General features: G+C 46.1%; 5 protein-coding genes across 13 annotated transcripts in view; 2 read left to right on the plus strand and 3 right to left on the minus strand.

The window, feature by feature from the left end:
* Positions 1-6,842: 6,842 nt before the first annotated feature.
* Positions 6,843-33,623, plus strand: LOC111943801 (extracellular matrix organizing protein FRAS1-like). 4 transcript variants are annotated; one of them, XM_086867276.1, is made up of 8 exons: positions 6,843-6,998; positions 27,709-27,835; positions 29,227-29,441; positions 30,420-30,570; positions 30,875-30,982; positions 31,149-31,308; positions 31,638-31,759; positions 31,847-33,623. In XM_086867276.1, exons 2-8 carry the CDS (start codon positions 27,829-27,831, stop codon positions 31,858-31,860), a joined length of 777 nt encoding a protein of 258 aa, XP_086723402.1. In that variant the 5' UTR covers positions 6,843-6,998; positions 27,709-27,828; the 3' UTR covers positions 31,861-33,623. The 4 variants fall into 4 exon arrangements, with proteins under 4 accessions (XP_086723402.1, XP_086723404.1, XP_086723403.1 ...); XM_086867278.1 differs by lacking the exon at positions 6,843-6,998 and adding an exon at positions 26,388-26,899; XM_086867277.1 differs by lacking the exon at positions 6,843-6,998 and having other exon boundaries at positions 27,672-27,835.
* A 7,282-nt stretch (positions 33,624-40,905) lies between these two features.
* LOC147648649 (extracellular matrix organizing protein FRAS1-like) lies at positions 40,906-45,975 on the minus strand. The gene is made up of 10 exons (XM_086869821.1): positions 45,891-45,975; positions 45,460-45,657; positions 45,257-45,308; positions 45,029-45,170; positions 43,957-44,107; positions 43,545-43,652; positions 43,219-43,378; positions 42,768-42,889; positions 42,011-42,681; positions 40,906-41,621 (listed from the first exon to the last, which is right to left on the minus strand). The coding sequence occupies exons 1-9, from the start codon at positions 45,973-45,975 to the stop codon at positions 42,668-42,670; spliced, it is 1,032 nt and encodes a 343-aa protein (XP_086725947.1). The 3' UTR covers positions 40,906-41,621; positions 42,011-42,667.
* LOC147648650 (extracellular matrix organizing protein FRAS1-like) lies at positions 45,768-51,272 on the minus strand. Its single transcript, XM_086869822.1, has 10 exons — positions 51,155-51,272; positions 50,519-50,678; positions 50,057-50,278; positions 49,651-49,902; positions 48,790-49,133; positions 48,378-48,538; positions 47,852-47,999; positions 47,550-47,755; positions 46,938-47,094; positions 45,768-46,482 (listed from the first exon to the last, which is right to left on the minus strand). Exons 1-10 carry the CDS (start codon positions 51,270-51,272, stop codon positions 46,382-46,384), a joined length of 1,869 nt encoding a protein of 622 aa, XP_086725948.1. The 3' UTR covers positions 45,768-46,381.
* On the minus strand, positions 51,265-56,120 carry LOC111945370 (extracellular matrix organizing protein FRAS1-like). Of its 3 annotated transcripts, XM_086867279.1 has the most exons (7): positions 55,891-56,120; positions 55,354-55,436; positions 54,148-54,272; positions 53,483-53,623; positions 52,658-52,890; positions 52,311-52,506; positions 51,265-51,305 (listed from the first exon to the last, which is right to left on the minus strand). In XM_086867279.1, exons 2-6 carry the CDS (start codon positions 55,382-55,384, stop codon positions 52,332-52,334), a joined length of 705 nt encoding a protein of 234 aa, XP_086723405.1. In that variant the 5' UTR covers positions 55,385-55,436; positions 55,891-56,120; the 3' UTR covers positions 51,265-51,305; positions 52,311-52,331. The 3 variants fall into 3 exon arrangements, with proteins under 3 accessions (XP_086723405.1, XP_086723407.1, XP_086723406.1); XM_086867281.1 differs by lacking the exon at positions 51,265-51,305 and having other exon boundaries at positions 52,311-52,424; XM_086867280.1 differs by lacking the exons at positions 51,265-51,305; positions 55,354-55,436; positions 55,891-56,120 and having other exon boundaries at positions 52,311-52,424; positions 54,148-54,443.
* A 6,950-nt stretch (positions 56,121-63,070) lies between these two features.
* Positions 63,071-68,284, plus strand: part of LOC147648651 (extracellular matrix organizing protein FRAS1-like) — a 7,491-nt gene continuing 2,277 nt past the window's right edge. For 2 of the 4 annotated variants that reach the window (XR_015280091.1, XM_086867031.1), the window contains exons 1-6: positions 63,071-63,839; positions 64,649-64,775; positions 66,167-66,381; positions 67,359-67,509; positions 67,814-67,921; positions 68,088-68,247. Coding sequence is in view for 2 of the 4 variants with exons in the window: in XM_086867031.1 (XP_086723157.1) it covers positions 64,769-64,775; positions 66,167-66,381; positions 67,359-67,509; positions 67,814-67,921; positions 68,088-68,247 (641 nt within the window). In the remaining 2 variants the exon portion in view is untranslated. The remainder of the gene's footprint in view (positions 63,840-64,648; positions 64,776-66,166; positions 66,382-67,358; positions 67,510-67,813; positions 67,922-68,087; positions 68,248-68,284) is intronic. The other 2 variants (XR_015280090.1, XM_086867030.1) reach the window with 1 other exon arrangement.

The raw sequence follows: 68,284 nt of genomic DNA on the forward strand, positions 1-68,284 counted from the left end.
GATAGATAGATAGATAGATAGATAGATAGATAGATAGATAGAGAGAAAGAAAGAAAGAAAGAAAGAAAGAAAGAAAGAAAGAAAGAAAGAAAGAGAAAGAGAGATAGAGATAGAGAGATATAGCCATAAAAAAGAAATAAACACAAATTATCTATCTCTAGACAAGCTGGTTAATATTCAATATGAAAAGTATACGGATAGATGGTAATGCATTTTAATATATGTTGTGCATCATATCTCTGTGTGTATAAATAAAGAAAATCAATATTATAGAAATCGATATTATAAATCTTTCAATCAAGGGAATTACTGGTTTTTATTTGGTTACAGGCATGGCATTTAAATGAATAATATAGAAATGAAAATATACACATCTATAATAAAGAAATGTATATAGGGTGATAGATATGGAGATATATAGATAGGGAGATATATAGATAGGGAGATATATAGATAGGTAGGTAGGTAGGTAGGTAGGTAGGTAGGTAGGTAGGTAGGTAGATAGATAGATAGATAGATAGATAGATAGATAGATAGATAGATAGATAGATAGAGCGAGCCATAAAAGAAGAAATAAATACCAGTAATCCAAATCTGGACAAGTAAATTAATGATCAGTATGAAAATTATATAGATAGATGGTAATGTACTTTAATATCTGTTATGCATTGTATCTGTGTAAATAAATATAGAAGATCAATATTTTAGAAAAATATATTAATTTTTTTAAACAAGGGGCTTTTCTTTTTTTATTTAATGAAAGGCATGGCATTTAAATGAATAATATAGAAATGAAAATATACACATCTATAAGAAAGAAATATATGTAGTGAGAGAGATAGATAGATAGATAGATAGATAGATAGATAGATAGATAGAGAAAGAGAGAGAGAGAGAGATAAAGAGATACAGCCATAGAAAAGAAATAAACACAAATTATCTATATCTAGACAAGCTGGTTAATATTCAATATGAAAAATATACGGATAGATGGTAATGTATTTTAATATCTGTTGTGCATTATATCTCTGTGTATAAATAAAGAAAATCAATATTATAGAAATAGATATTATAAATCTTTCAATCAAGGGAATTACTGGTTTTTATTTGGTTACAGGCATGGCATTTAAATGAATAATATAAAAATGAAAATATACACATCTATAATAAAGAAATAGATATAGGGAGATATATATATATATAGAGAGAGAGAGCCATAAAAAAGAAGTAAATACAGATAATCTAAATCTAGAAAAGTCGATTAATATTCAGTATGAAAACTATATGGATAGATGCTAATATAATATATTTTAATATGAGTTATGTTTGATATCTATGTGTATAGATAAAGAAGATCAATATGATAGAAATAAATATTACATATATTTAAATGTAGGGTCCTTTTGTTATTTTTTTGGATAGATGCATGGCATATAAATGAATAATATAGAAGTGAAAATATACATATCTATAATAAAGAAATGTATATAGGGTGATAGATCGGGAGATAGATAGATAGATAGATAGATAGATAGATAGATAGATAGACAGAGAGATAGATAGAGAGATAGATAGACAGAGAGATAGATAGATAGAGCCATAAAAGAAGAAATAAATACCAGTAATCCCAAGCTGGACAAGTAAATTAATGATCAGTATGAAAACTATAGGGATAGATGGTAATGTACTTTAATATCTGTTATGCATTGTATCTGTGTGTACAAATATAAAAGATCAATATTATAGAAATAGATATTAAAAACAGTTAAAACAAGGGTTTAATTGTTTTTGATTTGGTTAGAGGCTTAGAGGCAGGGCTTTTAAATGATTAATATAGAAATGAAAATATACACATCTATAATAAATAAATAAATATAGGGAGATATATCTATGTATAAATTGAAATAAAAACCAAAACACCCCCAAGTAATCTAAAACTAGACAAGTAGATTAATATTCAATATGAAAAATATATGGATAGACGTTCATATATTTTTATATTGATTATGCATTATATCTATGTGTAAAAATATAGATTAATATGATAGAAATAAATATTAATTACATTTAAATGAAGGGGTATTTTGTTTTTTATTTGGTTAGAGGCAGGGCTTGCTAAGTTTCGATGGGGGGTGGGTTTTGGGGCGTTCCTCGGAGAAGAGTTTTTGGAAGGGGGTTGCACACGTGGTTTCTTGCCTCGCTTCTCTGCACGTGCAGGGGCGCCCCCCCGCCCGCCCCGGGCTGAGCTGTGCGGCAGTGCTGCCGCCTTGTGGGCACAGAGCGGTACTGCAGCTGTGCGCCGAGGCGGGCGGGGCCGGGCCGAGCGGGGGCCGAGCAGGGCCGAGCCGATCCGAAGCGGAGGGGGCCGAACCGAGCCGCAGCAGGCCGGAAAAAGCCGAGCCGAAGTGGGACGGAAAGAGCCGAACCGAAGTGGGCCGGAAAGAGCCGAACCGAGCCGAGCCGAGCTGCGTCGGGCCCCCCCCCACCTCCGGAGCCGGCCGGGAGGACCCCGGCAGAGGCGTTGACTGGTTAATATTCAATATGAAAAATATACGGATAGATGGTAATGTATTTTAATATCTGTTGTGCATTATATCTCTGTGTGTATAAATAAAGAAAATCAATATTATAGAAATAGATATTATAAATCTTTCAATCAAGGGAATTACTGGTTTTTATTTGGTTACAGGCATGGCCTTTAAATGAATAATATAGAAATGAAAATATACACATCTATAATAAAGAAAGAGATATAGGGAGATATATATATAGAGATAGAGCCATAAAAAAGAAGTAAATACAGATAATCTAAATCTAGAAAAGTCGATTAATATTCAGTATGAAAACTATAAGGATAGATGCTAATATAATATATTTTAATATCTGTTATGTATGATATCTATGTGTATAGATAAAGAAGATCAACATGATAGAAATAAATATTACAAATATTTAAATGTAGGGGCTTTTTGTTTTTTATTTGGATAGAGGCATGGCAATTAAATGAATAATATAGAAATGAAAATATACACATCTATAATAAAGAAATGTATATAGGGTGATAGATATGGAGATATATAGATAGGGAGATAGATAGATAGATAGATAGATAGATAGATAGATAGATAGATAGATAGAGCCATAAAAGAAGAATTAAATACCAGTAATCCAAATCTGGACAAGTAAATTAATGATCAGTATGAAAACTATATAGATAGATTGTAATGTACATTAATATCTGTTATGCATTGTATCTGTGTGTATAAATATAGAAGATCAATATTTTAGAAAAATATATTAATTTTTTTAAACAAGGAGCTTTTCTTTTTTTATTTAATTAAAGGCATGGCATTTAAATGAATAATATAGAAATGAAAATATACACATCTATAAGAAAGAAATATATGTAGTGAGATAGATAGATAGATAGATAGATAGATAGATAGATAGAAAGAGAGATAGAGAGATACAGCCATAAAAAAGAAATAAACACAAATTATCTATATCTAGACAAGCTGGTTAATATTCAATATGAAAAATATACGGATAGATGGTAATGTATTTTAATATCTGTTGTGCATTATATCTCTGTGTGTATAAATAAAGAAAATCAATATTATAGAAAGAGATATTATAAATCCTTCAATCAAGGGAATTACTGGTTTTTATTTGGTAACAGGCATGGCATTTAAGTGAATAATATAGAAATGAAAATATACACATCTATAATAAAGAAATAGATATAGGGAGATATATATATATAGAGATAGAGCCATAAAAAAAAGTAAATACAGATAATCTAAATCTAGAAAAGTCGATTAATATTCAGTATGAAAACTATATGGATAGATGCTAATATAATATATTTTAATATCAATTATGTCTGATATCTATGTGTATAGATAAAGAAGATCAATGTGATAGAAATAAATATTACAAATATTTAAATGTAGGGGCTTTTTGTTTTTTATTTGTATAGAGGCATGGCATTTAAATGAATAATAGAGAAATCAAAATATACACATCTATAATAAAGAAATGTATATAGGGTGATAGATATGGAGATATATAGATAGGGAGATATATAGATAGATAGGTAGGTAGATAGATATATAGATAGATAGGTAGGTAGATAGATAGATAGATAGATAGATAGATAGGTAGATAGATAGATAGATAGATAGACAGAGAGATAGATAGATAGATAGATAGATAGATAGATAGATAGATAGATAGATAGATAGATAGATAGATAGATAGATAGATAGAGAGAGCGAGCCATAAAAGAAGAAATAAATACCAGTAATACAAATCTGGACAAGTAAATTAATGATCAGTATGAAAATTATATAGATAGATTGTAATGTACTTTAATATCTGTTATGCATTTTATCTGTGTGTATAAATATAGAAGATCAATATTTTAGAAAAATATATTAATTTTTTTAAACAAGGCGCTTTTCTTTTTTTATTTAATTAAAGGCATGGCATTTAAATGAATAATATAGAAATGAAAATATACACATCTATAAGAAAGAAATATATGTAGTGAGAGAGATAGATAGATAGATAGATAGATAGATAGATAGATAGATAGATAGATAGATAGAAAGAGAGAGAGAAAGAGAGAGAGAGAGATAAAGAGATACAGCCATAAAAAAGAAATAAACACCAATTATCTATATCTAGACAAGCTGGTTAATATTCAATATGAAAAATATACGGATAGATGGTAATGTATTTTAATATCTGTTGTGCATTATATCTCTGTGTGTATAAATAAAGAAAATCAATATTATAGAAATAGGTATTTTAAATCTTTCAATCAAGGGAATTACTGGTTTTTATTTGGTTACAGGCATGGCATTTAAATGAATAATATAAAAATGAAAATATACACATCTATAATAAAGAAATAGATATAGGGAGATATAGAGACAGGGAGAGAGAGAGCCATAAAAAATAAATAAGTACAGATAATCTAAATCTAGAAAAGTCGATTAATATTCAGTATGAAAACTCTATGGATAGATGCTAATATAATATATTTTAATATTAGTTATGTCTGATTTCTATGTGTATAGATAAAGAAGATCAATATGATAGAAATAAATATTACAAATATTTAAATGTAGGGGCTTTTTGTTTTTTATTTGGATAGAGGCATGGCATTTAAATGAATAATATAGAAATGAAAATATACACATCTATAATAAAGAAATAAATATAGGGAGATAGATAGATAGATAGATAGATAGATAGATAGATAGAGAGATAGATAGATAGATAGATAGATAGAGCCATAAAAGAAGAAATAAATACCAGTAATCCAAAGCTGGACAAGTTAATTAATGATCAGTATGAAAGCTATACAGATAGATATACAGATAGGTAATGTACTTTAATATCTGTTATGCATTATATCTGTTCGTACAAATATAGAAAATCAGTATAATAGAAATAGATATTAAAAACATTTAAAACAAGGGTTTAATTGTTTTTTGATTTGGTTAGAGGCTTAGAGGCAGGGCTTTTAAATGATTAATATAGAAATGAAAATATACAGGTCTATAATAAAGGAATAAATATAGGGAGATATATCTATATGTAATTTTAAATAAAAACCAAAAAAACCAAGTAATCTAAAACTAGACAAGTAGATTAATATTCAATTTGAAAAATATATGGATAGACGTTCATATATTTTTATATTGATTATGCATTATATCTATGTGTATAAATATAGCTCAATTTGATAGAAATAAATATTAATTACATTTAAGTGAAGGGGTATTTTGTTTTTTATTTGGTTAGAGGCAGGGCTTGCTAAGTTTCGATGGGGGGTGGGTTTTGGGGCGTTCCTCGGAGAAGAGTTTTTGGAAGGGGGTTGCACACGTGGTTTCTTGCCTCGCTTCTCTGCACGTGCAGGGGCGCCCCCCCGCCCGCCCCGGGCTGAGCTGTGCGGCAGTGCTGCCGCCTTGTGGGCACAGAGCGGTACTGCAGCTGTGCGCCGAGGCGGGCGGGGCCGGGCCGAGCGGGGGCCGAGCAGGGCCGAGCCGATCCGAAGCGGAGGGGGCCGAACCGAGCCGAAGTGGGACGGAAAGAGCCGAGCCGAAGCAGGACGGAAAGAGCCGAGCCGAGCCGAGCAGCGTCGGGCCCCCCCCCACTCCGGAGCCGGCCGGGAGGACCCCGGCAGAGGCGTTCACTCCAATGCCTGCCGCCGCAGGTGCGGCCGCCGCCCAGCTACGGAGCCGCTGCGCCCCGCCGCCATCGTCCTCGCCCCGGGAAAGGCGGCGGACAATCGGGCGGAGTGCTCGGAGTCGGTCGGCGTCGGCAGGTTTTTCGTTCAGGCAAGTAAGTTAGACAGACGCGTTGAGAGCAGCGGGGGCCTTAGTCTTGCCTCAACAAAGATGGCCGCACAGCCGGAAGTGGCTTCAGCCACAAGAAAGATGGCGGCGAGGAAGGGCGGAAGTGACGTCACGCCACGCACAAGATGGCTGCCCGATCGAGGCTGCCTTGACCTCCCAAGGATGGCGGCCAAAAAGGCGGGAAAATGGAAGGACCCCGGGCGGTGGGTGCGTGCGATTTACTGCCTGACAAACACCCCGGCGCCGACGCCGCTCCGGCGCAATTTTCCGCGGCTTTTCCGGCCGTGCGGACACGGGCTGTGCGCTCGGCGGCGCCGGGGCCGGGCGCCAGCAGGTCGGGCGCCGACAGGCAGCGGTGAAGACGCCTCTCTCTGCCGGGGTCCTTGCCGCGGCCGCGTTCTGGGGCTTCTGGCACTCGCGACGACCCGTACCTCGCCGCCGCTGCTCTCGCTCCGTTCTCTCCCCCTCGGCCCCCCCCCGGGCAATGGCGGAAACCCCAATGGCATCGGGACCCAACGGTCGCTCCCCGGCCCCGGGACCGAAGCAGCCCGAGGAGGCGGCTGCTCTGTGTGTCGGAACGGTGAGAGCGGGGGCCGGGGCTGGGGCAGCTTATCAACCGAGTATATATTTGTAAGTATAAAGATGATCAAAATAGATATTAAAAAATATTGAAGAAAAAGGGGCTGCTTGGTTTTTATTTAGTTAGAGGCAGGGCTTTTAGATAAATAGGAAAAATACAAATAAATAAAATATTGAAAGAATGAATATATAAAGAAAAATATATACAAATCTATATATCTATAAATATATAGAGAAAAAAATATATATATATATGTAGGCGTAAAAATAAGTAATAGAAATATATACATATATGTTGATTTATAATCTATAATATGATTTCTGTACGTATAGATGGCAATATGATATCTTTTAGGATATGTTATGTGTTTTGTATATCAAGAAGGTATATAAATATGATAAAAAATATATATTAAAATATTTTTAAATACCGTTTAAGATAAAGGGACTGTTTGGTTTTTATTAGGTTAGCTTCGGGGCTTTTAAATAAATACAAAAAAATAAAAACATAGAAATGTATATTAAGTATATAAAGATATAGACGTATGTGCAACCAGAAAAGTAAAGAAATAGAAGTAATGCCAATATATACAAACAGATTTATATTTAATAGATATGTTATATATATTGATTTTATATATGTATTATATACATAATGAATATATATCATTAAAATGTATGGAATATATTTAATATATAATAACATACGTATACACGTTAAAATAATATATTTTGATACTTTATATATTGCTTGTCATATATAAATGAATATAGTATATAAATTTAAACATGTGTGGTGGAAATAGATGTTAATTTGTATTTTTTTTTTATTTTCATTGTTTTGGTATGTTTCTGGGAGGCAATCCTCCCCTTGCAGCTGCTGACAGCACGGAAAAGCTGTGTGCTTCGTGGTGTCTATTGCCCAGCTGGCAACGATTCCCTTGTGTTTGGTGCATTAAGTCACACCCAGCTGTGTGGGATGGCAGGTGAGCACATTGCCCGACCCTTTTAGCTTTTCTGGCTCAGGCACAACTTCCTTTCCTTTTGGATATGGAAAACAGGGAAGAGAGGGTAGTGTGACATTAGCACTAATTTCTAGCAGATTTTTAACTGCCCCTGATGCTCGTTCATCTTTGCAGTGTGGGTTTTCATGCTGACAAATCCTCTGCTTTGCCTTCTGCTCACAGTCAGCTGGGCCCTTTATTGAACAGATTTATCTGCTACAAGGCTACGCAGAAGGATGGAAAGGAGGAACACAGGGGGGAAAAAAAATAGATTCAAGGCATAGAGAAGGTAGCTGGTTTATTTGTATGACATGTAGCTTTTTTAGGATGTTTTGTTCTTTATATGGCGTTAATTTCAAAGAGAAGCCTGTGAACTTTGTGTTCCCCTTTTGGGGCTGGTTCTGGGGTAAGGGGGAAACACGAGGCCTAAGCACCTCTGGCTTATCTGTCCAAGGATCTGCCTCAGTTGTGGCTCCCATCCTTCTGAAGGACTCTTCAGCGCAGTGAGTTACCTTCTATAACTATTCATTGTTGTATTGTTGTTGTGAGACCTCATTGCTGGGTGAGAGGACCAGGGGAAATGAAAGGCTGTATGCCACTGTTACTTCATCACTGAATTCTTGCACTCTGTTAAAATCAAAACAAAAGGGATTTACACTGTCAGAAACACTTAACTGTAAGTTAAGGTAAAGGTCACAGTGCTAAAACCTAAGAGCAGATAGGGTTGAGCTCCTTTGTCTTCCCTCTCCGGCAGCTTTTGTGACTCCTGCCTCCAAGGTATCATCAGCTATCCCCTGGATCTTGCAGTGGAAGAGATGCTGAACCACCAGCTGTTCCATATTCTACACCATGTGTCTTTTTACCATGCTCCTCTGAGAAGCATCTCTCCCGTCTCTGTTTCTTTGCAGACCAGAAGGGATAAACTGGGATTCCTTTGTTCTTTTGCCTGTTAATAAAAAGGCCGCTTGTGGCTGTGTGCAGTGGCAACTGCATCACAGAATCTTAGAGGTGATTATTCACAGGTTAAGGAAATAATTCCTTTTTTTTGTCACTGCTGCACTGAATTTCATAGGCGTGTCTGTGGCTTGATGCCTAAGATATTTAAAGCAGGTTTTATTCTTACAGGGGTTTTGCACACTAAAGTGTCTGCCCAGGTTTTGTTTCCAAAAGTGAGGTATAGTGCTGGGTGTTTAATTTGGTATGTTACTTGTTCTGTTGTGTAAATAACTGCAGCTCCCTCCCTGTGCCTGTGTATTGCAGGGGCAGGCGAGCGCTGGTTATAAAGGTGGCGATAATTAGGAAGAAGCTGTTTAAGCTTGGATAAATGTTTAGAGATCATTGCTTAGGGTACTGCATAGATGTACTAGAAGGAACTGCACCCTGGAAGTGCTGTGTGTCTGAAACCGACTGCACCTGCTCAGTTTTAGCTCCTCTTTCTGACTCTGACTCTGCTCCTATTCCGACAGACCCGTCCGAGCCTGGCGTTCGCTACAGGCCTCCGCGTGGTGGGAGATGAGTCTAGGAGGAAATACCTTCAATCCACAGACGAGGCAGAAAGGACTCAGTACAAGGAGGACTGGACTCAGATGAAGGTAAAGTCCTTAACAGTCTATTTCTTCCCCATAACAAGTACTTCATTAGTGCATTCCTGGCCGTGTGCTGCAGGGCACGTTGGAAGTTACACGTGAGCGACGCTTCCGCTCGCGTCGAGGCGCACGCACGCGTTCCTCGTGCACCTTCTCCCTGCCTGACACGAGCTAACAGAGTCTGCCGAGGTGTGCCTGACCGGTTGTGAGGGCCAGATCTTTGTTGCCCTCATTTCAGTGAAGGAAACTGGAATTCCTTCTTGTATTCAGCACCACGTGTGGGTGTAAAGTTGAGCTGCCACGTGCCAGTTGAGAGCTGATTTGGTCAAGGAGAGGAATTCTTGCCTAGGAAGATTTGGCACTCCAGTTTCTCTTGCATGGCAGAGGCCACCCGAGATCGAAATGTTGCTACAAGTGTCCCGAGCTATTTCCAGTACGTACTTAAAAATGTCTGTCTGCAACTGGAGCGATTCTGTGCCTTATCCAGAGATGGTGCATTCTGGCTTTTCAGCGTGCACAGTGACGCTCCCGAGTTTTAAAGTGTCGATCTTTCTCTCGTAGGTTAAGATGGGCACAGCTCTAGGTGGCCCATAGCTTGGGGTTCATCTCAGAAGGAGGGACTTCATTTGGTCACAGAGAAGACGTGCCTTCCCTGCAAGGAGCAGCAAAGATAATGCACAGCCTCTCGGAGAGGCTTAAACTTGAGTAAATTTTTGTAGCCACTGATGCTGTTGAGGAAGGTACGTGGATTGCAGTCACCTGAGGATTGGTAACTTTTGACAGTGAGTGCAGCACTTGCCACTGGCTCCCCTCCCTGGCTGCCGTGCTGTGGGTTTTGGCAGCTGCATTGTAAAATTTGTTGGTAGATTTTGGAGTCGCTTCCCCTGTAAGCGTTCAGCCAGGGTTCCCTTTAACAAACACACTGTGTGGCAGCAGCGCGTTGCTCTTCATAAAATAGAGATAAATTTCTGTGCTTCCTTTTTTAAGCAACTGAACTGCTCAAGAAACTGCTGCCTGAGATGGTGAGGTTTGAAGCCTCTCTGGAGGAGCTGGAACTCTCTAAGGACGGGGGCTCGTGATTCACCCGTAGATTTGCGCACATGCAATGTAGCAAACCTGACTTTGATTTCAGCCAAAGCTTAATGTCACTGTCAGAAAACTGAGTATGATTTTTGGCCCATAGTTGTTTACGAATGGTGTAAGCCATTATATAATCAAGTATATCATTGAGATGTGTCTAGTAGATGTATTACGGTTATAGTGTGTGTGTGTGTGTGTGTGTGTGTGTGTGTGTGATGATTTCATTATCATACCATTTCACTGAACAGTCAAGTTCATTGGAGTGAAATCTGATTACTTGCATTTTAAAAACTTGCCCACCCCAACCCTTTTTGATTTTTTTTTCACAGGTATTTTATAGGCATATTTCAACATTTTCCTTCCTAATCCACGAGTAAAGGGAGATGTTGGGATTTGATCCAAAAGATCTTACAACCGATTTTGTGGTGAAACAGAGAAAAACCGTGAGCAGCCAACTCACTGGAAACCTGTATGTTAAACGCAGAGAAGCACAAAGTGTTTGATGCTGTTAGAGTTCAAAATAACAAGGAAAAATGGTGGGGAATTTACCTGCCTTGGAACAAAGTATGACCCCATCCCATACTCTCAGCTCCCGCTCCCCTTCCAGCGTGGCTGTGACCCGGGCTGGCCGTACCGCTCGGTGTCTCTGGACCTCACAGCATTTCTACGTGGCTGCTGCACCCGGGTCCCCAGCACGTCCTGCTCTGGCCGCCTTCCCCGAGCGGTCCCACGTGCACCAAGCGGGTGCTACAGACCACAGGGGCCTCTTGGCTGCAGAGCTGGGTGATGGGAGACAACAAAGCAATGCCCAGGATGCAGCTGTTCAAGCCAGCCTCGCCTCACGGAGCATTTCTTTCTCACCTGTCCATGGTTCTCTCTCTGTGTGTGTCTGTGCTCCTTTTTAAACTGCAGGGCTGGGAGGCCTGGCCATTCCACCGGGAGTGCTCACCCTGGGAGCACCAGTGTCTACCTTGGGAGGAAGCAAGCTGCCACCAGAATAAAAGCAGGGTGGAGCTGCTCCCACTCCAAGGCAAGAGCCTGCAAGGCCCATCCTTTGGGGACTCGTCTTTTGTGTGAAGGCACATTGTCTAGCAGAGGAAGAGGTTGGTACCTGGTGGAGCAGGGCCAAGATTCCATTTTCCCCAGGCAGCTCCCTCCTCTGCCTGCTGTAGCGCTGGCCAGGGCTGGGAGAGGAGGGGGAGTGTGTTCAGCACTGCTGCTGGAACGGAGTGGCCCTCTCAGGAGGATCCCGGTTGCTTCAGGACCTTGCTTTTGCACTGGTTTGTGTCCACAAAGGAAAGGCATGCAGAAGGCAGCACCATCACCCCAGCCCTGTAGTCTGGACCTAGAAAGGCTTCCAATAAAGCCAGGTGCTGCTGTCCAGGGCAGTTGGAGTTGTTCTGTGCCTTCTTTGGGGGGGAAGAGCAAAGGCTGAGGGGGACGGGGTGGAGACTGGGGGGCTCCCGTGTCTCTTGGGGCACGCCGAGGTCCCCGCCAGAGGGAGGGACACGCTGCGCTGGAGGAGCAAGGTGAGCGGGGAATGGGGAGGGCTTGTGCTGGGTACCCTTGCCCAGAGGGGACCCCGAGCTGCCAGGAAATTCCCTGGGAGGGCTGGGTGCAGAATCCAAAAACCTGTGGAGTTGTTCTGGTTTTTACGGTAGGTATTGGCAAGGGACAGGAATTGACCTCTCCAAATCCCCTTGGAAAGGAACCCCCTCTCTGTGCACTCCGTCGTTAGGGTTTTGTTATGTCAGGAACGGCTTAGGGTTAAGAAAGTGGGTTTTGTCTTTCCACCTCTTACTTCCCTGTAAAATGGGAGTGTATAAAACACATGTGTGCATCCCTGAGGTATTAAAATGCACCGAGAGAAATTTCTGGGCCTAAGGTCCATAGAGACGAGCGCGTCCTGCGCTCGGCGTTGAGTAGGGATTTATATTTTTGTCATTCTGACCTGTTAGCTGAAAGAATTGGGAGAGTTTCCAAGAGAAAGAAATGCAAATTTCAAAAAGCAGAATGTTAGAAAGAGAAATATATAAATGTATACATGTAAAAAAAAATATAGGGAAGCTAGGTAGATCTATATATAGAGAGAGAGAGCCATAAAAAAGAAAGAAATACAAGTAATCCAAGTCTAGACAAGTAGATTAATATTCAGTATGAAAACTATATGGATAGATGCTAATATAATATATTTTAATATCAGTTCTGTATGATATCTCTGTGTATAGATAAAGAAGATCAATATGATAGACATAAATATTACAAAAATTTAAATGTAGGGTCCTTTTGTAATTTATTTGGATAGAGGCATGGCATATAAATGAATAATACAGAAATGAAAATATACACATCTATAAGAAAGAAATAAATATAGGGAGATAGATAGATAGATAGATAGATAGATAGAGAAAGAGAGAGAAAGATAGAGAGATATAGCCATAGAAAAGAAATAAACACAAATTTTCTATATCTAGACAAGGTGGTTAATATTCAATATGAAAAATATACGGATAGATGGTAATGTATTTTAATATCTGTTGTGCATTATATCTCTGTGTGTATAAATAAAGAAAATCAATATAGAAATAGATATTATAAATAGGTATAGGGAGATATATATATATAGAGAGAGAGAGCGCCATAAAAAAGAAGTAAATGCAGATAATCTAAATCTAGAAAAGTCGATTAATATTCAGTATGAAAACTATATGGATAGATGCTAATATATTTTAATATCAGTTACGTCTGATATCTATGTGTATAGATAAAGAAGATCAATACGATAGAAATAAATATTACAAATATTTAAATGTAGGGTCCTTTTGTTATTTTTTTGGATAGATGCATGGCATATAAATGAATAATATAGAAATGAAAATATACACATCTATAATAAAGAAATGTATATAGGGTGATAGATCGGGAGATAGATAGATAGGGAGATAGATAGATAGATAGATAGATAGATAGATAGGGAGATAGATAGATAGATAGATAGATAGATAGATAGATAGATAGATAGATAGATAGATAGAGCCATAAAAGAAGAAATAAATACCAGTAATCCAAATCTGGACAAGTAAATTAATGATCAGTATGAAAACTATATAGATAGGTGGTAATGTACTTTAATATCTGTTATGCATTATATCTGTGTGTATAAATATAGAAGATCAATATTATAGAAAAATATATTAATTTTTTTATACAAGGGGCTTTTCTTTTTTTATTTAATTAAAGGCATGGCATTTAAATGAATAATATAGAAATGAAAATATACACATCTATAAGAAAGAAATATATGTAGTGAGATAGATAGATAGATAGATAGATAGATAGATATAGATAGATAGATAGATAGATAGATAGATAGATAGATAGATAGAGCCATAAATGAAGAAATAAATACCAGTAATCCAAATCTGGACAAGTAAATTAATGATCAGTATGAAAACTATAGGGATAGATGGTAATGTACTTTAATATCTGTTATGCATTGTATCTGTGTGTACAAATATAGAAGATCAATATTATAGAAATAGATATTAAAAACAGTTAAAACAAGGGTTTAATTGTTTTTTATTTGGTTAGAGGCTTAGAGGAAGGGCTTTTAAATGATTAATATAGAAATGAAATATACACATCTATAATAAATAAATAAATATAGGGAGATATATCTATGTATAAATTGAAATAAAAACCAAAAAACCCCCAAGTAATCTAAAACTAGACAAGTAGATTAATATTCAATATGAAAAATATATGGATAGACGTTCATATATTTTTATATTGATTATGCATTATATCTATGTGTAAAAATATAGATTAATATGATAGAAATAAATATTAATTACATTTAAATTGATGAGTTCGGTGGGAGAAATGCAGCACTCAATATGAATGATCAGCAAGTCTCGTTTATTGATAACTCTAACACCACTTATATAGCATCAATAATTAGGCTCATACATAGTGCAAAAAGCAAGCTCATTATTGGATACTTCATTTAAGGTCAACTCCACCTAATTCTACATTCCTGTGATCGCTCATCTATGCTGAATTCACATTCTTCTGATCACAGCGTCCTGCTCTCAGTTAACAGCTATCACCAAGGCCTTCCTGACTTTGCAACATCTCACACCAACTGTACTCTATTGTCTAATTCTTTCCCAGCTAACTGCTGCATGGGAATATGACCTTTGCTCTCTAGCCATTCCTCTATAATTCCCCTGTTTTCTTTTTGTACTAACAAAACTGTAGAAGTAGCCTTTTTTACCATGTTTTGCAAGCATTGCAGTATGCAAGGAATAAACAATAACACAATCACAATGATCAATATAACAACAATTGCCATTTGTGCCAAATTTTTTAACCAACCTGTGAGACCTAGGGATTGAAACCATTCCTCTAAAGGATTTGTTTCTATGGTTAATTTTTTCATATTGCTCTGTAGTTGTTGAAGACGAGCATAAATAGACATTGAATGATCAGAAAGATTCATGCAACACATCCCATCAAAATCCTCACAGCCATGGCCTTGTGCTAATAGCAAAAAATCAATAGCAGCTCTATTCTGCAATACAGCATGCCTAACACTGTTCATATCCGAAAGCAAATCAGACAAAACCTTTGATGTAATATTAAACTGTTTTCCTGTTTATTTAAACTTTAATATCTGTTATGCATTGTATCTGTTCGTACAAATATAGAAAATCAGTATAATAGAAATAGATATTAAAAACAGTTAAAACAAGGGTTTAATTGTTTTTTATTTGGTTAGAGGCTTAGAGGAAGGGCTTTTAAATGATTAATATAGAAATGAAAATATACACATCTATAATAAATAAATAAATATAGGGAGATATATCTATGTATAAATTGAAATAAAAACCAAAAAACCCCCAAGTAATCTAAAACTAGACAAGTAGATTAATATTCAATATGAAAAATATATGGATAGACGTTCATATATTTTTATATTGATTATGCATTATATCTATGTGTAAAAATATAGATTAATATGATAGAAATAAATATTAATTACATTTAAATGAAGGGGTATTTTGTTTTTTATTTGGTTAGAGGCAGGGCTTGCTAAGTTTCGATGGGGGGTGGGTTTTGGGGCGTTCCTCGGAGAAGAGTTTTTGGAAGGGGGTTGCACACGTGGTTTCTTGCCTCGCTTCTCTGCACGTGAGCTGTGCGGCAGTGCTGCCGCCGTGTGGGCACAGAGCGGTACTGCAGCTGTGCGCCGAGGCGGGCGGGGCCGGGCCGAGCGGGGGCCGAGCAGGGCCGAGCCGATCCGAAGCGGAGGGGGCCGAACCGAGCCGCGGCAGGCCGGAAAAAGCCGAGCCGAAGTGGGACGGAAAGAGCCGAACCGAAGTGGGCCGGAAAGAGCCGAACCGAGCCGAGCCGAGCTGCGTCGGGCTCCCCCCCCACCTCCGGAGCCGGCCGGGAGGACCCCGGCAGAGGCGTTGACTGGTTAATATTCAATATGAAAAATATACGGATAGATGGTAATGTATTTTAATATCTGTTGTGCATTATATCTCTGTGTGTATAAATAAAGAAAATCAATATTATAGAAATAGATATTATAAATCTTTCAATCAAGGGAATTACTGGTTTTTATTTGGTTACAGGCATGGCCTTTAAATGAATAATATAGAAATGAAAATATACACATCTATAATAAAGAAAGAGATATAGGGAGATATATATATATAGAGATAGAGCCATAAAAAAGAAGTAAATACAGATAATCTAAATCTAGAAAAGTCGATTAATATTCAGTATGAAAACTATAAGGATAGATGCTAATATAATATATTTTAATATCTGTTATGTATGATATCTATGTGTATAGATAAAGAAGATCAACATGATAGAAATAAATATTACAAATATTTAAATGTAGGGGCTTTTTGTTTTTTATTTATATAGAGGCATGGCATTTAAATGAATAATATAGAAATGAAAATATACACATCTATAATAAAGAAATGTATATAGGGTGATAGATATGGAGATATATAGATAGGGAGATAGATAGATAGATAGATAGATAGATAGATAGATAGATAGATAGATAGATAGATAGAGCCATAAAAGAAGAATTAAATACCAGTAATCCAAATCTGGACAAGTAAATTAATGATCAGTATGAAAACTATATAGATAGATTGTAATGTACATTAATATCTGTTATGCATTGTATCTGTGTGTTTAAATATAGAAGATCAATATTTTAGAAAAATATATTAATTTTTTTAAACAAGGGGCTTTTCTTTTTTTATTTAATTAAAGGCATGGCATTTAAATGAATAATATAGAAATGAAAATATACACATCTATAAGAAAGAAATATATGTAGTGAGAGAGATAGATAGATAGATAGATAGATAGATAGATAGATAGATAGATAGAGAAAGAGAGAGAGAGAGAGATAAAGAGATACAGCCATAGAAAAGAAATAAACACAAATTATCTATATCTAGACAAGCTGGTTAATATTCAATATGAAAAATATACGGATAGATGGTAATGTATTTTAATATCTGTTGTGCATTATATCTCTGTGTGTATAAATAAAGAAAATCAATATTATAGAAATAGATATTATAAATCTTTCAATCAAGGGAATTACTGGTTTTTATTTGGTTGCAGGCATGGCCTTTAAATGAATAATATAGAAATGAAAATATACACATCTATAATAAAGAAAGAGATATAGGGAGATATATATATATAGAGAGAGAGAGAGAGCCATAAAAAAAAGTAAATACAGATAATCTAAATCTAGAAAAGTCGATTAATATTCAGTATGAAAACTATATGGATAGATGCTAATATAATATATTTTAATATCAATTATGTATGATATCTATGTGTATAGATAAAGAAGATCAATGTGATAGAAATAAATATTACAAATATTTAAATGTAGGGGCTTTTTGTTTTTTATTTGTATAGAGGCATGGCATTTAAATGAATAATATAGAAATCAAAAGATACACATCTATAATAAAGAAATGTATATAGGGTGATAGATATGGAGATATATAGATAGGGAGATATATAGATAGATAGGTAGGTAGGTAGATAGATAGATAGATAGATAGATAGAGAGAGAGAGAGAGAGAGAGAGAGAGCCATAAAAGAAGAAATAAATACCAGTAATCCAAATCTGGACAAGTAAATTAATGATCAGTATGAAAATTATATAGATAGATGGTAATGTACTTTAATATCTGTTATGCATTGTATCTGTGTGTATAAATATAGAAGATCAATATTTTAGAAAAATATATTAATTTTTTTAAACAAGGGGCTTTTCTTTTTTTATTTTTTTAAAGGCATGGCATTTAAATGAATAATATAGAAATGAAAATATACACATCTATAAGAAAGAAATATATGTAGTGAGAGAGAGAGAGAGAGAGATAGATAGATAGATAGATAGATAGATAGATAGATAGATAGAGAGAAAGAGAGAGAGAAAGAGAGAGAGAGAGAGATAAAGAGATACAGCCATAAAAAAGAAATAAACACCAATTATCTATATCTAGACAAGCTGGTTAATATTCAATATGAAAAATATACGGATAGATGGTAATGTATTTTAATATCTGTTGTGCATTATATCTCTGTGTGTATAAATAAAGAAAATCAATATTATAGAAATAGGTATTTTAAATCTTTCAATCAAGGGAATTACTGGTTTTTATTTGGTTACAGGCATGGCATTTAAGTGAATAATATAGAAATGAAAATATACACATCTATAATAAAGAAATAGATATAGGGAGATATAGAGACAGGGAGAGAGAGAGCCATAAAAAATAAATAAGTACAGATAATCTAAATCTAGAAAAATCGATTAATATTCAGTATGAAAACTCTATGGATAGATGCTAATATAATATATTTTAATATTAGTTATGTCTGATTTCTATGTGTATAGCTAAAGAAGATCAATATGATAGAAATAAATATTACAAATATTTAAATGTAGGGTCCTTTTGTTATTTTTTTGGATAGATGCATGGCATATAAATGAATAATATAGAAATGAAAATATACACATCTATAATAAAGAAATGTATATTAGGTGATAGATCGGGAGATAGATAGATAGGGAGATAGATAGATAGGGAGATAGATAGATCGGGAGATAGATAGATAGATAGATAGATAGATAGATAGATAGATAGATAGATAGATAGAGGGAGAGAGATAGATATAGCCATAAAAAAGAAATAAACACAAATTATCTATATCTAGACAAGGTGGTTAATATTCAATATGAAAAATATACGGATAGATGGTAATGTATTTTAATATCTGTTGTGCATTATATCTCTGTGTGTATAAATAAAGAAAATCAATATTATAGAAAGAGATATTATAAATCATTCAGTCAAGGGAATTACTGGTTTTTATTTGGTTACAGGCATGGCATTTAAATGAATAATATAGAAATGAAAATATACACATCTATTATAGGGAGATATATATATATATATATAGAAAGAGAGCCATAAAAAAGAAATAAATACAGAAAATATACACATCTATAATAAAGAAATAGGTATAGGGAGATATATATATAGAGAGAGAGCCATAAAAAATAAATAAGTACAGATAATCTAAATCTAGAAAATTCGATTAATATTCAGTATGAAAACTATATGGATAGATGCTAATATAATATATTTTAATATTTGTTATGTCTGATATCTCTGTGTATAGATAAAGAAGATCAATATGATAGAAATAAATATTACAAAAATTTAAATGTAGGGGGTTTTTGTTTTTTATTTGGATAGAGGCATGGAATTTAAATGAATAATATAGAAATGAAAATATACACATCTATAATAAAGAAATGAATATAGGGAGATAGATAGATAGATAGATAGATAGATAGATAGATAGATAGATAGAGCCATAAATAGAAATAAGTACCAGTAATCCAAATCTGGACAGGTAAATTAATAATCAGTATGAAAACTATACAGATAGATGGTAATGTACTGTAATATCTGTTATGCATTATATCTGTGTGTACAAATATAGAAGGTCAATATAATAGAAATAGATATTAAAAACATCTAAAACAAGGGTTTAATTCTTTTTTGATTTGGTTAGATGCTTAGAGGCAGGGCTTTTAAATGATTAATATAGAATTGAAAATATACACGTCTATAATAAAGAAATAAATATAGGGAGATAGATAGGGAGATAGATAGATAGATAGATAGATAGATAGATAGAGAAAGAGAGAGAGAGATATATAGCCATAAAAAAGCAATAAACACAAATTATCTATATCTAGACAAGGTGGTTAATATTCAATATGAAAAATATACGGATTGATGGTAATGTATTTTAATATCTGTTGTGCATTATATCTCTGTGTGTATAAATAAAGAAAATCAATATTATAGAAAGAGATATTATAAATCATTCAGTCAAGGGAATTACTGGTTTTTATTTGGTTACAGGCATGGCATTTAAATGAATAATATAGAAATGAAAATATACACATCCATAATAAAGAAATAGATATAGGGAGATAAAGAGAGAGAGAGACAGAGAGCCATAATAAAGAAATAAGTACAAATAATCTAAATCTAGAAAAATCGATTAATATTCAGTATGAAAACTATATGGATAGATGCTAATATAATATATTTTAATATCAGTTATGTCTGATATCTCTGTGTATAGATAAAGAAGATCAATATGATAGAAATAAATATTACAAATATTTAAATGTAGGGGCTTTTTGTTTTTTATTTGGATAGAGGCATGGCATTTAAATGCATAATATAGAAATGAAAATATTCACATCTATAATAAAGGAATGTATGTAGGGTGATAGATTGGGAGATGTATAGATAGGGAGATAGATAGATAGATAGATAGATAGATAGATAGATAGATAGATAGAGAAAGAGAGAGAGAGATATATAGCCATAAAAAAGCAATAAACACAAATTATCTATATCTAGACAAGGTGGTTAATATTCAATATGAAAAATATACGGATTGATGGTAATGTATTTTAATATCTGTTGTGCATTATATCTCTGTGTGTATAAATAAAGAAAATCAATATTATAGAAAGAGATATTATAAATCATTCAGTCAAGGGAATTACTGGTTTTTATTTGGTTACAGGCATGGCATTTAAATGAATAATATAGAAATGAAAATATACACATCTATAATAAAGAAATAGATATAAGGAGATAGAGAGAGAGAGAGAGCCATAAAAAAGAAATAAGTACAGATAATCTAAATCTAGAAAATTCGATTAATATTCAGTATGAAAACTATATGGATAGATGCTAATATAATATATTTTAATATGAGTTATGTCTGATATCTCTGTGTATAGATAAAGAAGATCAATATGATAGAAATAGATATTATAAATCTTTCAATCAAGGGAATTACTGGTTTTTATTTGGTTACAGGCATGGCATTTAAATGAATAATATAAAAATGAAAATATACACATCTATAATAAAGAAATAGATATAGGGAGATATATATATAGAGAGAGAGAGAGAGAGACATAAAAAAGAAGTAAATACAGATAATCTAAATCTAGAAAAGTCGATTAATATTCAGTATGAAAACTATATGGATAGATGCTAATATAATATATTTTAATATGAGTTATGTTTGATATCTATGTGTATAGATAAAGAAGATCAATATGATAGAAATAAATATTACAAATATTTAAATGTAGGGTCCTTTTGTTATTTTTTTGGATAGATGCATGGCATATAAATGAATAATATAGAAATGAAAATATACACATCTATAATAAAGAAATGTATATAGGGTGATAGATCGGGAGATAGATAGATCGGGAGATAGATAGATAGGGAGATAGATAGATAGATAGATAGATAGATAGATAGATAGATAGATAGATAGATAGACAGAGAGATAGATAGAGAGATAGATAGACAGAGAGATAGATAGATAGAGCCATAAAAGAAGAAATAAATACCAGTAATCCAAATCTGGACAAGTAAATTAATGATCAGTATGAAAACTATATAGATAGATTGTAATGTACATTAATATCTGTTATGCATTGTATCTGTGTGTATAAATATAGAAGATTAATATTATAGAAAAAGATATTAATTTTTTTATACAAGGGGCTTTTCTTTTTTTATTTAATTAAAGGCATGGCATTTAAATGAATAATATACAAATGAAGATATACACATCTATAAGAAAGAAATATATGTAGTGAGAGAGATAGATAGATAGATAGATAGATAGATAGATAGATAGATAGATAGATAGAGCCATAAAAGAAGAAATAAATACCAGTAATCCAAAGCTGGACAAGTAAATTAATGATCAGTATGAAAACTATAGGGATAGATGGTAATGTACTTTAATATCTGTTATGCATTTTATCTGTGTGTACAAATATAAAAGATCAATATTATAGAAATTGATATTGAAAACAGTTAAAACAAGGGTTTAATTGTTTTTTATTTGGTTAGAGGCTTAGAGGCAGGGCTTTTAAATGATTAATATAGAAATGAAAATATACACATCTATAATAAATAAATAAATATAGGGAGATATATCTATGTATAAATTGAAATAAAAACCAAAAAACCCCCAAGTAATCTAAAACTAGACAAGTAGATTAATATTCAATATGAAAAATATATGGATAGACGTTCATATATTTTTATATTGATTATGCATTATATCTATGTGTAAAAATATAGATTAATATTATAGAAATAAATATTAATTACATTTAAATGAAGGGGTATTTTGTTTTTTATTTGGTTAGAGGCAGGGCTTGCTAAGTTTCGATGGGGGGTGGGTTTTGGGGCGTTCCTCGGAGAAGAGTTTTTGGAAGGGGGTTGCACACGTGGTTTCTTGCCTCGCTTCTCTGCACGTGCAGGGGCGCCCCCCCGCCCGCCCCGGGCTGAGCTGTGCGGCAGTGCTGCCGCCGTGTGGGCACAGAGCGGTACTGCAGCTGTGCGCCGAGGCGGGCGGGGCCGGGCCGAGCGGGGGCCGAGCAGGGCCGAGCCGATCCGAAGCGGAGGGGGCCGAACCGAGCCGCAGCAGGCCGGAAAAAGCCGAGCCGAAGTGGGACGGAAAGAGCCGAACCGAAGTGGGCCGGAAAGAGCCGAACCGAGCCGAGCCGAGCTGCGTCGGGCCCCCCCCCCCCACCTCCGGAGCCGGCCGGGAGGACCCCGGCAGAGGCGTTGACTGGTTAATATTCAATATGAAAAATATACGGATAGATGGTAATGTATTTTAATATCTGTTGTGCATTATATCTCTGTGTGTATAAATAAAGAAAATCAATATTATAGAAATAGATATTATAAATCTTTCAATCAAGGGAATTACTGGTTTTTATTTGGTTACAGGCATGGCCTTTAAATGAATAATATAGAAATGAAAATATACACATCTATAATAAAGAAAGAGATATAGGGAGATATATATATAGAGATAGAGCCATAAAAAAGAAGTAAATACAGATAATCTAAATCTAGAAAAGTCGATTAATATTCAGTATGAAAACTATAAGGATAGATGCTAATATAATATATTTTAATATCTGTTATGTATGATATCTATGTGTATAGATAAAGAAGATCAACATGATAGAAATAAATATTACAAATATTTAAATGTAGGGGCTTTTTGTTTTTTATTTATATAGAGGCATGGCATTTAAATGAATAATATAGAAATCAAAAGATACACATCTATAATAAAGAAATGTATATAGGGTGATAGATATGGAGATATATAGATAGGGAGATATATAGATAGATAGGTAGGTAGGTAGATAGATAGATAGATAGATAGATAGATAGAGCCATAAAAGAAGAAATAAATACCAGTAATCCAAATCTGGACAAGTAAATTAATGATCAGTATGAAAACTATATAGATAGATTGTAATGTACATTAATATCTGTTATGCATTGTATCTGTGTGTATAAATATAGAAGATCAATATTTTAGAAAAATATATTAATTTTTTTAAACAAGGGGCTTTTCTTTTTTTATTTAATTAAAGGCATGGCATTTAAATGAATAATATAGAAATGAAAATATACACATCTATAAGAAAGAAATATATGTAGTGAGATAGATAGATAGATAAATAGATAGATAGATAGATAGATAGATAGATAGATAGATAGATAGATAGAAAGAGAGATACAGCCATAAAAAAGAAATAAACACAAATTATCTATATCTAGACAAGCTGGTTAATATTCAATATGAAAAATATACGGATAGATGGTAATGTATTTTAATATCTGTTGTGCATTATATCTCTGTGTGTATAAATAAAGAAAATCAATATTATAGAAAGAGATATTATAAATCCTTCAATCAAGGGAATTACTGGTTTTTATTTGGTAACAGGCATGGCATTTAAGTGAATAATATAGAAATGAAAATATACATATCTATAATAAAGAAATAGATATAGGGAGATATATATATATATAGAGATAGAGCCATAAAAAAAAAGTAAATACAGATAATCTAAATCTAGAAAAGTCGATTAATATTCAGTATGAAAACTATATGGATAGATGCTAATATAATATATTTTAATATCAATTATGTCTGATATCTATGTGTATAGATAAAGAAGATCAATGTGATAGAAATAAATATTACAAATATTTAAATGTAGGGGCTTTTTGTTTTTTATTTGTATAGAGGCATGGCATTTAAATGAATAATATAGAAATCAAAATATACACATCTATAATAAAGAAATGTGTATAGGGTGATAGATATGGAGATATATAGATAGGGAGATATATAGATAGATAGGTAGGTAGATAGATAGATAGATAGATAGGTAGATAGATAGATAGATAGATAGATAGATAGATAGACAGAGAGATAGATAGATAGATAGATAGAGAGAGCGAGCCATAAAAGAAGAAATAAATACCAGTAATACAAATCTGTATTACAAGTAAATTAATGATCAGTATGAAAATTATATAGATAGATTGTAATGTACTTTAATATCTGTTATGCATTGTATCTGTGTGTATAAATATAGAAGATCAATATTTTAGAAAAATATATTAATTTTTTTAAACAAGGCGGTTTTCTTTTTTTATTTAATTAAAGGCATGGCATTTAAATGAATAATATAGAAATGAAAATATACACATCTATAATAAAGAAATAGATATAGGGAGATATAGAGACAGGGAGAGAGAGAGCCATAAAAAATAAATAAGTACAGATAATCTAAATCTAGAAAAGTCGATTAATATTCAGTATGAAAACTATATGGATAGATGCTAATATAATATATTTTAATATTAGTTATGTCTGATTTCTATGTGTATAGATAAAGAAGATCAATATGATAGAAATAAATATTACAAATATTTAAATGTAGGGGCTTTTTGTTTTTTATTTGGATAGAGGCATGGCATTTAAATGAATAATATAGAAATGAAAATATACACATCTATAATAAAGAAATAAATATAGGGAGATAGATAGATAGATAGATAGATAGATAGAGCCATAAAAAAGAAATAAATACCAGTAATCCAAAGCTGGACAAGTTAATTAATGATCAGTATGAAAGCTATACAGATAGATATACAGATAGGTAATGTACTTTAATATCTGTTATGCATTATATCTGTTCGTACAAATATAGAAAATCAGTATAATAGAAATAGATATTAAAAACATTTAAAACAAGGGTTTAATTGTTTTTTGATTTGGTTAGAGGCTTAGAGGCAGGGCTTTTAAATGATTAATATAGAAATGAAAATATACAGGTCTATAATAAAGGAATAAATATAGGGAGATATATCTATATGTAATTTTAAATAAAAACCAAAAAAAACCAAGTAATCTAAAACTAGACAAGTAGATTAATATTCAATTTGAAAAATATATGGATAGACGTTCATATATTTTTATATTGATAATGCATTATATCTATGTGTATAAATATAGCTCAATTTGATAGAAATAAATATTAATTACATTTAAGTGAAGGGGTATTTTGTTTTTTATTTGGTTAGAGGCAGGGCTTGCTAAGTTTCGATGGGGGGTGGGTTTTGGGGCGTTCCTCGGAGAAGAGTTTTTGGAAGAGGGTTGCACACGTGTTTTCTTGCCTCGCTTCTCTGCACGTGCAGGGGCGCCCCCCCGCCCGCCCCGGGCTGAGCTGTGCGGCAGTGCTGCCGCCGTGTGGGCACAGAGCGGTACTGCAGCTGTGCGCCGAGGCGGGCGGGGCCGGGCCGAGCGGGGGCCGAGCAGGGCCGAGCCGATCCGAAGCGGAGGGGGCCGAACCGAGCCGAAGTGGGACGGAAAGAGCCGAGCCGAAGCAGGACGGAAAGAGCCGAGCCGAGCCGAGCAGCGTCGGGCCCCCCCCCACTCCGGAGCCGGCCGGGAGGACCCCGGCAGAGGCGTTCACTCCAATGCCTGCCGCCGCAGGTGCGGCCGCCGCCCAGCTACGGAGCCGCTGCGCCCCGCCGCCATCGTCCTCGCCCCGGGAAAGGCGGCGGACAATCGGGCGGAGTGCTCGGAGTCGGTCGGCGTCGGCAGGTTTTTCGTTCAGGCAAGTAAGTTAGACAGACGCGTTGAGAGCAGCGGGGGCCTTAGTCTTGCCTCAACAAAGATGGCCGCACAGCCGGAAGTGGCTTCAGCCACAACAAAGATGGCGGCGAGGAAGGGCGGAAGTGACGTCACGCCACGCACAAGATGGCTGCCCGATCGAGGCTGCCTTGACCTCCCAAGGATGGCGGCCAAAAAGGCGGGAAAATGGAAGGACCCCGGGCGGTGGGTGCGTGCGATTTACTGCCTGACAAACACCCCGGCGCCGACGCCGCTCCGGCGCAATTTTCCGCGGCTTTTCCGGCCGTGCGGACACGGGCTGTGCGCTCGGCGGCGCCGGGGCCGGGCGCCAGCAGGTCGGGCGCCGACAGGCAGCGGTGAAGACGCCTCTCTCTGCCGGGGTCCTTGCCGCGGCCGCGTTCTGGGGCTTCTGGCACTCGCGACGACCCGTACCTCGCCGCCGCTGCTCTCGCTCCGTTCTCTCCCCCTCGGCCCCCCCCCGTGAAATGGCGGAAACCCCAATGGCATCGGGACCCAACGGTCGCTCCCCGGCCCCGGGACCGAAGCAGCCCGAGGAGGCGGCTGCTCTGTGTGTCGGAACGGTGAGAGCGGGGGCCGGGGCTGGGGCAGCTTATCAACCGAGTATATATTTGTAAGTATAAAGATGATCAAAATAGATATTAAAAAATATTGAAGAAAAAGGGGCTGCTTGGTTTTTATTTAGTTAGAGGCAGGGCTTTTAGATAAATAGGAAAAATACAAATAAATAAAATATTGAAAGAATGAATATATAAAGAAAAATATATACAAATCTATATATCTATAAATATATAGAGAAAAAAATATATATATATATGTAGGCGTAAAAATAAGTAATAGAAATATATACATATATGTTGATTTATAATCTATAATATGATTTCTGTACGTATAGATGGCAATATGATATCTTTTAGGATATGTTATGTGTTTTGTATATCAAGAAGGTATATAAATATGATAAAAAATATATATTAAAATATTTTTAAATACCGTTTAAGATAAAGGGACTGTTTGGTTTTTATTAGGTTAGCTTCGGGGCTTTTAAATAAATACAACAAAAATAAAAACATAGAAATGTATATTAAGTATATAAAGATATAGACGTATGTGCAACCAGAAAAGTAAAGAAATAGAAGTAATGCCAATATATACAAACAGATTTATATTTAATAGATATGTTATATATATTGATTTTATATATGTATTATATACATAATGAATATATATCATTAAAATGTATGGAATATATTTAATATATAATAACATACGTATACACGTTAAAATAATATATTTTGATACTTTATATATTGCTTGTCATATATAAATGAATATAGTATATAAATTTAAACATGTGTGGTGGAAATAGATGTTAATTTGTATTTTTTTTTTATTTTCATTGTTTTGGTATGTTTCTGGGAGGCAATCCTCCCCTTGCAGCTGCTGACAGCACGGAAAAGCTGTGTGCTTCGTGGTGTCTATTGCCCAGCTGGCAACGATTCCCTTGTGTTTGGTGCATTAAGTCACACCCAGCTGTGTGGGATGGCAGGTGAGCACATTGCCCGACCCTTTTAGCTTTTCTGGCTCAGGCACAACTTCCTTTCCTTTTGGATATGGAAAACAGGGAAGAGAGGGTAGTGTGACATTAGCACTAATTTCTAGCAGATTTTTAACTGCCCCTGATGCTCGTTCATCTTTGCAGTGTGGGTTTTCATGCTGACAAATCCTCTGCTTTGCCTTCTGCTCACAGTCAGCTGGGCCCTTTATTGAACAGATTTATCTGCTACAAGGCTACGCAGAAGGATGGAAAGGAGGAACACAGGGGGGAAAAAAAATAGATTCAAGGCATAGAGAAGGTAGCCGGTTTATTTGTATGACATGTAGCTTTTTTAGGATGTTTTGTTCTTTATATGGCGTTAATTTCAAAGAGAAGCCTGTGAACTTTGTGTTCCCCTTTTGGGGCTGGTTCTGGGGTAAGGGGGAAACACGAGGCCTAAGCACCTCTGGCTTATCTGTCCAAGGATCTGCCTCAGTTGTGGCTCCCATCCTTCTGAAGGACTCTTCAGCGCAGTGAGTTACCTTCTATAACTATTCATTGTTGTATTGTTGTTGTGAGACCTCATTGCTGGGTGAGAGGACCAGGGGAAATGAAAGGCTGTATGCCACTGTTACTTCATCACTGAATTCTTGCACTCTGTTAAAATCAAAACAAAAGGGATTTACACTGTCAGAAACATTTAACTGTAAGTTAAGGTAAAGGTCACAGTGCTAAAACCTAAGAGCAGATAGGGTTGAGCTCCTTTGTCTTCCCTCTCCGGCAGCTTTTGTGACTCCTGCCTCCAAGGTATCATCAGCTATCCCCTGGATCTTGCAGTGGAAGAGATGCTGAACCACCAGCTGTTCCATATTCTACACCATGTGTCTTTTTACCATGCTCCTCTGAGAAGCATCTCTCCCGTCTCTGTTTCTTTGCAGACCAGAAGGGATAAACTGGGATTCCTTTGTTCTTTTGCCTGTTAATAAAAAGGCCGCTTGTGGCTGTGTGCAGTGGCAACTGCATCACAGAATCTTAGAGGTGATTATTCACAGGTTAAGGAAATAATTCCTTTTTTTGTCACTGCTGCACTGAATTTCATAGGCGTGTCTGTGGCTTGATGCCTAAGATATTTAAAGCAGGTTTTATTCTTACAGGGGTTTTGCACACTAAAGTGTCTGCCCAGGTTTTGTTTCCAAAAGTGAGGTATAGTGCTGGGTGTTTAATTTGGTATGTTACTTGTTCTGTTGTGTAAATAACTGCAGCTCCCTCCCTGTGCCTGTGTATTGCAGGGGCAGGCGAGCGCTGGTTATAAAGGTGGTGATAATTAGGAAACAAGGCCTCCATTCTTGGTCTCAGGCTGTTTCAAATGGGGAGGGATCAGTGTCCTGACTTCTCTCCCTCAGAGGCAGGGTTCCTAGACGAGGTGACCCAGGACAGCTTCGTGCTGGGCCCGGGCTACGACCGCCCCTACCAGCTGGAGCCCGCGGTGAGGGAGCCCAAGAGCATCCAGCTGTACCAGCACCTCAACCTCAAGAGCTGCATCTGGACCTTCGACGCTTATTACGACATGACCGAGTTAACTGATGTCTGTGGGGGCTCTGTCACCGCTGACTTCCAGGTGAGAGGCCCATCCAGAGCTCTCCAGGTATCCCAGATCTCTCTCAGTTCTCAGGCACAGCTCTGCCGTGTGTGGAGCTGCTGCTCTGCCCTGCACAGGTGGAGCGTGGCTTTCCCCCCACCCTCACCTGGAAGAAAACAGTGCTGTGTGCATTTATTTCATTTATTTTCCATTTCATTCATTTTCCATTTATTTTATTCTCTAAATCTTCAGAGTGCCAGGAAAATACTGGTTTCTTTTAATGTAGGGCCGTACTGGAAATACAAAACGTTCTCAGCTGGGCTCCCTTTTATAAGTTTGACTGTGTTCTCGGCCAATAGAAATGAGCAGAGGCGGCTCAGGCCATGCTCCACAACATGGGATATTTTGGCTCATTCCCTAATTAAGAGACCAGAAGCCAAAAATGTTCCTCTAGAAACGAGTGGCTTTCCCTGTTTGGGGTGTCTCACTGTCCTCTCCTGGCTGCGTTATCCACGTGCAGCCCACTCCATCTCCCCCAGGCTCTCCCATTAAATTGCTTGGACCAGCATCATCTCTCTTAATTCCTGCCAGCCTGGAACTAGTTCCTGAAGTTTCCTTTTATAGCTCCAATTGTTTGCACAAACCCAGAGGAGCCGCCTGGCCGGAGAAACTGCCCAGTGGAGCATGTGGAGCCTGGCCCCAGCCAGGCTGGAACATCTCCCCGAATTCTCCAGGGCCTGCAAAGTACAGCTGCACTCTGCAGATAATAAATGGAGAGCTCTGGGAGGCCTGAGCAAGCAGAATTGCTCATTTTTAATTCACAGCCTTGGAAATCAGGGGGGTTTTGAGGTGAAATTGTGCCCAGAGTTCCTTTGTCCCATGGTCCCAGGGAGCCTTAGCACTGCCCCCGCATTACAACGCCGGTTTGTCTGAGGTACCTGCACGTAAAGAACGTCCAGAGTCACCTCTGACTTCACTGCAAGGCGCATAACCCCCTTTCTGGGGTTTTATTGCCAGGCAAGGGACTCTGCTCAGTCCTTCCTGACAGTCCACGTCCCTCTCTACGTGTCCTACATCTGTGTGACGGCACCGAGGGGCTGGGCTTCCCCGGAGCACCGCAGCGAGATGGAGTTCTCCTTCTTCTACGACACCGTTCTCTGGAGGACAGGTGAGCCTGAGGCGCTCCAAGGGCTATGGAAGAAGTGGTTCCTTCATGTTTTCCCCTTAGCTCCTGCACTGCCCCCAGAGTCCTGAGGGAGCGGGGAACTCGGAATATTGCCTTCCTCTGTGCTTGCGGGGGGCTTAGGCAGCCGGTGGCTGACGGAGGGAGCGTGCAGCTGGCTCACTGGAGGCTGATCCCAGCTGAACCCTGCCTTGTGGAGGTGTCCCAAGCGCTTCTGGGGCTGGCAGAGCCCAGCAGAGGAGAGCGAGGGTGCTGTGTGGGCTTCCAGTGGCGCTTGCTGTCCTTGCAGGGATCCAGACGGACAGCGCGCTCTCGGCCTGCCTGCAGATAATCCCCATCTACATCCGCGAGGACGGCCGGCCGGTCATCGAGTTCAAGACGCAGGCCAAGTTCAGAGGTGAGGGCAGCGATCCTGGCAGGGACACAGAGCAGGGTCACACAGAGCTCTGCTCTGACGGCACAGGCAGCGGAACGAGTCCCCGTCCCCGCCGGGAGCCCCTCTGCCCCTGCGAGGTGGGGCCTCTCCGCGCTCTGCCTCCCGTCACCTCCTTGTCCTCCCCCAGGGCTGTTTGTCATGGAGCACCACAGCCTGCCAGGTGTCAGGTCCTCTTTGGTAACTCCAGAGCACCTGGGAGGCATCGAATTTGCCCTGCAGCTGCTGTGGAGCGCTCAGACTTTTGATTCTCCCTACCAGCTCTGGAGAGCAACCAGCTCCTACAACAGGTGAGGGCTGGGGGTGCAGTCCCCTCCAGCAGCTTCCCCCACAGCACCACGTTCTCCCTGGCACCCCTCCAGCAGCCACGCCAGCAATAGCACGGAATGCTCAGGAGCTTGGTCAGAGCTGGAGCACCGTTGTACTGCGAGAAAAATCAGCTCAGCCTCTTGGAAAGGAATGTTTCCAGCAGTGCGGCCTGTGGATAGACTGATCCCAGAGTCACACTTGTCCCTCGGGGACTGCTGGATGACATTGCTGGGGCAAGGGAGAGGTGCTGCCCTGGGTGAAGGGCTTTGAGCTGTGCTTGGTGGCTGCAGGGTCTTCTGTCTGTTCCCAGGAAGGATTACTCTGGAGGATACACCATCTTCCTGATGCCCTGCACGGTGCAGCTCACGCCGCCGTGGGCAGAGCCTGGAGCCAAGCCCCTGCCCTGCCCTGCCCGGCTCACGCTCCCGAGCGGTAAGAGGGCAGGAGGGCAGGCTCGGCCCCTTTGGGGTGCACACCCGTCCAAACCTCATCTCCCCTTTGTTTCCTTCCTTGTCCCAGTTGCAGGTTTTTGATCCCGATCGCCTTCCGGCAGACAAACCGCCCACTTCCAGTTGTTTACTCCCTGAACACAGAGTTTCAGCTCTGTAACAACGAGAAGGTTTTTCTAATGGACCCCACCAAATCGGAAAGGTCTCTGGCAGAAATGGATTACAAGGGGGCTTTATCCAAGGGTAGGATTTACCTCTCCTCTTCTGCCTGTGCCCAGCATTTCTGCTTTCACAGCTTCCATTCCCTGGAGAGGAAAGGGCAGAACCCACGTGTAGCTTTGCCTCTTCTACAGCAGTAATTGACATCTTACAGCCCTGTGAAAGAACAGCGTGCTCTGGCACCGCGTTTTGTCACTCCCACACACCGAGCCCTTCCCAAACAACCCCAACCCTTCTGAACACGGACACTTGGCTCTGGCAGCGTTTTCCTGCTTGGGAAATTTCACCTGCCCCTCTTTGTCCCGACCTCCCCCCGGGCAGATCCTGTACCGGCGCGTGCTCTGGCCCCCCCGAACAAAACCTCAACGCCGCTTACAAGCTGCAGCTGGAGAAGGTCTACCTGTGCACAGGCAGGGCTGGCCACGTGCCCCTCTTCGACCCCACGGGCACCGTCTACAACCAGGGGCCCCAGTACGGCTGCATCCAGCCCCACAAGTACCTGAAGCACCGATTCCTCCTCCTGGTGAGTGCTCTGCTCCTGCTTCTTCCCGTTTGGGATTTGCTCTGGCAACCGGCAGGCGGTGGCTGCAAAGGGATGAGGAAGGGAGCCCGTGGGGGATGTTTTGTGCTGCTGCTGCTGCTGCTGCTGCCAGCTGTGAACACCAGATCAGTTTTCCCCCACCCTTTGAGTGTGTTCCTCAATCGGTGCCCACGTGTACGTGTGGAGATGGGGCATTCGGACTAGATCCCTGACACAGGTGTTTGGTGGGGCTCTGGCTTCCAGCCTCCCTTGGGAAAGCAGACAGCATCCCTCACCACACTTCTCTGACTTTCCAGCACCGAAACCAGACAGAAGTGACGGGTAAGTATTTCCACGCTGTGCCTTTTGACTCTGCCCACTTTGCTTCCCAGCTGTCCGAGTTCCACTCGGTGAGCAGCATGCCCGGAGTTGATGGATTTACTCTCAAGGTGGATGCTCTCTACCAGGTATGGAGTACCCAGTGCTTTTGGTAGCCCAAAATGGACTCCTCTGTCCAGGACCTCCCGAACACTTGGTGAATTGTAGACTCTGGGCCTTCACACTTCACCTCTGATACAAGAAATGAAGATGAGGATGTTAGTCCCGTAATTTCATTTTTTTTTTCCCCTGAGGCACTCATGAGAAAGCTCTTTAAAAACACTTTATTCGTGTTCCTGAAGGAATTAATGCCATTGCAAAGGCAGGACACCTCGCTGGGTGGTGCGTGCTCCCGAGGAGCTCCCCTTGAACAGCGAGGTGGAGCTGCCCCGGGGCGCCCCGAAGGCGGCGGGCGGCCGCTGCTGCACCGTCAGGAACCTTCATCCACCGAGGGACAGCGGCGGCCTCTGCAAGGGCCAGGGCCAGGGAAGTGAAGCAGGTGCACTTGCAAGTCATACGGGTATTTTTTTAGTCTGGTGAGGAGGGGCAGCTGTCAATTCCCCCTGCTCCCGTCTTAGCGACTGCACCGCCGCCCTTCCTCCGTGCTGCTCCAGCTCTCCCGGGCTTAACTGGGCAGGGTGGCGAAGGCATCTGCCACCCCCGTGAGCCAGCCGAGGAGCAGCCGGGTTCCTCGTTGGCCTCCGGAAGAGAGTAAAGCTAAAATACAAAACCCGCTGTGATCGGGGTGTCCCTTCTTGCGCCGCCCCGCCGGTCTCCCTCATTCCCCTGGGGCGCGGCGGGCCGGAGCCCCACGGAGCTGCTGCGCCGGGGAAGGGAAGGAGGGAGACGCGGGCGCCCAGCTCGGCTCGGGCCCCGCCGCGGCCTCGGGGCCGGCGGAGCGGGGGGCCCGGGCCGGGAGCGCTCCGGGGCTGCGGGACCGGCCGGGCCCAGGCGGGGGCGCCGCGTCCGAACCGGGACCCGCAGCGCTCCCGCAGCCGGCGCCGCCCTCCCGCCGCGATGCCGAGCCCGGGACCGAGCCCGATCCGCCCCACGGGGGAGAGGCGGCACCGCCCGGGACCGCAGGGCGGACACCCGCAGGACCCGAACCCCCGCATCCCGGCTCCGGCTGTGGGCTCCGTCACCCGCTTTCGGTCAGCCCCGTCCCGGCATCGCGGCAGGAGGGGGGAGTCGAGTCCCGGCGAGGGAGTGCCCAGTCCCCCCGGCCTTGTCTCAACCCCAATCCGGCCGTGCTCCGCCGCCCCCGAGACCCGCCACCCGGGGCCGGCCGGGGGAGAGGCGGCACCGCTCCGCCGGCGGACACCGGCAGGACTCTGCCCCGCGGCAGACCCCGTCCCGAGCCGCGGCCCCGCCGCAGCGCGCAGGGCTCGGAGCGGAGCCCGCCGGGAGCAGCCCCCGGGCCGGGGCTCGCCCGGCGCCGAGCGAGAGTCCCGGGCCGGCGGCACGGGGGGCGGGGCCGCATGAGGAGCGGGGCCACGGGGCACAGCCCGAGCGCGCCTGGGAACTGCCGAGGGGTCCCGGGCGGCGCCGCCTCTCCGTCATCGAGGCGGCATCGGCCTCGGGTCCGGGATCGGTTCCGGGTCCGGGATGGCGGCGGCGATTCCCGCCGCGGAGCCCCCGTGTGGGCCCGGGACCCCGCAGGGCGCCCTCTGGCGGACGCGGAGCGCCCGGTGCGAGCGCGCCGCCCCCGGCGGCCCCGGGACAGCGGCACGAGGGGGGCGAGGCCAAGGAGGGGCGGGGCCGGCTCAGGGGCGGGGGCACGGAGCGCGTGCGCAGCTCGGGACAGCAGAGCGCGTGCGCGGCGCGGGGCCGCCTCAGGTGTGCGGGGCGGGGCCGGCACAGGTGCGAGGGGGGGGGACCGAGGCCACTTAAACACCGGAAGGGCGGCGGCCGCCATTTTCTCCGGGAGGAGCCGGCTGCGGCCGCTCCGGTGAGGCGCTTCTCTCTTTTCTGCTTTTATCTCTCCATTCTGCTTTTATCTCTCCTTCCTGCTTTTATCTCTTCTCTCTGTCTCTTCTCTCTCCTCTGCTTTTATCTCTCCTCTCTGCTTCTTTCTCCTCTCCGCTTTTATCTTTCCTCTCCGCTTTTATCTTTCCTCTCTGCTTTTACCTCTCCGCTTTTATCTCTCCTTTCTCTGCTTCTTTCTCCTCTCTGCTTCTTTCTCCTCTCTGCTTTTATCTCCTCTCTGCTTTTCTCTTCTTTCTGCTTTTCTCTCCTCTCCGTTTCTCTCCTTTCTCTGCTTTTATCTTTCCTTTCTCTGTTTTTCTCTCTCCTTTCTGCTTTTATCTCTCCTTTCTCAGCTTCTCTCCCCTCTCTCCTTCTCTGTTTTTCTCTCTCCTCTCTGCATTTGTCTCTCTCCTCTGCTTTTATCTCTCCTTTCTGCTTTTATCTCTCCATTCTGCTTTTATCTCTTCTCTCTATCTCTTCTCTCCACTCTGCTTTTATCTCTCCACTCTGCTTTTATCTCTCCTCTCTGTTTTTATCTCTTCTCTCTCTCTCTTCTCTCTCCTCTGCTTTTATCTCTCCTTTCTCTGCTTCTTTCTCCTTTCTGCTTTTATCTCTCCTCTCTGCTTTTATCTCTTCTCTCTATCTCTTCTCTCTCCTCTGCTTTTATATCTCCTTTCTCTGCTTCTTTCTCCTCTCTGCTTTTATCTCTACTTTCTCTGCTTTTATATCTCCTTTCTGCTTTTATCTCTCCTTTCTCTGCTTTTATATCTCCTTTCTGCTTTTATCTCTCCTTTCTCAGCTTCTCTCCCCTCTCTCCTTCTCTGTTTTTCTCTCTCCTCTCTGCTTTTATCTCTCCTTTCTGTTTTTCTCTCCTCTCCTTCTCTCTCCCGTCTCCTTCTCTCCCCTCTCTGCTGTTCTCCCCCGTCTCCCCTCGCACCGCCCGCCCCCCCCTGCCCCCGCCTCTGTTCCTGCTCTGTTCCCTTACAAACCCTGACTCCTGTCTCTGTTCTTCCTTCTCCTTCTCCCTCCATCCTCCCGCCCGTCCCGACCCTGCAGCCTCCCGTTATCCTCGCCTGTGCCCGCTCTTACCCTCCCTGTCCCCCTTCTCCTTCCTCTCTCGTCCTTATCCTTTCCCTCTCTTCCTCATCCTCCTTCTCTCTTCCTCACCCTCCTTCTCTCATCCTTATCCTCCTTCTCTCGTCCTTATCCTTTCCCTCTCTTCCTCATCCTCCTCCTCTCTTCCTCACCCTCCTTCTCTCGTCCTTATCCTTTCACTCTCTTCCTCATCCTCCTTCTCTCGTCCTTATCCTTTCCCTCTCTCCCTCATCCTCCTTCTCTCTTCCTTTTCATCCTTCTCTCGTCCTTATCCTTTCCCTCTCTTCCTCATCCTCCTTCTCTCTTCCTCACCCTCCTTCTCTCGTCCTTATCCTTTCCCTCTCTTCCTCACCCTCCTTCTCTCGTCCTTATCCTTTCCCTCTCTTCCTCATCCTCCTTCTCTCGTCCTTATCCTTTCCCTCTCTTCCTCATCCTCCTTCTCTCGTCCTTATCCTTTCCCTCTCTTCCTCATCCTCCTTCTCTCGTCCTTATCCTTTCCCTCTCTTCCTTATCCTTTCCCTCTCTTCCTCATCCTTTCCCTCTCTCGTCCTTATCCTCCTTCTCTCTGTCCCTTTCTGTCTTCCCCCGCAGCCGCGGGGCTCGGGGCGCCGGATAATAAAGCCCCGAGGGCCGGAGCCGGCGCCCCCGGCGGGAATCCCCTCACGGGGCCGGAGCCCGCGGTGCGGGTCCCCCCACGCACAACACGGCCCCACACTGCCGGGTGTCCCCACATCACACTGGGGGCTCCCGGGGGGCTTAGGGTGGGCCCCCTCCTCCGGAGGGGTCTGGGGTGGGGTAGCGAGGGTTGGGGGGCTGCGGGGGGGATTGGGATGGGGGGGTTTGGGAAGGGCCCCCTCGTTAGGAGGGGGTCCTGGGGTGGGTGGGGGGGGGGGTTTGGGAAGGGCCCCCTCGTTAGGAGGGGGTCCTGGGGTGGGTGGGGGGGGGGGTTTGGGAAGGGCCCCCTCGTTAGGAGGGGGTCCCGGGTGGGGGGGGGAGGGTTAGGGGGGGTTTAGCGTGGGCCCCCTCCTCTGGAGGGGGTCCTGGGGGGGGTGGGGGGGGGGTTTGGGAAGGGCCCCCTCGTTAGGAGGGGGTCCCGGGTGGGGGGTGGGTTAGGGAGGGCCCCCTCCGGAGGAGGGGGTCCCGGGGAGGGGCGGGGGGCGGGGCCCCCTCCGGAGGGGGGGGCCCGGGGTGGGGGGGGGCTGGGGGGCTCCGCCCCCTAAGCCCCTCCCACTTCGGGCCCTCCCCTCCGGAGGGGGCTCCGCCACCCGGCCCCTCCCCAGGACCCCCTCCTCCGGACCGGGGCCCGGGGGGGGAGGGGGGGCGGGGTGGGTGGGGGGGGCAGCAGGAGGGGTCACGTCACTCTGCACCACAATCGCACATTTGTGTCAAACGACGGCACTCCCCCTCCTATTCCCCCCCACCCCGCCCCCCCTCCCCCCCCGGGCCCCGGTCCGGAGGAGGGGGTCCCGGGGAGGGGCCGGGTGGCGGAGCCCCCTCCGGAGGGGAGGGCCTGAAGTGGGAGGGGCTTAGGGGGCGGAGCCCCCCAGCCCCCCCACCCCGGGCCCCCCCCTCCGGAGGGGGCCCCGCCCCCCGCCCCTCCCCGGGACCCCCTCCTCCGGAGGGGGCCCTCCCTAACCCACCCCCCACCCGGGACCCCCTCCTAACGAGGGGGCCCTTCCCAAACCCCCCCCCCAACCCACCCCGGGACCCCCTCCTAACGAGGGGGCCCTTCCCAAACCCCCACCCCACACCCCCCAGGACCCCCTCCAGAGGAGGGGGCCCACCCTAAACCCCCCCTAACCCTCCCCCCCCACCCGGGACCCCCTCCTAACGAGGGGGCCCTTCCCAAACCCCCCCATCCCAATCCCCCCCGCAGCCCCCCAACCCTCGCTACCCCACCCCAGACCCCTCCGGAGGAGGGGGCCCACCCTAAGCCCCCCGGGAGCCCCCAGTGTGATGTGGGGACACCCGGCAGTGTGGGGCCGTGTTGTGCGTGGGGGGACCCGCACCGCGGGCTCCGGCCCCGTGAGGGGATTCCCGCCGGGGGCGCCGGCTCCGGCCCTCGGGGCTTTATTATCCGGCGCCCCGAGCCCCGCGGCTGCGGGGGAAGACAGAAAGGGACAGAGAGAAGGAGGATAAGGACGAGAGAGGGAAAGGATGAGGAAGAGAGGGAAAGGATAAGGAAGAGAGGGAAAGGATAAGGAAGAGAGGGAAAGGATAAGGACGAGAGAAGGAGGATGAGGAAGAGAGGGAAAGGATAAGGACGAGAGAAGGAGGATGAGGAAGAGAGGGAAAGGATAAGGACGAGAGAAAGAGGATAAGGACGAGAGAAGGAGGGTGAGGAAGAGAGAAGGAGGATGAGGAAGAGAGGGAAAGGATAAGGACGAGAGAAGGAGGATGAGGAAGAGAGGGAAAGGATAAGGACGAGAGAAGGAGGATGAGGAAGAGAGGGAAAGGATAAGGACGAGAGAAGGATGAAAAGGAAGAGAGGAGGAGGATGAGGAAGAGAGGGAAAGGATAAGGACGAGAGAAGGAGGATAAGGATGAGAGAAGGAGGGTGAGGAAGAGAGAAGGAGGATGAGGAAGAGAGGGAAAGGATAAGGACGAGAGAGGAAGGAGAAGGGGGACAGGGAGGGTAAGAGCGGGCACAGGCGAGGATAACGGGAGGCTGCAGGGTCGGGACGGGCGGGAGGATGGAGGGAGAAGGAGAAGGAAGAACAGAGACAGGAGTCAGGGTTTGTAAGGGAACAGAGCAGGAACAGAGGCGGGGGCAGGGGGGGGCGGGCGGTGCGAGGGGAGACGGGGGAGAACAGCAGAGAGGGGAGAGAAGGAGACGGGAGAGAGAAGGAGAGGAGAGAAAAACAGAAAGGAGAGATAAAAGCAGAGAGGAGAGAGAAAAACAGAGAAGGAGAGAGGGGAGAGAAGCTGAGAAAGGAGAGATAAAAGCAGAAAGGAGATATAAAAGCAGAGAAAGGAGAGATAAAAGCAGAAAGGAGATATAAAAGCAGAGAAAGTAGAGATAAAAGCAGAGAGGAGAAAGAAGCAGAGAAAGGAGATATAAAAGCAGAGGAGAGAGAAGAGATAGAGAGAAGAGATAAAAGCAGAGAGGAGAGATAAAAGCAGAAAGGAGAAAGAAGCAGAGAAAGGAGAGATAAAAGCAGAGGAGAGAGAAGAGAGAGAGAGAAGAGATAAAAACAGAGAGGAGAGATAAAAGCAGAGTGGAGAGATAAAAGCAGAGTGGAGAGAAGAGATAGAGAGAAGAGATAAAAGCAGAATGGAGAGATAAAAGCAGAAAGGAGAGATAAAAGCAGAGGAGAGAGACAAATGCAGAGAGGAGAGAGAAAAACAGAGAAGGAGAGAGGGGAGAGAAGCTGAGAAAGGAGAGATAAAAGCAGAAAGGAGAGAGAAAAACAGAGAAAGGAAAGATAAAAGCAGAGAAAGGAGAGAAACGGAGAGGAGAGAAAAGCAGAAAGAAGAGAAAAGCAGAGAGGAGATAAAAGCAGAGAGGAGAAAGAAGCAGAGAGGAGAAAGAAGCAGAGAAAGGAGAGATAAAAGCGGAGAGGTAAAAGCAGAGAGGAAAGATAAAAGCGGAGAGGAAAGATAAAAGCGGAGAGGAGAAAGAAGCAGAGAGGAGAGATAAAAGCAGAGGAGAGAGAAGAGACAGAGAGAAGAGATAAAAGCAGGAAGGAGAGATAAAAGCAGAATGGAGAGATAAAAGCAGAAAAGAGAGAAGCGCCTCACCGGAGCGGCCGCAGCCGGCTCCTCCCGGAGAAAATGGCGGCCGCCGCCCTTCCGGTGTTTAAGTGGCCTCGGTCCCCCCCCCTCGCACCTGTGCCGGCCCCGCCCCGCACACCTGAGGCGGCCCCGCGCCGCGCACGCGCTCTGCTGTCCCGAGCTGAGCACGCGCTCCGTGCCCTGAGCCGGCCCCGCCCCTCCTTGGCCTCGCCCCCCTCGTGCCGCTGTCCCGGGGCCGCCGGGGGCGGCGCGCTCGCACCGGGCGCTCCGCGTCCGCCAGAGGGCGCCCTGCGGGGTCCCGGGCCCACACGGGGGCTCCGCGGCGGGAATCGCCGCCGCCATCCCGGACCCGGAACCGATCCCGGACCCGAGGCCGATGCCGCCTCGATGACGGAGAGGCGGCGCCGCCCGGGACCCCTCGGCAGTTCCCAGGCGCGCTCGGGCTGTGCCCCGTGGCCCCGCTCCTCATGCGGCCCCGCCCCCCGTGCCGCCGGCCCGGGACTCTCGCTCGGCGCCGGGCGAGCCCCGGCCCGGGGGCTGCTCCCGGCGGGCTCCGCTCCGAGCCCTGCGCGCTGCGGCGGGGCCGCGGCTCGGGACGGGGTCTGCCGCGGGGCAGAGTCCTGCCGGTGTCCGCCGGCGGAGCGGTGCCGCCTCTCCCCCGGCCGGCCCCGGGTGGCGGGTCTCGGGGGCGGCGGAGCACGGCCGGATTGGGGTTGAGACAAGGCCGGGGGGACTGGGCACTCCCTCGCCGGGACTCGACTCCCCCCTCCTGCCGCGATGCCGGGACGGGGCTGACCGAAAGCGGGTGACGGAGCCCACAGCCGGAGCCGGGATGCGGGGGTTCGGGTCCTGCGGGTGTCCGCCCTGCGGTCCCGGGCGGTGCCGCCTCTCCCCCGTGGGGCGGATCGGGCTCGGTCCCGGGCTCGGCATCGCGGCGGGAGGGCGGCGCCGGCTGCGGGAGCGCTGCGGGTCCCGGTTCGGACGCGGCGCCCCCGCCTGGGCCCGGCCGGTCCCGCAGCCCCGGAGCGCTCCCGGCCCGAGCCCCCCGCTCCGCCGGCCCCGAGGCCGCGGCGGGGCCCGAGCCGAGCTGGGCGCCCGCGTCTCCCTCCTTCCCTTCCCCGGCGCAGCAGCTCCGTGGGGCTCCGGCCCGCCGCGCCCCAGGGGAATGAGGGAGACCGGCGGGGCGGCGCAAGAAGGGACACCCCGATCACAGCGGGTTTTGTATTTTAGCTTTACTCTCTTCCGGAGGCCAACGAGGAACCCGGCTGCTCCTCGGCTGGCTCACGGGGGTGGCAGATGCCTTCGCCACCCTGCCCAGTTAAGCCCGGGAGAGCTGGAGCAGCACGGAGGAAGGGCGGCGGTGCAGTCGCTAAGACGGGAGCAGGGGGAATTGACAGCTGCCCCTCCTCACCAGACTAAAAAAATACCCGTATGACTTGCAAGTGCACCTGCTTCACTTCCCTGGCCCTGGCCCTGGCAGAGGCCGCCGCTGTCCCTCGGTGGATGAAGGTTCCTGACGGTGCAGCAGCGGCCGCCCGCCGCCTTCGGGGCGCCCCGGGGCAGCTCCACCTCGCTGTTCAAGGGGAGCTCCTCGGGAGCACGCACCACCCAGCGAGGTGTCCTGCCTTTGCAATGGCATTAATTCCTTCAGGAACACGAATAAAGTGTTTTTAAAGAGCTTTCTCATGAGTGCCTCAGGGGAAAAAAAAAATGAAATTACGGGACTAACATCCTCATCTTCATTTCTTGTATCAGAGGTGAAGTGTGAAGGCCCAGAGTCTACAATTCACCAAGTGTTCGGGAGGTCCTGGACAGAGGAGTCCATTTTGGGCTACCAAAAGCACTGGGTACTCCATACCTGGTAGAGAGCATCCACCTTGAGAGTAAATCCATCAACTCCGGGCATGCTGCTCACCGAGTGGAACTCGGACAGCTGGGAAGCAAAGTGGGCAGAGTCAAAAGGCACAGCGTGGAAATACTTACCCGTCACTTCTGTCTGGTTTCGGTGCTGGAAAGTCAGAGAAGTGTGGTGAGGGATGCTGTCTGCTTTCCCAAGGGAGGCTGGAAGCCAGAGCCCCACCAAACACCTGTGTCAGGGATCTAGTCCGAATGCCCCATCTCCACACGTACACGTGGGCACCGATTGAGGAACACACTCAAAGGGTGGGGGAAAACTGATCTGGTGTTCACAGCTGGCAGCAGCAGCAGCAGCAGCAGCACAAAACATCCCCCACGGGCTCCCTTCCTCATCCCTTTGCAGCCACCGCCTGCCGGTTGCCAGAGCAAATCCCAAACGGGAAGAAGCAGGAGCAGAGCACTCACCAGGAGGAGGAATCGGTGCTTCAGGTACTTGTGGGGCTGGATGCAGCCGTACTGGGGCCCCTGGTTGTAGACGGTGCCCGTGGGGTCGAAGAGGGGCACGTGGCCAGCCCTGCCTGTGCACAGGTAGACCTTCTCCAGCTGCAGCTTGTAAGCGGCGTTGAGGTTTTGTTCGGGGGGCCAGAGCACGCGCCGGTACAGGATCTGCCCGGGGGGAGGTCGGGACAAAGAGGGGCAGGTGAAATTTCCCAAGCAGGAAAACGCTGCCAGAGCCAAGTGTCCGTGTTCAGAAGGGTTGGGGTTGTTTGGGAAGGGCTCGGTGTGTGGGAGTGACAAAACGCGGTGCCAGAGCACGCTGTTCTTTCACAGGGCTGTAAGATGTCAATTACTGCTGTAGAAGAGGCAAAGCTACACGTGGGTTCTGCCCTTTCCTCTCCAGGGAATGGAAGCTGTGAAAGCAGAAATGCTGGGCACAGGCAGAAGAGGAGAGGTAAATCCTACCCTTGGATAAAGCCCCCTTGTAATCCATTTCTGCCAGAGACCTTTCCGATTTGGTGGGGTCCATTAGAAAAACCTTCTCGTTGTTACAGAGCTGAAACTCTGTGTTCAGGGAGTAAACAACTGGAAGTGGGCGGTTTGTCTGCCGGAAGGCGATCGGGATCAAAAACCTGCAACTGGGACAAGGAAGGAAACAAAGGGGAGATGAGTTTGGACGGGTGTGCACCCCAAAGGGGCCGAGCCTGCCCTCCTGCCCTCTTACCGCTCGGGAGCGTGAGCCGGGCAGGGCAGGGCAGGGGCTTGGCTCCAGGCTCTGCCCACGGCGGCGTGAGCTGCACCGTGCAGGGCATCAGGAAGATGGTGTATCCTCCAGAGTAATCCTTCCTGGGAACAGACAGAAGACCCTGCAGCCACCAAGCACAGCTCAAAGCCCTTCACCCAGGGCAGCACCTCTCCCTTGCCCCAGCAATGTCATCCAGCAGTCCCCGAGGGACAAGTGTGACTCTGGGATCAGTCTATCCACAGGCCGCACTGCTGGAAACATTCCTTTCCAAGAGGCTGAGCTGATTTTTCTCGCAGTACAACGGTGCTCCAGCTCTGACCAAGCTCCTGAGCATTCCGTGCTATTGCTGGCGTGGCTGCTGGAGGGGTGCCAGGGAGAACGTGGTGCTGTGGGGGAAGCTGCTGGAGGGGACTGCACCCCCAGCCCTCACCTGTTGTAGGAGCTGGTTGCTCTCCAGAGCTGGTAGGGAGAATCAAAAGTCTGAGCGCTCCACAGCAGCTGCAGGGCAAATTCGATGCCTCCCAGGTGCTCTGGAGTTACCAAAGAGGACCTGACACCTGGCAGGCTGTGGTGCTCCATGACAAACAGCCCTGGGGGAGGACAAGGAGGTGACGGGAGGCAGAGCGCGGAGAGGCCCCACCTCGCAGGGGCAGAGGGGCTCCCGGCGGGGACGGGGACTCGTTCCGCTGCCTGTGCCGTCAGAGCAGAGCTCTGTGTGACCCTGCTCTGTGTCCCTGCCAGGATCGCTGCCCTCACCTCTGAACTTGGCCTGCGTCTTGAACTCGATGACCGGCCGGCCGTCCTCGCGGATGTAGATGGGGATTATCTGCAGGCAGGCCGAGAGCGCGCTGTCCGTCTGGATCCCTGCAAGGACAGCAAGCGCCACTGGGAGCCCACACAGCACCCTCGCTCTCCTCTGCTGGGCTCTGCCAGCCCCAGAAGCGCTTGGGACACCTCCACAAGGCAGGGTTCAGCTGGGATCAGCCTCCAGTGAGCCAGCTGCACGCTCCCTCCGTCAGCCACCGGCTGCCTAAGCCCCCCGCAAGCACAGAGGAAGGCAATATTCCGAGTTCCCCGCTCCCTCAGGACTCTGGGGGCAGTGCAGGAGCTAAGGGGAAAACATGAAGGAACCACTTCTTCCATAGCCCTTGGAGCGCCTCAGGCTCACCTGTCCTCCAGAGAACGGTGTCGTAGAAGAAGGAGAACTCCATCTCGCTGCGGTGCTCCGGGGAAGCCCAGCCCCTCGGTGCCGTCACACAGATGTAGGACACGTAGAGAGGGACGTGGACTGTCAGGAAGGACTGAGCAGAGTCCCTTGCCTGGCAATAAAACCCCAGAAAGGGGGTTATGCGCCTTGCAGTGAAGTCAGAGGTGACTCTGGACGTTCTTTACGTGCAGGTACCTCAGACAAACCGGCGTTGTAATGCGGGGGCAGTGCTAAGGCTCCCTGGGACCATGGGACAAAGGAACTCTGGGCACAATTTCACCTCAAAACCCCCCTGATTTCCAAGGCTGTGAATTAAAAATGAGCAATTCTGCTTGCTCAGGCCTCCCAGAGCTCTCCATTTATTATCTGCAGAGTGCAGCTGTACTTTGCAGGCCCTGGAGAATTCGGGGAGATGTTCCAGCCTGGCTGGGGCCAGGCTCCACATGCTCCACTGGGCAGTTTCTCCGGCCAGGCGGCTCCTCTGGGTTTGTGCAAACAATTGGAGCTATAAAAGGAAACTTCATGAACTAGTTCCAGGCTGGCAGGAATTAAGAGAGATGATGCTGGTCCAAGCAATTTAATGGGAGAGCCTGGGGGAGATGGAGTGGGCTGCACGTGGATAACGCAGCCAGGAGAGGACAGTGAGACACCCCAAACAGGGAAAGCCACTCGTTTCTAGAGGAACATTTTTGGCTTCTGGTCTCTTAATTAGGGAATGAGCCAAAATATCCCATGTTGTGGAGCATGGCCTGAGCCGCCTCTGCTCATTTCTATTGGCCGAGAACACAGTCAAACTTATAAAAGGGAGCCCAGCTGAGAACGTTTTGTATTTCCAGTACGGCCCTACATTAAAAGAAACCAGTATTTTCCTGGCACTCTGAAGATTTAGAGAATAAAATAAATGGAAAATGAATGAAATGGAAAATAAATGAAATAAATGAAAAGCACCCAGGCCTCCCAGCTAGTCCCAAATCCAATGAGATTTTTAGGCCAGAATCTCCGCAGCCCCACCGGTGCCTCCCCGCCCGCGTACCCTGTGGTTGACGCTGGTGAAGGGCGTGTTGTCCGTGATGGTCTCGAAAGGCCAGCGGGCTTCCGTTCCCGTCCGTGGGGGCGGCCACTTCCCAGCTGAACTGTATGGAAGACTGGTTGATCCCGGCCTCGCCGCAGCGCTCCTTCATCAGGGCGTACTTGGGGACGTGAAGGTCACAGGGAGTGACACAGACGAGGGGGTAGCCTGGGGAGGGGGATTTCTTCGCACCCTCCTTGGTCACTTCTTCCACGCGGTCGTAGTGACCAGCCACGGTGACCACCTGTGGGAAACCAGAGGGCAGCACTCAGCTGGAGCCGAGGGAAAGGGTGGAAAAAGCCATCCACGCCTCCCACGTTGCCACGGCAGCCCCACTTTCTATTTCCCAAATCCCACTGCGGTTTCCACTCTGTGCTTGAAGGGCACCAACTCACATCCACTCACCACGGGAGGTGCTGGGAGAATCGGGCTCCCCGCTGCCTCCTGATCCAAAATAGTCACTGTGGCAGTGCTGCTGTCTCCTAGAACTGCTTCCACAGGATCATCTGGGCCCAGCACCAGAGAAAAGGACTCGTGCCACTCCCGGTCTTCGTTGGACATGATCTCCACCTTAAACATGATGTGGGCCACGCCTGAGGGAGCGAGTACAAGAAAAACAGAGAGAAGTGGATTCATCACCAGAGACTGCTCTGAAGTTCTCATCCGGACCCTGCTCCCAGCTGTGACCACGGAGACATTAGGATAAAATACGCATTATAAATTTTATTTCCACTCATTGCTGCTAATAATTTACCCAGAGGAGCCCACTATAAACATAAAACTCCAGCTATGACAACTGATCCAATCGATCCGGTGATAGATTTACTAGCAGATGCCATCTGAGGATTAATAGCGACTGTCTTGTAGTAGCTGCCTGAAGGAAAAATCTGGGATGCAAAGCACATTCCCATCCCTCGTCTTCCTCACACCAGTGTGCAGAGCCATTTGGTGAGGGCTTCTTGGTCCAGCAACGTGGTCTGAGGTGTTCACAGGCCTATGTTCCTTCAGGAGGACTTGACTCTGCCAAGTGCCAGCGCTTCCTCCTCTGCTCTGATCAGCCTTCCTTTAAACACATCAGCTAATTTTGAGTAACAACATTACAGCAAACTTCATGCTTTTCCAGTGGCTTTTCCCAAACCTCCTGGAAGTCCCTGGCGCGCACAAAACGTCCCTGGTCGCATCCCCACCTCAGACCCTCCCCGCCAGGCCCCTTCACCTGGGCTGAACTTGAGCATCCAACTCTTGGGGTAGTAATCCACGCCGGCCTGTGCCGAGCCGTCGCGGGCGCTGCAGCGCACCTTGGACGTTCTGTTCTGGTCACCTCTGCGGATCACCGGGATGTTCAGCACAGCCACTCCCTCCGGGCCCGGCGGCTCCCGGCACCTGGTACGCGGCCTCTTCGAACTCGATGCTGGGGGCTGCAGGCACAGCAGGGAGGGGAAAAGCTCCGGGTTTGCACCCCTGACTGGCTCAGCTCAGCTCCTTTCAGACTCGTCTACACGCCTTCGGAGCGAGGGGCTCCTCAAAGCAGGGGCCAAAAAGGCTTGGGTGTGACTTAGGGCAGAACTTAACGAGGGCATTGGGTTACAGAGGATGGCAAATGATTCTCCCATCCCTGGCATCCCTCTTCTCCCCCCACAGATCTCTCCAGGCTGTGATGCTGTGGAGGGAGAGGAACATCTCCCAGGGGAAGCACAGCAACTTCCAGCAATGGAAACAGGAGAGGTGGTGCGTCTGAGCTCTCTTAGCCAAGCCCTCCCTTCAGCCCAGCACAGGGCTGTGACCACGGCACCGAAGGCATTCACTGCAGCCCTGGGACTGTGCCGACTCCCTGGGAAGCAGCAGGACATCCTTGCAGAGCAGCCTCACTCACCATCTTCCTCATTGGTGACAGTTACGGTTGCCACGTCCATCTTCCCAACCCGAGCTCCGCTCCAATGGTTTCCAAGGGGGCTACTCAGATAGACCTGGAACTGCTCTTCTGGTTCGAAGGCAGAGTCATCACTGATGTGGACGCTGCAGTTCTTCACCTACAGCCAAGTGAAGAGGAGAAAGCAGCGCACACTGATACATCTGATAAAGCCCCGTAAAGGCCAGGCTGTGCCTCACTATCCAGGGTTGCTGTCCATCCTGGAAGAAACCCTTCTATTTTTAGGGCTGCTACTTCAGTGTGGACAAAGCACAGCCTGTTACAGGAGGAGACACATCAGCAAAGACATCTCTTTCCACAATCCCACAGCTCTCTGTAGAACAACCCTGAGTCCTCCTGATGCATCACATTTACATTTCATAACGTAACCAGTTTCAGCATGAAACGCACAGCCCCTTCAGAGTGGCTCACGCTGCTAGGACAAGAATCTGTGCCACCTGAAACCAGCCTGGACAACTCTGCCAGCTCCCTCTGACGACAGAGAGCCGAGGAGGAGACGTGAACCTCTCTCCCAGCACCGGTTCTTCGCTCCCCCACGAGGCAGGTCCAGCTCACCTTCTCCCCTTTGAAGAAGGTGACGCGAGACTCCTCTGCATCCCTCCTCTCCGCGAAGTCCTCCGTGACCTGCGCCGTCTGGCTCCGCGTGTAGCACCTGACGGAGGACTCGTAGCTCAGGTCCCCCGTGCGGAAGATGGGGATGTGCAGGGTCCCTTCCTTCTCCTTGGCCGTGTAGGTGTCCTTGGTGAACTGCATGCTGGGCACTGCAGAGGGGCAGAAACAGAGCCCAGCAGAGCTGAGGATCCTCAGGGAGCCAAGGGGCCAGAACAGAGCAGATAGAGCTGCCAGGGGTAACTTACCGTCTTGGAAAATGTCGTTAATGGCCACGACAGCCTGGAACGGCTTTGCCAGCTCGGCTCCGTAGGGGGAGCTGAGGTAAACAACAAATGTCTCCAGCCCTTCTATCACTGGGTACTGAGCATCGTCCAGGATTGTCAGGGGGCAGAACTGGGAGGAAAGTGGAATTCCTGCTGTTAGACGTATAAAGCTTTCATCCCTCTCAGCACTCACATCTGGCAGTCTAGTGTAAAGCCATTATGTCACTGGGTTTTCTGAATCCATTAATCAATGCAAAGAACGTTCTACGTGAATCCAGCTTATCATTTCAGAGAACAGGGCAGCCATCCTTATCATGGAAGAGGTGGCACGGCCAAATCTCTCCTGGCTGGAGTGCTGATGGGATGGGAGTCTGTGCTTAGCAGACTCATTAACAGTTCTCAAGTGGCCCAGCGAGGATATTCAAAACAAATGGTAGATATGCACAGAAACACAAGACAAGTGTCACCAGGCAAAGCAGACCCAGCAGGAATCCAAGTGGCTCCTCACCTCTTCTGTCTTGCCTGGCCTGAACTCTATTTTTCTGGAGCTGGGGACATAATCAACTCCCGGGCTGGCCGAGGGCGGGTCTGACGTCCGAGTGGCACACCACACCGACGTGGGCGTGGAGAGGTCGGGTCCCTGCCGGAGCACTGGGATCTCAATGTGTCCTGCAGCAGCACGTGCACATGAGAGAGAACAAACTGAGAGAGCACAAACTGAGAGAGCAGCCACGTTCCACAAACCCCTGCCTTGCCCTGCAGCACTGCTCCTGCCCCCAGGCTCCCCCTGGGCACACAGGGAACCAGAGCCCATCCGCACATCTCTGAAGTTCTGCTGTGCCCCGAATCGCTCCTTCTGGCACCTCCTGGTGGTGAAAGCTTCTACAGTGAGCATCCCAACACGACCACCTGCTCCTCACCTGCAGCCTCGCTGACAGTAAAGGTGGCATTCCCCAGGAACAGCGTGGAGGCGTCGTTGGGACCGGCGATGACCGCGTTGGCTGAAGCCCGGCTGCCGATGCGGGCGCTGTTCGAGGTGTCGGCCAGCACCACCTCAAACTCCTCTTCCTCTTCATATTCGCTGTCGTCGATCAGAGTGACATCACAGGTCACCAGGGTGACACCTGGCCCCAAAATGAGGCGGCTCTCATCCGACAGCCCCCGGGACTTGAAGTCGGAGCCGGATTCCAGCACGTGAAGGCTGCTGCCCTTGGCCGATTGGGGGACGGTGTAGCAGATGCAGACACGGTGCTGCTGGCATCCCCTAGGAAGCAACAGGGAAACTCCATAGATCTGTGGAAATACTTTTAATCTGTTTGCTGGAGATACTGGTCACTTAAAAAATAAAGCAGCATTCGGAAAAGAGGGCGAGGAATGAAAAAGAACACCGTCCCTGCTCCTGAACTTGCATGGCAGCTGGCTTAGACATGACTTCCAGGCATGCTCCTAAATCCACACTCAGAAAACCGGTGGCACTTGCCTATTAACATGCAGCCCAGTGACAGGGTCCACATAAAACACTGTCTAGGTCACAGAGAAGCAGCAAACAAATACAAGGGTTTGCTCCTGCTGGGAGCTGAAACAAATCCAAACCCAAGAAGCTTTAACAGCAGAGACAGGAACAAACACACTGCGTGTAGCTTGACGTTTCACAGTCGTGCCACATAACATCGGAGAAGACCCCAAAACCACAAGCAGGCACAGCCCAAGGGCTCGCTCTCTGTCACGAGGGTTCCCCCATGGCCCTCCCATGGGGCTCAGCATGTCCTGCCCAGCCCGACCCACCTTTCCTTTGCACGGGAGCCGAGAGCAAGCCGGCGCTCTCGCTGACGTGGAAGGCGTTCCCGTCAAACTGCAGCGTGGGCTCGTCCTCGGGGTCCGCGACGGTGACGGTGGCCCGGGTGACGTTCCCCAGCAGGGCGTAGGCCGGCATGCTGAGCTCTACGGAAAAGCTCTCCGTGCCCTCGAACACGTCGTCGTCGTTGATGGTGACGGTGGCAGGCCTTGGTGTCCTCCCGCTCCTCGAACTGCACCTGGAAGGCAGAAATCCGGCTGCTGTCCTTGGACCGGGCTCTGGAGCTTCCCGTCCTTCCCGTCTCACCCTGCTCTGAGGCGTTCCCTCTTCTGACAGCAAATAACTCGCGTGACTTTAGGAATAAAACACACCCTCCTCGGTGTTTTTAGCACTTTTTGTCTGTTCTTTCCTCCAGGCTCTGTGTGAGGCAGGTGTGGTCGGGCCCACCCACCTGCCCCGCATACTCCACGTAGTCCTGCTCCCCGGGCCGTGATGCGGCTCCAGCGGTGGCCGTTCCCTGCTCGGTGCGGCACAGGACAATGCTGTACCGGTTGAGGTTCCCCACCCGCCTCACGGCGACGCTGACGGAGCCGGCGCTCTCCCTGACCTCGTAGCTGGAAAAAGGGATCGAGCACACACAGGTAACGGGCTGGGGAGCAAACCCCGTGCGGGGCTGCGGGGGTGAGCGTGGCCTCCCTGGGAGATCCGAGGAACAATAACAACCGGGGACTTGGGCGCGGGGCAGCTGCTCCACGCTTTAGGCCCCTCTCCTCACTGACAGAATTGCCTTCCCATGCTGCAGGGAGCTCAGCTAAGAGCCCAGCCCCCAGCCAAGTGCCCCTCGTGCCACTTACCTGCCGTGAGTAAAGCTGAGAAGGGACCGCTGGACGTGGAAGACGTTGCCGCTGACCACGTTGAGTTTGCTGTCCTTCACTAGGAACTGAAAGCTGTCCGCGGTCTCCTGGACCATCTCCTCGTGCGCCACGTACCGAATGAGGCCCTGGTTCACATCCTCTGCCGGGAGGGAACGTCCAAGGAGTTGGGACAGAAATCCCAAGGCAGCTTTGGAGATGAGCAGTGTGGGTCTGCACGGCCACATGGAGCGAGGATCACAGGGAGCAGTTACCCCCTCACCTCCCCTTCCCTCAGCCCCGCAAGAGTGAACTCTCCCCACATTTTGCTGGCTCTGCACAGCTAGCCACACCACTGTGATGAACACCTCCTGCAAGATCTATAACCCCTCTTCACTGCCCCAAGTCACAGCTCCAGCTCTAACAAGCCTGGAGAACCTGGGACAAGCTGCAGGACACAGGTTGGTGTCTCCAAGAAATTACAGGATTTCTGCAACTGACAGCCAAGTTCAATGCTTACTGTCAACACACTTTGGAGATCTGCCCCTTGTCTTCTCCCCTCACACCTATTTTTCCCTTATTTTAACAAACTGAATCAAGTGATGGAAAAAAGCAGCAGGACACAGCCCAGCTCCATACCCTGTGTAAAGGTGGTCACAGCTGTGCCCGGCTTCAGCTTGTTCTCCACGTGGCCATTTCTGGGACCGGCTGTTATCTCATAGATCAGCTGTTCGTCATCTGTGTCAGGATCTGTCATCAGTAATTCCTTCTTAGTGATGAGATTGGTGGCCTGGATTAAAGCCAAAACCAAGGGAGTCAAACTGAAGCTCCAGCAGTGCAAGTCTGATTGACTGTTCACACAAAAAGCCCGACCATCCCTCTGTTAAAACAGACAAAGGGAAAATCTAGGGATGTGAAAGCACAGAGCGGCCTTGAACTGAGATATCCCACAACGTGTTTGACAACACAACAAAGATTCAAATTTTGCCTCGCATCTGGTTTAATTAAGCCAGGTTTAGTTTAATTAAGAAGACAGATGTGGCTCAAAGAAAAGCAAATTCCAAAGCAGCTGCCCAGCCTTATTTAGCTGGGGCTAAAAGCTAGGACAAATCTTTGGGTTTAACTTAGAAAGTTCTGTTCCACGAGCTGTGCTGACGCTCAGGTGAGGCCCTGCTTGGCAATAAAACATCTGCAAACAGCCTCAGATTGAAGGACTCACTCAAGACAGTTCGCACAGCCTTGGAGAGCCTCCAGGAGAGCACTTTTCAAATGCCCTCAGGTGGATCTGATTCAGTTCTACCACATTTTGCTTTCTCTTCAAAAGCAGAATGTTTTTGACAGCAGGAGAAAGAGAGAAAATTGAGCTGCTCGAGGAGCAGGAGTGCTTTTCCTGAAGTGAGGAGTTTGAGCTGAGATAGCCATTTCTTAATGCAATTTCTTACTACAGCGTTTTCCACTCATTTTTTTCTGGGAAGAACCAAAGTGTTGCTTTGCAGTTAGTGCTGGCTCCTCAGAAACAAGCTGAGAGTTTTATGGGGTTTTGTTTGGATTTCAGCACAACAAAGGCATTTGTTTCACAGCAAGAAACTCCTGCACCGTATCCTTGGAAAGCCATCTATCTCTGCCGCACATCATCAAGACATCTCCACCGTCAGCAAAGCTAAAAATGTACCCTGGGGAGGGTATTCTCCATCCCAAAAATCAAAGTGCTGAAGGATGAGGATGCTCTCCTGCGAAGCCCCTTCTCCTGGAGCAGCCTGAGAAGCAGCCCAAGCTGAGGCCAGGCAGCTGTTACCTTGCCATCCGTGTACTCCAGTCACTGCAGGCCCAGGTTGGTGACCACCCTGGGTGTCCCGTCATCCACAGGGAGGATGTCCACCTGGAAGCGCTGCGGTGCTGCCGTCACCACCTGACACCAGTTCAGAGACACGGGGGTTACTGTGCGAGTCAGAGCCTCAGCCACCACGTCACCAGCTCGGCTCCCTTCGGCTCTGCTGGCAGCAAGGGCAGAGTTTGCAGGGAGGGGAAGAAGCAAAGACGTGACCGAGAACGTTCAGTCAGCATCTCAGTCCCCCCTGCCCCGAGAGGAGGCACCTCCCTGTGAGCTCCCAAGGCCCCCTCCCATCCCTTCTCCTCCCTGACCTTCTTCCCTCCCTCCTGCACCACGAAGAGGGGGCTGGTGCCGTCGGAGACGGTGAGGGTGAAGCGGTCCCTGAGCGCGCTGCCGCCGCCGTGCCTGCAGCTGCCGCGCTTCTGGTAGATGTGATGTCATCCCTGGTGAAGGTGGTGGCCTGCAGAGGACGCTGCCCGCGGCCGCTGCGCTCCATCAGCCCGTGCCGGGGCGGCTGCACCGCCCCGAACGTCAGGGACTCCACCTGTGCCCGGACATGGAGGGGCAAAGCTGGGGACACGACCTCAGGACACTGCCCTTCCAGCTCAGGAGGCCCGGACAGGGATTCTGGCCAGGCAGCTCCCCTGCGTTGGTGTTCCCAACACAAGGGTTAGCACAGAACATTCCTGGTTCCCCCTGAGCCCCGCCCTGTCCTTGTCCCTCTCCCAAGGGATTTTGTTTTGTAGGTGTCTCCCTATAAAACAAGGCACATCCCACCGAATTCCTGCTTCAGCTGGTCTGAGACAGCTCCCACCCACCCCTGTGCCTGCTCCACGAACACAAGAGCAGCCCCCAGTCCTGCAGCCATTCCGGGCAGTGTGTCCCTTGCCACTTCTGCCAGGGCAAAAACCTTGGGGGCAGGATTTTGGCTCAGGCAGCCAGATCTCTCGCTGCAGGGGAAACAGCAGTGAGATAGAGCCAGTGTTCGACAGCTCAGCCTCTGGCCAGACCCAGGAAGAAGAGGAAGTGCCATTTCCATCCATGCTGAGCATAAATTCAGCATTAAGTCTTTAAACACAAGCCCAGATGTGCAGCACAAGAGGGGAGCAAGGAGGCTGGGGGTGGTCCTGCCTTACCTCTGTGTCAGCATCTGTCGCTTTGAGCTCAAACTCCGTGATGGTTTTTCTCACCCCTTCCTGAACTGTCATCCCAAAGATTTGCACGATGGGCAAGGAGTCATCCACGGCGTTTATGGTGATGTCAAATGTCTGGCTCACCTGGGACAGGAAGAAAAGCTTCCCTTGCCAAATTCAGCCTTCCAAGAGTGTGACTTCACCGCAAGAGCACAGCGATCCCCAGTTTGGGTCTCTTCATTTCAGCCTTGTCTGAGCTGCTAAGCCCAGATCACTTCTTTATCCCTCCCCACTCATTAATTCTCCCTCTTTCTGTGATATTTACGGACATCCACTTTCCCTCCCTCTCTCACTCAGTTTTGCCCCTCTCCCTCTATGTGCAGCTAGACTTCTTCTCTTTCAGAAAGCAGGAAAAAGGCATTTCTCCAGGGGCTGGCTGTCGTCACTACGCTGTCAGTGCACTGGATCAAAGCTGAGCTCCAGCAACAGTTGGCAAGCAGCTGAAAACCAGGCACCCAGCTCTTGGTGAGCCCACAGGGCAGGTGGCTCCCTGTTCCCTGCACAGGCCTTCCTCCCTCCCTGACCTGAGCGATGTGGGAAATCCCACAGCAGGAGAAGGAGGAACAGCCACATCTGCCCACTCAGGCAAAAGTCAGGCTGGGACTGACCTCGTTTGTCCCATCAGACACAGAAAAGGTGAAGGCATCCGTGTGCTTTTCCTCCTCACTGGTGTGGATGTACTGGATGCTGCCAGAGGCCAAGTCTGCCTGGCTGAAGGAACTAATTCTTGTCCCTGGAAAACGAACAACAGGGAGGAAATGTGCAGCAGAAAGAGCAAGGCAGGGAAAAACTACGGGAAGCAGGACATATTTAGGCATGAGGACTCGGTTTTGGCTGGTTCTGATCCAAGGCAGGCTGCCCCGTGAACCCTCAGCTGAGCCAGGGATTTAGCTGGCACAGAGCCTCCTAAAATTTCCTTCTCAAAAAGAAGTCCAGGCTTCTTTTCATCTCCTCCTGTTGGGAGTGGGCCTCCTGGGGCAGAGAAGCTGGGAGAAAAACTGTCCATGTAACACTTGGATTGTCGCTGCTGGGCAGGACTAAGCCAACCGTGGCATCACTGGGGATGAACCGAAGGCCTCCTGGCCTCACAGCAGTTTTCCAAAATGCCTTCCAAGGATCTCTTCTCTCTGCCCTTCCTTATACCCCTGCATTTAGTACCCAGTCCCATTTTCAGCACTGATTTATAGTGACATCTTTACAGCCCATTAGGTGTGACACAGCCACAGAAAGGTACCTGACAAGCATTTTAAAAAACACTTGAGCATTTTTAAATCTCTTTGCTACGTTCAACAGTTTTTACTGCTGCTGTCAACCAGCATCCTGACAAGAAGTTTGCCACCAATATATCACACTAAATGGCTGCTGACAAGTGCTGGCCACACTACAGAAGACACCAGGATCTGATTTAAATAAATGAGCCACAATGGAACGATCAGCTAATATTTCCTCAGAGCTCATCAGCTGGAAAGGTTTGGGTTCTCTTTTGAACACTTCAGTATTCTCTCCTTAGGTTTAGGTCATTTGAATCATTACAGCTACTTCTCAGTCTGTGACTCGGTAGCCTTATTGGTCCCTCACAGACATGAAAAAGCAGAGAAATCAGAATCATCATCAGATTTTAAATAACAGGAGGAATAAAGCCCTTAATTCAAGTCTCCCAAGTACAAGATTCGCTGGTTAGTTTGCAATTTAGACAAAGATACTGCAAGTTTTTAATTTACTCTCACAGCAGAGAGTAGTTTGCTTATTATAACTCATTCACTATTCCTGCCCTTTCAACATGTTTTTGTGAGAAGATGAGGCAAACCACACACCCAAACTGAGCTGTACAGGGACCGTCTGCATCTTGAAAACACAGAGCAGATATTTCCGCTTTCATCTCACGTTAACGAGAAATCTAAAGTTAAGAAGAAATACAACCTTAGATGAATATAATAAAATCAGAAGAGCGTATTTTATGACACCACAGATCAAGATTAATTCATCAGGGAGAGGCAGCACACTCGCACAGTCAGCAGGCACGAAAGGCAGCTCTGAAATTCAGATCACATCTGCAGAACTGACCAACTCTGTTCCTTTGTCCCCAAACCCCACGGCGGATCCCGCGGCGCCCCCTCCCCTTCCCCATCCTCATCCCTCTCCCGTCTCCGACGTGGCAACCGGCGAGCTCCCCGCTCCGTGTTCCACACCCCCCCCAGCCTCGTCACCGGTGTCGCAATCCCCGCCCTGCCCGCCCCCGGCTCTGCCCTCACGGCCCCCGTTCCCTCTGTCCCCACAGGCGTCCCTCCCTTCCCGCCCGCTTAGAGCGGCGCGCCCCCGCCCCTCGACCGCGCGGCCCTCGTTACTCCTACCCCAGTTCCGGCACGCTCCGCTCCCCTACAGCCGCTCCGTGCCGCCCGCGCCGCCTATGGCGCCCCGCGGGCTCCGCTTTCCCGGCAGCCGTGCAGTCGCCGTTCCCGCCGCCGCCGCCGCCGTTCAGCGACGCCGCTCTCAGCGGTGCCGCCGGGGCCCATTCGGAAGTCGCGCCGTCCCACACCACTCCCCCATGCTGCCCTGCGGCGCTGACGTCATCCACGCATGCGCAGTCACAGGTTCTATCGCCGATGCTCCTGCCGCCGCCCGCGGCTGCCCCGTGCCCGCTCGCAGCCGCAGCTTTTCCACCGCCCTCCGTACCGGCCTCTCAAGCCGCGGGGGGGAGAGCAAGGACGGGCACGGGGCCCCGGCTCTACAACTGCTGACAGCCGCGTCGCCTCTGCCACCGCCCGGCCCAGCCGCTGTCCGGTCCCCGCCGTGCGTCTTCACGTCCCCGCGTCCACCACCGCAGCCGCCCGACGCCGGCACACGGCCCCCGCCTGTCTCTGCCCCGCTGCTAACACCGGCACAATAAATAAACGGGAATTGGGGGAAAATCGGGAACTGGGGGAAAAAACGGGAATAAAGAAAAAAACACTGGAAATCGGGAGAAAAAAAAAACCGGGAAAGAAAACAACAAACCAGGAATAAAGAAAAAAAAGGGAATTATGGGAGAAACGGAAATTGGGAAAAAAGGTAATGGGATCAAAGGGAACAGGATCAAAGGTCCCGAGGGTGCTGAGCGCCTTCCAGAAGGTACAGGATGAGTCCCGAGCGTGCTGAGCACCCTCGGTACTCATCCTGCATCCTCGGGATGGTGCTGAGCACCCTCGAGACGGCGCTGAGCACCCACGGTATGGTGCTGAGCACGCTCAGGACTTATCCTGCAACCGCGGGACTCATCCTGCACCCTCGAGATGGTGCTGAGCACCCTCAACACTCATCCTGCACCCTCGGGATGGTGCTCAGCACCCTCGGGATGGTGCTGAGCATGCTGAGGGTGCTCAGCACCATGCCAAGGGTGCTCAGCACCATCCCGAGGGTGCAGGATGAGTGTTGAGGGTGCTCAGCACCATCCCGAGGGTGCTGAGCGCCTTCCAGAGGGTGCTGGATCCGTCCCAAGGATGCTGAGCACCTTCCAGAAGGTGCTGGATCCGTCACGATTGTGCTGCGTGCCTACCCGATGGTGCAGGATGTGTCCCGATGTTGCAGAGTGCCTTCCAGATGGTGCTGGATCCATCCTGAGGGTCCTGGGCATCTTCCAGGAGGTCCTGGATCCATCCTGAGGGTGCTGATTGTCTTCCAGAAGGTTCTGGATCCATCCCGGGGGTCCTGAAGGCTGCTGAGGTTCTCCCGGTGTTTTGGACTGTCCTGGGTGATCTGGAACCTCAGCACCGAGCGGGGTCCAGCAGAATAGTCTAGAACCACCGGACTGGTTCCAGAAACTCTGGACTCGCAGGATGGATTTTGGGGTGAAACCCTGGGGGATTTTGGCGCTGAAATTTGGGGATTTGGGGTGAAAATTGGGGGATTTTGGGAGGAAATCCTGGGAGGCTTTTGGGGTGAAATTCGGGATATTTCAACATTTTCCTTCCTAATCCACGAGTAAAGGGAGATGTTGGGATTTGATCCAAAAGATCTTACAACCAATTTTGTGGTGAAACAGAGAAAAACCGTGAGCAGCCAACTCACTGGAAAACTGTATGTTAAACGCAGAGAAGCACAAAGTGTTTGATGCTGTTAGAGTTCAAAATAACAAGGAAAAATGGTGGGGAATTTACCTGCCTTGGAACAAAGTATGACCCCATCCCATACTCTCAGCTCCCGCTCCCCTTCCAGCGTGGCTGTGACCCGGGCTGGCCGTACCGCTCGGTGTCTCTGGACCTCACAGCATTTCTACGTGGCTGCTGCACCCGGGTCCCCAGCACGTCCTGCTCTGGCCGCCTTCCCCGAGCGGTCCCACGTGCACCAAGCGGGTGCTACAGACCACAGGGGCCTCTTGGCTGCAGAGCTGGGTGATGGGAGACAACAAAGCAATGCCCAGGATGCAGCTGTTCAAGCCAGCCTCGCCTCACGGAGCATTTCTTTCTCACCTGTCCATGGTTCTCTCTCTGTGTGTGTGTCTGTGCTCCTTTTTAAACTGCAGGGCTGGGAGGCCTGGCCATTCCACCGGGACTGCTCACCCTGGGAGCACCAGTGTCTACCTTGGGAGGAAGCAAGCTGCCACCAGAATAAAAGCAGGGTGGAGCTGCTCCCACTCCAAGGCAAGAGCCTGCAAGGCCCATCCTTTGGGGACTCGTCTTTTGTGTGAAGGCACATTGTCTAGCAGAGGAAGAGGTTGGTACCTGGTGGAGCAGGGCCAAGATTCCATTTTCCCCAGGCAGCTCCCTCCTCTGCCTGCTGTAGCGCTGGCCAGGGCTGGGAGAGGAGGGGGAGTGTGTTCAGCACTGCTGCTGGAACGGAGTGGCCCTCTCAGGAGGATCCCGGTTGCTTCAGGACCTTGCTTTTGCACTGGTTTGTGTCCACAAAGGAAAGGCATGCAGAAGGCAGCACCATCACCCCAGCCCTGTAGTCTGGACCTACAAAGGCTTCCAATAAAGCCAGGTGCTGCTGTCCAGGGCAGTTGGAGTTGTTCTGTGCCTTCTTTGGGGGGGAAGAGCAAAGGCTGAGGGGGACGGGGTGGAGACTGGGGGGCTCCCGTGTCCCTTGGGGCACGCCGAGGTCCCCGCCAGAGGGAGGGACACGCTGCGCTGGAGGAGCAAGGTGAGCGGGGAATGGGGAGGGCTGGTGCTGGGTACCCTTGCCCAGAGGGGACCCCAAGCTGCCAGGAAATTCCCTGGGAGGGCTGGGTGCAGAATCCAAAAACCTGTGGAGTTGTTCTGGTTTTTACGGTAGCTATTGGCAAGGGACAGGAATTGACCTCTCCAAATCCCCTTGGAAAGGAACCCCCTCTCTGTGCACTCCGTCGTTAGGGTTTTGTTATGTCAGGAACGGCTTAGGGTTAAGAAAGTGGGTTTTGTCTTTCCACCTCTTACTTCCCTGTAAAATGGGAGTGTATAAAACACATGTGTGCATCCCTGAGGTATTAAAATGCACCGAGAGAAATTTCTGGGCCTAAGGTCCATAGAGACGAGCGCGTTCTGCGCTCGGGGTTGAGTAGGGATTTATATTTTTGTCATTCTGACCTGTTAGCTGAAAGAATTGGGAGAGTTTCCAAGAGAAAGAAATGCGAATTTCAAAAAGCAGAACATTAGAAAGAGAAATATATAAATGTATACATGTAAAAATAAATATAGGGAAAGCTAGGTAGATCTATATATAGAGAGAGAGAGCCATAAAAAAGAAATAAATACAAGTAATCCAAGTCTAGACAAGTAGACTAATATTCAGTATGAAAACTATATGGATAGACGCTAATATAATATATTTTAATATCAGTTCTGTATGATATCTCTGTATAGATAAAGAAGATCAGTATGATAGACATAAATATTACAAAAATTTAAATGTAGAGTCCTTTTGTTATTTATTTGGATAGGGGCATGGCATATAAATGAATAATATAGAAGTGAAAATATACACATCTATAATAAAGAAATAAATATAGGGAGATAGATAGATAGATAGATAGATAGATAGATAGATAGATAGATAGATAGAGAGATAGAGAGAGAAAGAGAGAGAAAGAGAGATATAGCCATAGAAAAGAAATAAACACAAATTTTCTATATCTAGACAAGGTGGTTAATATTCAATATGAAAAATATACGGATAGATGGTAATGTATTTTAATATCTGTTGTGCATTATATCTCTGTGTGTATAAATAAAGAAAATCAATATTATAGAAATAGATATTATAAATAGGTATAGGGAGATATATATATAGAGAGAGAGAGAGCGCCATAAAAAAGAAGTAAATGCAGATAATCTAAATCTAGAAAAGTCGATTAATATTCAGTATGAAAACTATATGGATAGATGCTAATATAATATATTTTAATATCAGTTACGTCTGATATCTATGTGTATAGATAAAGAAGATCAATATGATAGAAATAAATATTACAAATATTTAAATGTAGGGTCCTTTTGTTATTTTTTTGGATAGATGCATGGCATATAAATGAATAATATAGAAATGAAAATATACACATCTATAATAAAGAAATGTATATAGGGTGATAGATAGGGAGATATATAGATAGGGAGATAGATAGATAGATAGATAGATAGATAGATAGATAGATAGAGCCATAAAAGAAGAATTAAATACCAGTAATCCAAATCTGGACAAGTAAATTAATGATCAGTATGAAAACTATATAGATAGATTGTAATGTACATTAATATCTGTTATGCATTGTATCTGTGTGTTTAAATATAGAAGATCAATATTTTAGAAAAAATATATTAATTTTTTTAAACAAGGGGCTTTTCTTTTTTTATTTAATTAAAGGCATGGCATTTAAATGAATAATATAGAAATGAAAATATACACATCTATAAGAAAGAAATATATGTAGTGAGATAGATAGATAGATAGATAGATAGATAGAGAAAGAGAGAGTGAGATATAGCCATAAAAAAGAAATAAACACAAATTATCTATATCTAGACAAGCTGGTTAATATTCAATATGAAAAATATACGGATAGATGGTAATGTATTTTAATATCTGTTGTGCATTATATCTCTGTGTATAAATAAAGAAAATCAATATTATAGAAAGAGATATTATAAATCCTTCAATCAAGGGAATTACTGGTTTTTATTTGGTTACAGGCATGGCATTTAAGTGAATAATATAGAAATGAAAATATACACATCTATAATAAAGAAATAGATATAGGGAGATATATATATAGAGAGAGAGAGAGACATAAAAAAGAAGTAAATACAGATAATCTAAATCTAGAAAAGTCGATTAATATTCAGTATGAAAACTATATGGATAGATGCTAATATAATATATTTTAATATCAATTATGTCTGATATCTATGTGTATAGATAAAGAAGATCAATGTGATAGAAATAAATATTACAAATATTTAAATGTAGGGGCTTTTTGTTTTTTATTTGTATAGAGGCATGGCATTTAAATGAATAATATAGAAATCAAAATATACACATCTATAATAAAGAAATGTATATAGGGTGATAGATATGGAGATATATAGATAGATAGGTAGGTAGATAGATAGATAGATAGATAGATAGATAGATAGATAGATAGATAGATAGAGCCATAAAAGAAGAATTAAATACCAGTAATCCAAATCTGGACAAGTAAATTAATGATCAGTATGAAAACTATATAGATAGATTGTAATGTACATTAATATCTGTTATGCATTGTATCTGTGTGTATAAATATAGAAGATCAATATTTTAGAAAAAATATATTAATTTTTTTAAACAAGGCGCTTTTCTTTTTTTATTTAATTAAAGGCATGGCATTTAAATGAATAATATAGAAATGAAAATATACACATCTATAAGAAAGAAATATATGTAGTGAGAGAGATAGATAGATAGATAGATAGATAGATAGATAGAGAGAAAGAGAGAGAGAAAGAGAGAGAGAGAGATAAAGAGATACAGCCATAAAAAAGAAATAAACACCAATTATCTATATCTAGACAAGCTGGTTAATATTCAATATGAAAAATATACGGATAGATGGTAATGTATTTTAATATCTGTTGTGCATTATATCTCTGTGTGTATAAATAAAGAAAATCAATATTATAGAAATAGGTATTTTAAATCTTTCAATCAAGGGAATTACTGGTTTTTATTTGGTTACAGGCATGGCATTTAAGTGAATAATATAGAAATGTATACACATCTATAATAAAGAAATAGATATAGGGAGATATAGAGACAGGGAGAGAGAGAGCCATAAAAAATAAATAAGTACAGATAATCTAAATCTAGAAAAGTCGATTAATATTCAGTATGAAAACTATATGGATAGATGCTAATATAATATATTTTAATATTAGTTATGTCTGATTTCTATGTGTATAGATAAAGAAGATCAATATGATAGAAATAAATATTACAAATATTTAAATGTAGGGGCTTTTTGTTTTTTATTTGTATAGAGGCATGGCATTTAAATGAATAATATAGAAATCAAAATATACACATCTATAATAAAGAAATGTATATAGGGTGATAGATAGATAGATAGATAGATAGATAGATAGATAGATAGATAGATTGATAGATAGATAGATAGAGCCATAAAAAAGAAATAAATACCAGTAATCCAAAGCTGGACAAGTTAATTAATGATCAGTATGAAAGCTATACAGATAGATATACAGATAGGTAATGTACTTTAATATCTGTTATGCATTATATCTGTTCGTACAAATATAGAAAATCAGTATAATAGAAATAGATATTAAAAACATTTAAAACAAGGGTTTAATTGTTTTTTGATTTGGTTAGAGGCTTAGAGGCAGGGCTTTTAAATGATTAATATAGAAATGAAAATATACAGGTCTATAATAAAGGAATAAATATAGGGAGATATATCTATATGTAATTTTAAATAAAAACCAAAAAAAACCAAGTAATCTAAAACTAGACAAGTAGATTAATATTCAATTTGAAAAATATATGGATAGACGTTCATATATTTTTATATTGATAATGCATTATATCTATGTGTATAAATATAGCTCAATTTGATAGAAATAAATATTAATTACATTTAAATGAAGGGGTATTTTGTTTTTTATTTGGTTAGAGGCAGGGCTTGCTAAGTTTCGATGGGGGGTGGGTTTTGGGGCGTTCCTCGGAGAAGAGTTTTTGGAAGGGGGTTGCACACGTGGTTTCTTGCCTCGCTTCTCTGCACGTGCAGGGGCGCCCCCCCGCCCGCCCCGGGCTGAGCTGTGCGGCAGTGCTGCCGCCTTGTGGGCACAGAGCGGTACTGCAGCTGTGCGCCGAGGCGGGCGGGGCCGGGCCGAGCGGGGGCCGAGCAGGGCCGAGCCGATCCGAAGCGGAGGGGGCCGAACCGAGCCGAAGTGGGACGGAAAGAGCCGAGCCGAAGCGGGACGGAAAGAGCCGAGCCGAGCCGAGCAGCGTCGGGGCCCCCCCCACTCCGGAGCCGGCCGGGAGGACCCCGGCAGAGGCGTTGACTCCAATGCCTGCCGCCGCAGGTGCGGCCGCCGCCCAGCTACGGAGCCGCTGCGCCCCGCCGCCATCGTCCTCGCCCCGGGAAAGGCGGCGGACAATCGGGCGGAGTGCTCGGAGTCGGTCGGCGTCGGCAGGTTTTTCGTTCAGGCAAGTAAGTTAGACAGACGCGTTGAGAGCAGCGGGGGCCTTAATCTTGCCTCAACAAAGATGGCCGCGCAGCCGGAAGTGGCTTCAGCCACAACAAAGATGGCGGCGAGGAAGGGCGGAAGTGACGTCACGCCACGCACAAGATGGCTGCCCGGTCGTGGCCGGCTTGACCTCCCAAGGATGGCGGCCAAAAAGGCGGGAAAATGGAAGGACCCCCGGGCGGTGGGTGCGTGCGATTTACTGCCTGACAAACACCCCGGCGCCGACGCCGCTCCGGCGCAATTTTCCGCGGCTTTTCCGGCCGTGCGGACACGGGCTGTGCGCTCGGCGGCGCCGGGGCCGGGCGCCAGCAGGTCGGGCGCCGACAGGCAGCGGTGAAGACGCCTCTCTCTGCCGGGGTCCTTGCCGCGGCCGCGTTCTGGGGCTTCTGGCACTCGCGACGACCCGTACCTCGCCGCCGCTGCTCTCGCTCCGTTCTCTCCCCCTCGGCCCCCCCCCGGGCAATGGCGGAAACCCCAATGGCATCGGGACCCAACGGTCGCTCCCCGGCCCCGGGACCGAAGCAGCCCGAGGAGGCGGCTGCTCTGTGTGTCGGAACGGTGAGAGCGGGGGCCGGGGCTGGGGCAGCTTATCAACCGAGTATATATTTGTAAGTATAAAGATGATCAAAATAGATATTAAAAAATATTGAAGAAAAAGGGGCTGCTTGGTTTTTATTTAGTTAGAGGCAGGGCTTTTAGATAAATAGGAAAAATACAAATAAATAAAATATTGAAAGAATGAATATATAAAGAAAAATATATACAAATCTATATATCTATAAATATATAGAGAAAAAAATATATATATATATGTAGGCGTAAAAATAAGTAATAGAAATATATACATATATGTTGATTTATAATCTATAATATGATTTCTGTACGTATAGATGGCAATATGATATCTTTTAGGATATGTTATGTGTTTTGTATATCAAGAAGGTATATAAATATGATAAAAAATATATATTAAAATATTTTTAAATACCGTTTAAGATAAAGGGACTGTTTGGTTTTTATTAGGTTAGCTTCGGGGCTTTTAAATAAATACAACAAAAATAAAAACATAGAAATGTATATTAAGTATATAAAGATATAGATGTATGTGCAACCAGAAAAGTAAAGAAATAGAAGTAATGCCAATATATACAAACAGATTTATATTTAATAGATATGTTATATATATTGATTTTATATATGTATTATATACATAATGAATATATATCATTAAAATGTATGTAATATATTTAATATATAATAACATACGTATACACGTTAAAATAATATATTTTGATACTTTATATATTGCTTGTCATATATAAATGAATATAGTATATAAATTTAAACATGTGTGGTGGAAATAGATGTTAATTTGTATTTTTTTTTTATTTTCATTGTTTTGGTATGTTTCTCGGAGGCAATCCTCCCCTTGCAGCTGCTGACAGCACGGAAAAGCTGTGTGCTTCGTGGTGTCTATTGCCCAGCTGGCAACGATTCCCTTGTGTTTGGTGCATTAAGTCACACCCAGCTGTGTGGGATGGCAGGTGAGCACATTGCCCGACCCTTTTAGCTTTTCTGGCTCAGGCACAACTTCCTTTCCTTTTGGATATGGAAAACAGGGAAGAGAGGGTAGTGTGACATTAGCACTAATTTCTAGCAGATTTTTAACTGCCCCTGATGCTCGTTCATCTTTGCAGTGTGGGTTTTCATGCTGACAAATCCTCTGCTTTGCCTTCTGCTCACAGTCAGCTGGGCCCTTTATTGAACAGATTTATCTGCTACAAGGCTACGCAGAAGGATGGAAAGGAGGAACACAGGGGGGAAAAAAAATAGATTCAAGGCATAGAGAAGGTAGCTGGTTTATTTGTATGACATGTAGCTTTTTTAGGATGTTTTGTTCTTTATATGGCGTTAATTTCAAAGAGAAGCCTGTGAACTTTGTGTTCCCCTTTTGGGGCTGGTTCTGGGGTAAGGGGGAAACACGAGGCCTAAGCACCTCTGGCTTATCTGTCCAAGGATCTGCCTCAGTTGTGGCTCCCATCCTTCTGAAGGACTCTTCAGCGCAGTGAGTTACCTTCTATAACTATTCATTGTTGTATTGTTGTTGTGAGACCTCATTGCTGGGTGAGAGGACCAGGGGAAATGAAAGGCTGTATGCCACTGTTACTTCATCACTGAATTCTTGCACTCTGTTAAAATCAAAACAAAAGGGATTTACACTGTCAGAAACACTTAACTGTAAGTTAAGGTAAAGGTCACAGTGCTAAAACCTAAGAGCAGATAGGGTTGAGCTCCTTTGTCTTCCCTCTCCGGCAGCTTTTGTGACTCCTGCCTCCAAGGTATCATCAGCTATCCCCTGGATCTTGCAGTGGAAGAGATGCTGAACCACCAGCTGTTCCATATTCTACACCATGTGTCTTTTTACCATGCTCCTCTGAGAAGCATCTCTCCCGTCTCTGTTTCTTTGCAGACCAGAAGGGATAAACTGGGATTCCTTTGTTCTTTTGCCTGTTAATAAAAAGGCTGCTTGTGGCTGTGTGCAGTGGCAACTGCATCACAGAATCTTAGAGGTGATTATTCACAGGTTAAGGAAATAATTCCTTTTTTTGTCACTGCTGCACTGAATTTCATAGGCGTGTCTGTGGCTTGATGCCTAAGATATTTAAAGCAGGTTTTATTCTTACAGGGGTTTTGCACACTAAAGTGTCTGCCCAGGTTTTGTTTCCAAAAGTGAGGTATAGTGCTGGGTGTTTAATTTGGTATGTTACTTGTTCTGTTGTGTAAATAACTGCAGCTCCCTCCCTGTGCCTGTGTATTGCAGGGGCAGGCGAGCGCTGGTTATAAAGGTGGTGATAATTAGGAAACAAGGCCTCCATTCTTGGTCTCGGGCTGTTTCAAATGGGGAGGGATCAGTGTCCTGACTTCTCTCCCTCAGAGGCAGGGTTCCTAGACGAGGTGACCCAGGACAGCTTCGTGCTGGGCCCGGGCTACGACCGCCCCTACCAGCTGGAGCCCGCGGTGAGGGAGCCCAAGAGCATCCAGCTGTACCAGCACCTCAACCTCAAGAGCTGCATCTGGACCTTCGACGCTTATTACGACATGACCGAGTTAACTGATGTCTGTGGGGGCTCTGTCACCGCTGACTTCCAGGTGAGAGGCCCATCCAGAGCTCTCCAGGTATCCCAGATCTCTCTCAGTTCTCAGGCACAGCTCTGCCGTGTGTGGAGCTGCTGCTCTGCCCTGCACAGGTGGAGCGTGGCTTTCCCCCCACCCTCACCTGGAAGAAAACAGTGCTGTGTGCATTTATTTCATTTATTTTCCATTTCATTCATTTTCCATTTATTTTATTCTCTAAATCTTCAGAGTGCCTGGAAAATACTGTTTTTTTTAATGTAGGGCCGTACTGGAAATACAAAACGTTCTCAGCTGGGCTCTCTTTTAAAAGTTTGACTGTGTTCTCGGCCAATAGAAATGAGCAGAGGCGGCTCAGGCCATGCTCCACAACATGGGATATTTTGGCTCATTCCCTAATTAAGAGACCAGAAGCCAAAAATGTTCCTCTAGAAATGAGTGGCTTTCCCTGTTTGGGGTGTCTCACTGTCCTCTCCTGGCTGCGTTATCCACGTGCAGCCCACTCCATCTCCCCCAGGCTCTCCCATTAAATTGCTTGGACCAGCATCATCTCTCTTAATTCCTGCCAGCCTGGAACTAGTTCCTGAAGTTTCCTTTTATAGCTCCAATTGTTTGCACAAACCCAGAGGAGCCGCCTGGCCGGAGAAACTGCCCAGTGGAGCATGTGGAGCCTGGCCCCAGCCAGGCTGGAACATCTCCTCGAATTCTCCAGGGCCTGCAAAGTACAGCTGCACTCTGCAGATAATAAATGGAGAGCTCTGGGAGGCCTGAGCAAGCAGAATTGCTCATTTTTAATTCACAGCCTTGGAAATCAGGGGGGTTTTGAGGTGAAATTGTGCCCAGAGTTCCTTTGTCCCATGGTCCCAGGGAGCCTTAGCACTGCCCCCGCATTACAACGCCGGTTTGTCTGAGGTACCTGCACGTAAAAAACGTCCAGAGTCACCTCTGACTTCACTGCAAGGCGCATAACCCCCTTTCTGGGGTTTTATTGCCAGGTAAGGGACTCTGCTCAGTCCTTCCTGACAGTCCACGTCCCTCTCTACGTGTCCTACATCTGTGTGACGGCACCGAGGGGCTGGGCTTCCCCGGAGCACCGCAGCGAGATGGAGTTCTCCTTCTTCTACGACACCGTTCTCTGGAGGACAGGTGAGCCTGAGGCGCTCCAAGGGCTATGGAAGAAGTGGTTCCTTCATGTTTTCCCCTTAGCTCCTGCACTGCCCCCAGAGTCCTGAGGGAGCGGGGAACTCGGAATATTGCCTTCCTCTGTGCTTGCGGGGGGCTTAGGCAGCCGGTGGCTGACGGAGGGAGCGTGCAGCTGGCTCACTGGAGGCTGATCCCAGCTGAACCCTGCCTTGTGGAGGTGTCCCAAGCGCTTCTGGGGCTGGCAGAGCCCAGCAGAGGAGAGCGAGGGTGCTGTGTGGGCTTCCAGTGGCGCTTGCTGTCCTTGCAGGGATCCAGACGGACAGCGCGCTCTCGGCCTGCCTGCAGATAATCCCCATCTACATCCGCGAGGACGGCCGGCCGGTCATCGAGTTCAAGACGCAGGCCAAGTTCAGAGGTGAGGGCAGCGATCCTGGCAGGGACACAGAGCAGGGTCACACAGAGCTCTGCTCTGACGGCACAGGCAGCGGAACGAGTCCCCGTCCCCGCCGGGAGCCCCTCTGCCCCTGTGAGGTGGGGCCTCTCCGCGCTCTGCCTCCCGTCACCTCCTTGTCCTCCCCCAGGGCTGTTTGTCATGGAGCACCACAGCCTGCCAGGTGTCAGGTCCTCTTTGGTAACTCCAGAGCACCTGGGAGGCATCGAATTTGCCCTGCAGCTGCTGTGGAGCGCTCAGACTTTTGATTCTCCCTACCAGCTCTGGAGAGCAACCAGCTCCTACAACAGGTGAGGGCTGGGGGTGCAGTCCCCTCCAGCAGCTTCC

This window comes from Cyanistes caeruleus, chromosome Z (assembly GCF_971803275.1).
Source record: "Cyanistes caeruleus chromosome Z, bCyaCae1.hap1.1, whole genome shotgun sequence".
Classification (NCBI taxonomy): Eukaryota; Metazoa; Chordata; class Aves; order Passeriformes; family Paridae; genus Cyanistes; species Cyanistes caeruleus.

Bases quoted from the DNA above. Each gene is read 5' to 3' on its own strand.
- LOC111943801 (XM_086867275.1), top strand. From the start codon at position 29,190: ATGGGGAGGGATCAGTGTCCTGACTTCTCTCCCTCAGAGGCAGGGTTC. The intron at 29,442-30,419 runs GTGAGAGGCCCA...TTTTATTGCCAG, and splicing joins CTGTCACCGCTGACTTCCAG to GCAAGGGACTCTGCTCAGTC. The intron at 31,309-31,637 runs GTGAGGGCTGGG...GTCTGTTCCCAG, and splicing joins GCAACCAGCTCCTACAACAG to GAAGGATTACTCTGGAGGAT.
- LOC147648649 (XM_086869821.1), bottom strand. From the start codon at position 45,975: ATGGGAATGTGCTTTGCATCCCAGATTTTTCCTTCAGGCAGCTACTAC. The intron at 45,658-45,890 runs GTAAATCTATCA...TCGCTCCCTCAG, and splicing joins TCCTCAGATGGCATCTGCTA to GCGTGGCCCACATCATGTTT. The intron at 42,890-43,218 runs GTGAGGGCTGGG...GTCTGTTCCCAG, and splicing joins GCAACCAGCTCCTACAACAG to GAAGGATTACTCTGGAGGAT.
- LOC147648650 (XM_086869822.1), bottom strand. From the start codon at position 51,272: ATGACAGATCCTGACACAGATGACGAACAGCTGATCTATGAGATAACA. The intron at 48,000-48,377 runs GTGAGGAGCCAC...CTTTCCTCCCAG, and splicing joins GGCCAGGCAAGACAGAAGAG to TTCTGCCCCCTGACAATCCT. The intron at 47,756-47,851 runs GTAAGTTACCCC...GCCCCTCTGCAG, and splicing joins TAACGACATTTTCCAAGACG to TGCCCAGCATGCAGTTCACC.
- LOC111945370 (XM_086867279.1), bottom strand. From the start codon at position 55,384: ATGCAGACGGTCCCTGTACAGCTCAGTTTGG. The intron at 54,273-55,353 runs GTGTGTGGTTTG...TTCGTTTTCCAG, and splicing joins CCCTGTACAGCTCAGTTTGG to GGACAAGAATTAGTTCCTTC. The intron at 53,624-54,147 runs GTCAGTCCCAGC...TTCCTGTCCCAG, and splicing joins TGTCTGATGGGACAAACGAG to GTGAGCCAGACATTTGACAT.